This window comes from Arvicola amphibius, chromosome 14, assembly GCF_903992535.2.
Source record: "Arvicola amphibius chromosome 14, mArvAmp1.2, whole genome shotgun sequence".
Taxonomy (NCBI): domain Eukaryota; kingdom Metazoa; phylum Chordata; class Mammalia; order Rodentia; family Cricetidae; genus Arvicola; species Arvicola amphibius.
This window is the reverse complement of record NC_052060.1, coordinates 10081125-10150457: the sequence shown is the minus strand read 5'-3', so window position 1 is coordinate 10150457 and position 69333 is coordinate 10081125. Positions and strand designations below refer to the sequence as shown.

Genomic DNA, 69333 nt, shown 5'->3' with positions numbered 1-69333 from the left:
CCCCTCAACTTCAGCAAACCTCTTCCTGGCCCAGATTCCCGGTACCCTGTCAGCACCCCAGCTGCCCTGAGTTCCTGGCTATTCTCAAGCAGAAATTCTTTCTTATCTGTGACTCTAACAACATCAACTTTCTTACTTGATAAACTGTGCTTGCCTCCCCTACTCCAGGTCTCAGCTCACGCTGGGAATTCATTTCTGTAAGTGGCCTTCAGACACAGTAACTATAGCCAATGTGCTCTTTACCAGTTGCTTTCCTTATTAACATTTCTGTTAGCTATGCGTTACTGAGGCCAGCCAGGCCCATACAGTGGGCACTCCTGTCCCAGGTGGTGTGTCAGTTCCTGGGTCTCACCAGGATGTTTTCCATGGACATTTCATTTTTGATGTAAGGTTTTATTCATGTTAAACCAGTTTAACAACTTCAAAATGTCAACTGAAAAAGGAGCCAGTCAACCTGCATCCCATTAAATATGAACAGAAGTTACCGTATCTATGGAGGACTTTTTTATGAGAACGAACTATGGAGCAAATCAAGAAGCAGGTGGCTAAGATTCTGCCTTTAGCCACATCTATTGTAATATTTAGTTCTCCTCCATGTGAAGAGATTAGAAATTAGAAAAAAATGTTTATGCCAAGTTGGATCTTCATAATCACAGGATGAGACCATTACAAAGAATGGAGTTTCTGTACAACCACTTTGGAGATCAATATGGAGGTTTCTCAGGAAATTGGGAATCAATGTAACTCATGATCAACCCAAACATATATCCAAAGGATGCTTAATAATACCACAAGGACACTTGCTCAACTATGTTCATAGCAGCTTTGTTCATAATAGCAAGAATGTGGAAATAATCTAGATACCCCTCAACAGAAAAATGGCTAAGGAAAATGTGGTGCATTTACACAATGGAGTATATTACTCAGCTGTTAGAAACAGTGATTTTATAAAATTTGAAGGCAAATGGATGAAACTAGAAAAGAATCATCCTGAGTGAGGTAACCCTCCCCAGAAAGACAAACATGGTATGTACTCACTTATAAGTGGATATTAGCTGTAAAGTAAAGGATAATCTTGTTACAATTCACAGATCCAGGGAGGCTTGGTAACAAGGAGGGCCCGATGGGAGACACATGGATCTCCCTGGGAAAGGGAAATAAATCTAGTGGGTGGACTGGGGGCAGACGGAGATAGGAACATGAGGGAACAGGTTCAGGGGTGGATGGATGGGGAGAATACTGAAAGAGATGATTGGGAACAAGAAACGTTTCAGGGTCAGGTAGAAACCCGATGCAAGGAAAATCTACAAGGAGGATCACAGATAAGACTCCTAGCAATGGAAGATACATAGCCTGACCTGGCCATCTCTTGTGACCAGGCAGGACTTCCAGTGGATGAATTGTGTCACTGGCACAGCCACACAACTTCTGTCCCGCCTATGGGACATGCAGGCAGGGAGGAGATAGGGATAAGGAGACAGAAATTGTGAGAGTGGCCAGCCAGTGACTGGTCCAGCCTCAGACTCATGCCAGGAGAGTGAACCCACTCCTGACACTGCCCTAAGTGCCAGAACCGAGAGACAGGATGGCCCAGAGACCTAGGAAAGAACCAAATGTCAACATAATGATGCCTAATGATATTCTGCTATACTCATAGAGTGGTGACTACCCCAGTTGTCATCAGAGAGCCTTCATCCAATAACTGATGGAAACAGATGTAGAGACCCACAGCCAAGCATTGGGCCAAGTTTGGGGAATCCTGCTGAAGAGAGGGAGGAAGATTATATGAGCCAGTGGGGTAGAGGAAGGTAGGGGGGTGTCAAGGACATCACAAGGGAACCCACAGAATCAATTTATGTTGGCTCATAGGAGCTCACAGAGGCTTCCACAGCCAGGAAGCCTGCATGGGACCAACCTCGGCCCTTTACATATGCGTGACAGTTGTGTAGCTTTGTCTATTTGTGGGACACCTAGCAGTGGGAGCAGGGACTGTCCCTAACACTTTGGTTGGCTCTTGGGAACTTATTCCTCATACTGAGTTGCCTTCCCCAGCCTTAATACAAGGGGAGGAGCTTAGTCTTACCTCATCTTGATATGCCATGCATTGTTGATACTCATGGGAGGCCTGACCCTTTCTGGACAGCAACAGAGAAAGAGTGGATTGGAGGGTGGAGATGGGGGGAGTGGATGGGAGGAGAGGAGGGAGGAGAAATTGTAGTAGGGATGTAAAGTAAATAAATAAAATTAATAATAATAATAATAATAATAATAATAATGACATTGTAGTCGGGATGTAAAGTAAATAAATAAAATTAATAATAATAATAATAATAATGACATTGTAGTCGGGATGTAAAGTAAATAAATAAAATTAATAATAATGATAATGATGATGATAATAATAATAATAATAATAATAATGAGCTTATGAAGGTTGGTTGACCAAGCATGATGGAGAGAGATGAAAGCGAGAGTTCCGCTAATCAGGTTTGATTCAACACCTATGATCCCTCCCCATAGCTCCTCGAGCTGCACACTATTACATCCACCCTCGTTCCTCATCCTGACCTGAGCTTAGTTTTCAAGCCTGAAGTTCGAGGGTAAGCATCCCTGGCTACAGGAGTTGTGATGATGGGAACTTTGTAGTCATGTGATCTTTGCCAGCTTCTTCACTCTGAAGTTATAGGGCAGAAGTAGAGAAGACAATAAGAAAATGATCAACATGAATATGTTCCAATAAATCTTTATTTATAAAAGCAGTTGGCAGGGGGGGGGGGGCAGGACCCTGACCCCACAGTTTACTGGCCCCTGGATTAAACTGTTGCAAGTGCTTGGATTTCAGGCTTTGCTTAGCTGTAGCTAAGTGTTATACTTTAACTCACACTTTTAAAACAGAACATGTTTTAAAATATGTGATAAATTCATATTTTTTGCAAACTAAAAGAAAAGAGTAAGGTAAGCAAGGCTCACATGAAACCTCCGGGAATCCAGCAGCACTGGACTGGCTACAAGGTGTCTGGTGGAGGGCTGTGTTGTCAGCTTACGCTTACCCAAGAAATCCTAGGGCACTTTGATAGCAGCCCAGACTGTGTGATCTTTCTTAATTCTGTCTCCAGCTCGGAATCCCATGTCTGCCGTAAGTACTATTTGGAAAGAAGAGGAGGAGGTGAAATGCCTGGCTTTGTGCTTCCTGTGTCTCCATTAAAGTGCAGGTGTTGTGGGCAGGGCATTCATCACGGACTTTCCTGGTAAGCCCTCAGCTCCCGATGGGCTGCTTTGTAGTCTTGTTGTCTGATGACACAGCCGGGCTGGAGGGATAATGTACAACCATAGCTGGGCGGGATCCAAATCCACCTTCTCTGAATGTCTAGTCCTGACATTTGCCTAGGGACAGGGCTTCAGGAAAATGATGTCTAGTAGCTAGGAAGTGCCTCGTATCTTTCAGAGTCTCAGCCAAAAGTTTAGGTTAAATAAGTTCATCCAGCACCCCAGAGGCAGAGGTCGATGAATCTCTGTGACTTCAAGGTCAGCCTGGTCTATATAGTGAGCTCCAGGCCAGGCAGAATTATATAGTGAAACCCTATCTCAAAAAATTAAATAGCCAAGAAAAATTAAATAGCCATTGCAACATTTTTAATGATTTTATTAACATATATAATTATATATAAAACAGGTTTATTATGACATTTTTGCTTATGCATATATTTTATCATAGTCACCCCCGTTACAAATTCTCTTATTCTCCCACTAATTTACTTGCTAGTTCACCCTCACCATCATCAGACCCAACAGTTCCTACGTTCTCTTCTATGAGGACAGTGGAGGCTGGAGAGGTTTAGCAACCTGAGCTGGCAATCAACACAGAGAGGTCTGTGTCCACATCGCTGGCTGCTGTCCTGGGAAAGACACGGGGCAGAAAAGAAAGGACACTCTGTCGTTGTTAAAACCCGCAGGCTAAGCAGTCAAAGTAGAAGCTTGATGCTTGATTCCTTTGCATCTGGCCCCTGAGTTTTCTTCATTACAGCCTGCTTTTTCACCCCACATCCAGATGCGAACACTGCGCTTTGGTCCTGAGCAGTCAGGGAGGGATAGCCATAGCCATCGGTTTCATCAAGGCACTGTTTCGTAGGCGGTGCAGATGCTAAGGTCCTACCACGTACAGCATGGGTGGTGTGTTCAGTCCTCACCGGCAGGGGACTGGCAGCTAAGAGCAGAAAATAAGACATGCGTATTGGAAGATGAACCGAAGCAGCATGCAATGGACTGTGCTTCGTAGTAGACAAGGAAAGAACGCTGGGAGCCCCCCGGGGTTACTGTGGAGAAGTCAGATTCTGGACTAGAGGAGGCATTTATCTGGAGGTAGTGGGATCCTGAAATTGGAGATAAAGCGCCAGGCTGATCATAACTAGGCTGGAAAGGTGAGCTGGGAAAGACAAGCCAAGATCAGATTGTGCAGATCTTAAACACAATGCGTGGCCATTTGGTTTCATTGCAATGAATAAGAACAGCAGTGCCCACCCCCCAGGCCTGTGTTGGGCTTTGACAACTCTGGAAGCTATTGCGTAACCCAGGCAGAAAAACCAAGGGCTTTGGGAAGAAGGTGAACTTCAAATCCCAGCTCTGCTGTTTACCAGCAGCGTGACTGTGGTCTACCTGTTTAATTTCTGTTTCAGTTTACCCGTGAGTAAAATGTGAGCAGCTCCCATGATGCATGGTTTTGGCACCAGAACGCACCAGCTTTGTTTGGATGGGCAGATAGTTTCTTCTCTGTAGGCCGCAGTTCTCTGGCAGTGCACGGTGAGGGCACATCAGCAATGTGTAAACAAGCGAGGATCACGGTGTTCTAATAAAACTTTATTTGCAGAACAGGATCGGCTGGCTGAATTTTGTCTGAGTCGCTTTGTCAACCTCTGCTATAAAAGGTTAAGTGAGATAGTGAGATAGTGTTGACAAAGCTGTTATTATAAAACAGAGTTGAAGCTGGGCCTAGAGGGGCACATCTGTAATTCCAGCACTCCAGAGGCCGAGATGGCTGGACCTCTGCGGCTTTGAAGCCAGCCTAGTCTATTTAGTAAGTTCCAGGCAAGGCAGGAATACACAGTGAAACCCTGTCTCAGAGAGAGAGAGAGAGAGAGAGAGAGAGAGAGAGAGAGAGAGAGAGAGAGAGAGAGAGAGAGAGAGAGTTGATTAAGTAGCAATTTTATTAACAGAATTATACACAAAAGAGGTTTAACTATATTTTCAAATATGTTTATATTTTTATCACATTCACACCATTGCCCTCTCTTGTCCTCCTGCTCCCCCTAATCTCATCCTCTTCCCCTCCTACATCCCCATCTTTGTAGGGGAAGGGTATGACCCATTGAGTTTGATGAGTTTAATTGGGATTACTTATAGGAGCATGAGTGAAAGATTTGGTGGAGCCTGGGCAGCTTACTAGCGGCTGGACCACTGAAGAAAATGGCTCTTCCTCTCCCAGCAACCATTAACCATCCATCCATCCTTAGGGAGGGCTGGGTCCCAGTGTGCCCCTCCCCGCTCCACGACTGATTTGGTGGGCCCAGTCTTGTAGACATTCTGCACAGGTACTCAAACCTACTGTTGGTTTAGGAATGCAACAGCCTGAAAGACGGGATTCTACAACATCCCTCCACTTCCACTCATTGCTACACTCGTTGTGACCTTCTTTTTTTTTTTTTTTTTTTTTTTTTTTTTTTTTTAAATATTTATTATGTATACAATATTCTGTCTGCGTGTATGTCTGCAGGCCATAAGAGGGCACCAGATCTCATTACAGATGGTTGTGAGCCACCATGTGGTTGCTGGGAATTGAACTCAGGACCTTTGGAAGAGCAGGCAATGCTCTTAACTGCTGAGCCATCTCTCCAGCCCCCTCGTTGTGACCTTCTTGATGCCCTTTTAGGCCTAGACATCCAACAGCCGCTCATTCTCAGCACTGTGACCAACTATAAGTCTCTGCCGTAACCAATGCCTGCTGCAATCGGAGCTTCTCTGGCTAGTCTATGGGGATAAATATAGCTAATTAGAAGGCGATTTGATAGGCACATCACGCCTATTCAGCAATACCTTCACCATCAAGGCCCAGCATGCCGGCAGCCTCAGGCTTTTGACCAGATTTACAGTGCTGAGTTTCAATTTTTGTGGATTCCCTTTGCCCTCTGAATAATATGTGCCCATCACCACCCTGCTGTAATTGATACTGATGTATATGTGCTTTATAACTTGTTTTTCTGTTCTGCTGGCCATAGTATTATACCTTTAAGATGTACTTCAGAACCGAGAGTTTAGGCAGTTCTTAAGGGCGCTGTTTACTAGCGATATAAGGAAAAGAAGCATTCCTTGGTTAGAGTCCCAAATGAGAAGACAGTTCAAGCCATACTGACCATCCAGTCTCTTTCCCTTAAGGCTCAAGAAGTGGGGGGCAGGGAGAGAAGAGAAGAGAGGAGAGGGAAAGGGAGGAGAGGGGAGGAGAGGAGAAGAGGGGAGGGGAGGAGAGGGGAGGGGAGGGGAGGGGAGGGGAGGGGAGGGAAGGGAAGGGAAGGGAAGGGAAGGGAAGGGAAGGGAAGGGAAGGGAAGGGAAGGGAAGGGAAGGGAAGGGAAAGCTCATGAGTTCCCCCTGCTGGATCTGAGGCAGACCTGTGCTAGGGAACTGTAATAACAGGGCGCCCCCAACCGAAGACAGAAGGAAATTTCCAGTTCTATCCGTAGCTACCATTGTGTTCCTGTATACAGAAATCTAGAGTCAGGTGGATATGGCGGTACAAACCTGTAATCCCAGCTACAAAGGAAATATCTCAAATTGGAGGTCATCATGGACTACACAGAAAGTACATAGGTTTCAGATCTTAGGCCTGCTTAGGAACGTTTAACACAACAGTACTTAGTAGATTCTCTCTTACTCCCCCCCCTCCTTTTTTATGGTTTGCTTGTTAAGACGGGGTCTCACTGTGTAACTCAGGTTGGCCTTGAACTTGTGACGCTCCAGCGTCAGCTTTCTAACTCCTGCGATTATGAGTGTGTATCCCACTCTACACAATGGACTGACCAGTGTTTATTTTATCATTCTCCAGCTTTGCTTGGATGACAAGTGTCCCAGACAGCTGTGTTTCATCAGCTCAAGCTCCTAGGTATTCATCCTCTGGGGCATTAGGGTAGGAACTTTCTTTTCCTTGTTTGGCTTCATTCTAAAAGCACTGAGCCTTCCATCTGGCCTGGGGACTCACCTTGAAAATTAGCCAAGACCCTCAGGCTGCAGTGTTCACTTCTTTTGAAGACCCTCTGGGGGTGATGTTTACACAGGGCTGACTTCTCCAGGAGCCGGATTGTTATGCTAAGTGAGCTCATCTGGAAAGCCAGTGAGTAAGAATTGGTGGGACGTGTTAGGCACTTTGCTAGAAACCCTGGCCAAGAAAGACTAGGTCTGTCAGATTTAATTGAAAAGTGTGGGCCTCCGTTTTTGCTTTTTTGAGATAGGAGCTTGCTATCCGGCCCCTTCTGGGCTAGTCCTGGAAAACCACCCAAAGAACTGGTGTTTCCACTAAAGTTATACATTTCTGGAAACTTCCAGAAATACTTAGAGAAGTAAGCACTAAAGAAAAATAATGAAAGCCTACTAGTTATCAGTTATGGGCGGGAAGGCTGGAGGCAAGGATTATTATTTTAAACACAACCTTGAGCTATCATTCTGCAAAACTGTCTAGCCAAGCTTGAGACATAGAGACTGTAATTACTCAAAGCTATTACCAAAAAAATCCCAAAACTTTCTATCAAGTACAAGTACTCGAAGAAAAGCACCTGATCATGGGTTATGGCTCAAGGAGCTTTCCAAGGAAATTTCTGGATAACCACTGTCTTCAAACAGGTTCACCAGAGGCTGGTGCTGTCTGTTCTTGACCTTTAGATAAATGGCGGCACGTGTGGTTCTTGGTTTTCCTTCTTTGACTCAGCATTGTGTGCACGAGGATCATCCGTGTCATGATGTCAGGCTACGGCTTATATGTTCAGAACTGAAGGGGATCCCATTAGAGCATGCAGAATTTTCTCATCTGTTCTGCCGCAGGTGGGCTTTGTGTTGTTTTCAAGCTGGACATCCTGGACGAAGTACTGGTGTGGACTTTCCACCACACGGATTTTTGTAAAATTTGGAGCATTTCGCAGGGTGGTGGTGGCGCACGCCTTTAATCCCAGCACTCGGGAGGCAGAGGCAGGCGGATCTCTGTGAGTTCGAGACCAGCCTGGTCTACAAGAGCTAGTTCCAGGACAGGCTCCAAAGCCACAGAGAAACCCTGTCTCGAAAAACAAAAAAAAAAAAAAAAAATGGAGCATTTCTTCTGCGTGTGTGGGGGGGGCGGGTCCTGCAGTGCCATCTGCCCCTGTGTGGAGGTCAGAGGACAACTTGCAGGTGCCAGTTCTTTCCTTTCACCCCGTGGGGCCTGGGGCTTGAATTGAGTCAGGCTTGGTAGCACGCCAACCTGCTGCGCTGCCTCACCAACCCCCCAAATGTTAATTACATTTTATTCTCAAATAGAGTAGATTTTTTTTTGGATCCTAACTATTAATATTTTTTAAATATTTATTTATTTATTATGTACACAATATTCTGTCTGTGTGTATGCCTGAAGGCCAGAAGAGGGCACCAGACCTTATTGCAGATGGTTGTGAGCCACCATGTGGTTGCTGGGAATTGAACTCAGGACCTTTGGAAGAGCAGGCAATGCTCTTAACCATTGAGCCATCTCTCCAGCCCCTATTAATATTTTTTTAAATGTCACCAACTGGAGTCCTCAAGATGGAGATTCAAACGGTGTTACAACTTATATCTCCAATGTCCACAGTGATCATGTGTGGAAAGCTTTGTCCCCAGCAGGTGGCACTGTTGGGAAACGGTGACAGCTTCAGGAGATGGAACCTAACTACAGAAGATAAGTCACTGAGGCCCGCCCTGGAAGAGAATGGTGGGATTGTGCCCCCTCCCAATAAAGTGTGTTCTCCACCAGAGTCACCTGCTTCTCTACAGAAACATTAGAGCCAGAGACTGTGGCCCGAAAAGAGAAGTCTTTCTTCCTCCAGTTGATTGTCTCAGGGCTGTGTCACAGGCACAGAAGGCTGGCTAACTGTTGGAGAGGGCCGCTTGTTGTTTTCCAGCCGCCTGGCTAGCTCAGTCGGTAAAGCATGAGACTCTGTCTGGGCACCAAGAAGTCTCTGTCAATTTTAGGGTTTTGTAAGTTGTTTACAATGCACTTCCTGTTTACTTAGGTAATATTATATCCTTCTGGAGTCTTTGATAGAGTTGAAGAATAAATGGTAATAGTTATAGTTTTCCTTAGTTATGATAAAAGATAAAGTAGATATAAATACTGTAATTCTAATTCTTGCTTGATACCTGTTTTGTTATATGTAATTTTACTATGTTAAAGTTAAAACCTTCCTTTTTATTTAAACAGAAAAGGGGAGGTGATGTGGGATTCCCCTCTGTATGCTGTGAATACCATTGGTTAATAAAGAAACTGTGTTGGGCCTGTGCAGAGAATAGAAGTAGGTGGGGAAACCTAAATGGCATGCTGGGAGAAAGGAGGCAGAGTCAAGTAGAAGCCATGTAGTCCCACCAGTGCCAGAGAGAACTTTAGCTGGCAAGCCACAGCCACGTGGCAATACACAGATTAATAGAAATGGGCTAAATTAATATGTAAGAGTTAGCCAATAAGAAGCTAGAGCTAATGGGCCAAGCAGTGTTTTAAATAATATAGTCTCTGTGAGATTATTTCGGTTCTGGGTGGCCAGGACAGACAAGCAGCCTAATGCAATAGCTAACACAAGTGGCTTCTTGCTTTGCGGGGGGGGGGGGGGGGGGGAGCTAATCATATGGCAGATGGTTCAGGGAGTAAAAGTGCTTGCCACAAAGCCTGTCTTCCTGAATTCAATTCTAGCAACCCAAGTGAAGGTGGAAGGAGAGAACGGACTGACTCCCTACACGCCGCGACACATGTGTCCATGCACACACATCCTACACAAACAAGAAATATAATAAACAAATACCTCTAAGGCAATTTAAAAAGAGAAAAGAACAAAGCATTTGCACATGAGAACATTTCCTAAGCCAAGCACGCTGATACATACCTCTCACCCCAGCACTTGGGAGGTGGAAGCGGGAGGACCCAGAGTTCAAGGTTTTCCTCTACAGAGTGAGTTCAAGTCCAGCCCAGGCAACATGTTGTGTAAGTAAGTCCAATAAAGGTACTGTCTTGTCAAGCTGCACTTGGATGGAATTGTTTCTTTGGTCTGTCTTCGGTGCCCAATGTACTGTTCGTTTACCTCTCCCCAGGAAAAGGAATACTACACTAGGCTGCTGAATGCAGACGCCTTTGGGAGAAGTTGCATTGTCCCTGCCAAGGGTGAGCTCATCAGTCTGAGGGTGGGACATCCATGGGACAAGGGGCAATCCTAGTGTGACTGACTTGACCACGAGGTGTGGAATGGCACGCCTCCTTGCTGAGATGGCAGTTGTCCGGCCCCTGCTGTGACTGATAAGGCAGCTGAGCCCAAGCTCTAAGCTACTTGCCTCAAAAGAATTCGTCCTTACAAGGAAAGGGTGACAGTAGACTAGTACGAATGGGTGGCATCTTCCCTGTTAGCCTCCGACTGGGCAGGTCTACCGGATAGGGGAGAGAAAGAGCCGGAGGTCCTGGCTCTCTAGTCCTTACCGGGGAAACAAGAAAAAGCCAGGCAGTTCTCTGTCTAAACAAACCAAAACAATTCTTACAATTACAAGGTTACAGCAAACTTGTTAAAGTCATGCAGCCAGGAGTGGTGGGTGCCGCGGCACTTTTGGGGGGCTATAAACAAATATCCATTCACCCAGATAGTGTGGACAGATTAAATAAATGGAGACTCAGAGTCAGCTGCGCCATCAAAAGGTCCACAAAAGCTGCATCCCTGGGTTGAGCCCCGACCCAACATGCAGGCAGTCACCGAAGACTCCTTCCTCCTCTCTCCTCCTCTTCCTCAATAAGTGATTGTGATGGCTCTTTCTGGTTGTCAACTTGACTGTATCTGAAATGAACTACAATCCAGAAATGGAGGGCACACTTGTAAGCCAGGATCTTGAGGCAGGAAGACAACGTGACTTTGATCTGGATCTTGAGGCGGGAAGGAACACCTTTAATCTGGGCCATGCCATCTGCTGGAAGCCTGTATGAGGACAGTTGGGGAAGGAAGGGTGTACTTCATCTGCTTGCCCTCACCTGTCAGTCCATCCATTCCTTCTCGAGATCCCAGCAGACCAGCTGAGACCGCCAGCCTCGTGGGACTGAGCTGCTCCTAGATTCTTGGACTTTCCATTCATAACTAGGCCTTGTTGGACTACAGCCTGTAAGACATTCCAATAAATTCATACATACATGTATATGTGTATATATACACACATTCATACATATATATATACATATATATATATCATATATATGAGTTAGGGGAGATATTCATTCCATAAGTTCTGCGATGCTAGAGAACCCTGCCTAACACAGTGCTTATTACATGTTTATACATGAGAGATGGCTCCATGAGTCTCCCACCACAAAGGACGTTTAAGTTCCAAAGAAGTAGCTACACAACACAGTGCCTCATTGTACAGCTCAGGCTGCCCATCAAATTGTGCTCCTCCTGATTCAGCCTTCGGAGGTCTGGGATTACAGTTGTGTGCCACCCTACCCAGATAATATTAGGATTTTTGCTTGGCTTTGTGGTGCTGGATGATCAAACTCATGTTTTACATGGCCAGTGTTCCCCTGCTGAGCCACAGGCCCCAGGCTTTTCGGGATTTGTTTTCAAGGTAGAACTGTGCGGATGGCTCTGTGGGAAAAGCATTTGCAGTGCGAGCATGAGAAGCCAAGTTCATATCGCCAGAACCCATGTAGAAATTTCCAGTAGACTGCCTATAATCCCAATGCCCAGGAGGGGGAGACAGGGGATTCCCTTCCCCAGCAAGCCTGCTAGTTATAGACTAGCCCAACTGGTGAGCTCTGGATCCAAGTGAGACTATAAAATATAAGGTGGAGAGGGATCAAGGAGGACACCTGACATCAACCTCCGGTGTCTCCATGCAGATGCGTACATGGGTCTCTGCACACAAGTGTGTCCATACCTATGTAAACATATACACGGATACATGTGAATATACCACAAACACAAGCAAACACAAAAGAAAGCCATAAACAATGGGAAGAACTCTAAAATTAAAAAAAAGTAATTCCGCTCCCTGGAGGAGGAGGAGGAAGAGGAGGAAGAGAAAGAAGAGGAGGAGGAGGAGGAAGAGGAGGAAGAGAAAGAAGAAGAGGAGAAGGAGGAGGAGAAAGAGGAAGAAGAGAAAGAAGAAGAGGAGGAGGAGGAGGAGGAGGAAGAGAAAGAAGAAGAGGAGGAGGAGGAGGAGAAAGAGGAAGAAGAGAAAGAAGAAGAGGAGGAGGAGGAGGAGGAGGAGGAAGAGAAACAAGAAGAGGAGGAGGAGGAGGAGGAAGAGGAGGAAGAGAAGAAGAAGAAGAAGAAGAAGAAGAAGAAGAAGAAGAAGAAGAAGAAGAAGAAGAAGCAGCAGCAGCGTGGGAGCAGAAGAAGAGGGGGAACAGAAAGGGGGAAGGGGAAGTAGAGACAGAGGAAGATCATCTGGGCTATGAGATACCAACGAACAAAAGTATTCGCCACACAAATCTGATGGCTTGGGATGGATCCCTGGATTCCACCGTGAAAGGTGGAAGGAAAGAATGGATCATAAAATCTGCCCTCCAGGCACATGTACACCATGTGTGCATGCGTCCTCACATGTCACACATACAATCACAATCATAAATAATCATCATAATAGTATTAATATATTTTAAAAGATCACATTTCAAAGGGAGGAGCAGAAAGCTAGCAAGCAAAGGCTGGACCAAAGACTGCAACCCAGCAGGGTGAGCACCAGATTCTGAAGTTCTGTGTCCAGCATTCAGGTCACATGGTGTCATCACACACCCTCCAAGGGGTCTTCTGCAGCCCCTGCAGCCCTGCCACCTGCCGGCCATGTGACCGAGTTCTGCCGGGCTCCATGGCTTGCCTGCTTGAATCCTCAGACGACATCCTAACTTTCCAGCATCTCCAGGACCATGGCCTCTCCATTATGACTTGGGGAAAATCGATATATTTGATCGAATTACACAGTGACCGAGCAAGCAGGGAAGGAGCGGCACGGCTGGAAGAGGGGAGGTGTATGTCTTTGAAGGATGCCATAGTGGCCATGAGCTAGAACTAATCATCCTACCAAACAGGAATCTCCTCCCAAGGGCATACCTTGCTGTACTCATTCCTTGCTATTAAATGTGCTCTGTGTAATTAGCAAATGAGTGTGTTTGATAAGCAGCACAGAGGGCATGGAAGTTTGTGTTTCTGTCTTGGGCATCTCAGTGAGGCCTGGGGTCTGGAACATGAACAGCTAAAATGACTAATAGAATGTGAAACCACATGTGAAGCAGAAGTCGCTGTGCTGTTCGTCCTTCTTAAAAATTGTGCCTCAGTGGTTTAGGGCACTGGCTGCTCTTCCAGAGGATCCCGGTTCAATTTCCAGAATACGGTGGTTCACAATCGTCTGTGACTCCAGTTACAGGGGATCTAATGCCCTCTTCTTACACATAATAAATAAACAACAACAACAAAAAAGTTACATTGACTTTTCTTGAGCGCCCTCTGGTGGAAAGATTCTAATTCCCAATCGGATGACAAACTACGGGAGCACACCGGTCTACAGTTTAGGGTTCCTCTCCCAGAGAATCGGGGTTTGTTTCAGTTCCCCAGCGCTTTGCACAGTTAGCGCATGATAGGCAACCAGAAACCCTGTTGAAAAAGTAAACACTGACGAGAACTTGGAAGTCCAGCGTGAACTGCTACGGAGGAGGGGTGGGAGAAAGTGTCGGGAGGTGAGGTAGGAAGCTGGAAACGGGACTTCTAGTTTTTCTGACTGTAAAAGCCAGAGCTATGCCTGGAACTGAGCCAGAAAATCAGTTTCAGGCTCAAAAGTCCCTGAAACCCCGCACCGGTTCCTAGAGGTCATGCGGGGCCCCTTGCAGGATCTTCCCTGATCCCAGTCAATATCTCATAAAGAAATAGACCCAGACCCTCTCCCCAAATGGAGCAACTCAAGGTGACTTAACTCTTCCGTATCTCCACAGGTCCCCAGTTCCAAAGTCCCAGCTCCCAAAGAGCAGACCCCGGAACACCAGCAAGCGTCTGCCTTCTGTTGGAGAGCCTGCACTGAGAAGCCCAGTGGCTACTTGTAGGTTTAGAAATGCAAACTCTTATCGAGGTTGAGCGTTGCATGGTTGCAATCCCGGCGTTTGGGTGGCAGAGGCAGCAGGGTTACTACAAGTTCAAGGTCACCCTGGGCAACAGAGTGAGACTCTGCCTCAAGAATGAAAAAAAAGCTGTTTGTGGTGGCTCTGTGTGTGTTCCAGGACAGCCTGCCCATATAGTGCATTCCAGTCTAGCCAGGGCCATGTAATGAGGGGGGGGGGGGGGGGGGGGGGGGGGAGTGTGAACAGAAAGAAAGAAAATGAGAAAAATGGGGGGTAGCAAGATGGCTCAGTGGGTAGAGGCACTTGCTGTCTAGCCTAAAAACTTGACTTCCATCCTCAGGACCCACATGGTGGAGAGTCAACTCCTGTAGGTTGTCCTCTGTTTCCAGATGCGTGCTTTAAATAAATGTACTAAAAAATGAAAAATAGGGCATGAGTATATGGCTTGATAGACAGAGGTTTGTCTAGCATTCTGGAAGCCCTGGGTTTGGTCCCTACCACTGATCTAGGTTCAGTCCCCAATATCTTATAAATTGCCTGTGTTCATAGGACTTAGGATATAGAGGCTGAAAGTTCAGAAGTTCAAGGCCACCCTTGGCTACATAGTAGGTCCAAAGCCAACCTAGAATATGTGATACCATCTCAAAATAATAAGACTAGGAAGAAGACTAGGAATATGGCTCAGTTGGTAAAGTACTTTAGAACATGAATTTGTTCTATAACCCATATTAAAAAAATAAACAAACCAAGCTGGGTATGTTGGCATATACATGCAATACCAGTACTGGCTTCCACATGCACACATGTGCATACAAATGTACCCATATGCCAGTGCACACACATACACACAAAAAATCTTAATTATTACACATTCCTTAACTTTACAATGTCAGTTCTAATTACTTTTGAAACCTATGAACAAAAAAAAAAAAAAAAAAAAAAAGAAACCCTGTGTTCCTGGCCAAAAGTTAATGAGCCTTCAACGAGGATCAGTGCTGGCTCCACTCCTGGCCATACACTGTGGCTCTGGCCTCTGCCTACATGTATGCATGGCTAACTTTTAAATAAGGTCAATTGATAATTGTGAGTCAACGAGGACCAGAGGGCAGGAGTATTCTTCCTTTGAAGTTCCAGAACAATCAACTCCTATTCAGAGGACGACCAAGGCATTTCTTCTCTGAAGGTAAATGATTCCTAGAGCTCTGAAGTGCCCCCACCACAGCCATGGCCTGGGTTTTGTGTTTCCCTGCTGCTGATCATGGCAGCCTGCTTTTCTGGGCACTTGAACCACTCCGAGCCTCTGCAATCTAAGAGTTTCTCAACAATGAAATGAGTTTTTAAACAGGCAGCTTTCACCTGTGCCATTCAACTGATTCCAATCAAGCAGTGTGTGCTGAAGCGAAGGAATTCCTTAGCTAGTTGGACTTTGACAAAGAGGTTTGAGCTGGGCAGTGGTGGCACACGTCTTTAACCCCAGCACTTGGAGCCAGAGGCAGGCAGATCTCTGAGTTTGAGGCCAGCCTGGTCTACAGAGAGAGTTCTAGGACAGTCAGGGCTACACAGATAAATGTTATCTTGGAGAGAACAAAAAAGATAGGTTTGATATAAAAATAAAGACTTTAGTATATTATAAATGTGCAAACAAAACACAGATATTGTATATAGTACACCAGGGTCTACATTCAACCTTACTGTGCAACACACACACACACACACATGCATGCATGCATGCACACACACCAACACGGTTTGATCCCTTGATTTAGCCTTGCTGCAGTTATGGGAAATTTTCTTAAACCATTGGTCAGAAGCCCCTAGGAGGCATCCTATAAGGAAAATCCTCATGAGTACAGCACCTCCCAAAGCCTGAACACAAAGCTGCATTATTTACTTTCCTTGATGCTGCACTCAAATGCCTGGCAAGAAGCAACTTAAGGAAGAAACCAAAAGACACATTCTGCCATAACAGGGAAGGTGAGCTGTAGTTCCACCATAGCAGGGAAGGCATGGCAGGAGGAGTCTGAGGAAACTGGGTCAAGGGGCTCACATATGCTTTTCATCTGCATTTATGATATATGAAACCATGCCTAAAGTAGACCAGTATCTTAAAGGCTATCGCTTGAGGGAGTTCCCACAGCACGTCCCCCTTTTGTCTAAATAAGAGAGTTCCAAGCCTACTACAAAACTATATACAATAAGAACAAATATCAATAATATCCAGGGAAAAGACGCAAAAACATATGGAAAAATTAGAATTACAACCTGCTTGAACAACAACAAGCAAGAAATATATGCTAAATGTTTTGATAGTTATTCTGTCCTAAAAATGGCTTGGCTAAGTCATGAGAGAAAAGTAACATGACTATCTAGTCTTCAACCCCACCAAAGACCTGAGAAGGGAAATAATATTACTTGAGTAAACAGGAAGTGCAATCAAGCAACTTCTAAAATGTGTAAGAAGTGACAGAGACAACCAGCTACCTGGGCAATCACTCAAATTCTCATTTGCAATGTTGGGGAAACCAACTTTGGCTAAGGCCTAGAGTAACTGACAGACCATTTTCAGAGGAGAAAAATTTGAAAAACCATCTTACCCTGTCTTGGCAAGGTTTGGCAGTCTTTTTGCTTGTATCCTACTTGTCCAGTCTGGACACAAGGCAAGTGCAGTTCTTTGGCCAAAGGCCAGTTTTGCCAAGAAGAAAAGAAGCTCCAAGGGGAGCATTTTCTGTGCCCAACATTCTCTTGGGAATAAATCAGTACTGCCAGGAGAAATCATGTCTCACATCAACAGAATCTTGAGTTATTTAAATGCCATATTCTACAGTTCTTTGAAGAGTTTTAAGATTACCTATCTATCTGAAATATATCTCTGTACATCCAGAAAACATAACTTACATGATTACAGTGTTTGATTATTACAGATGACTATCTATTAATCTGCATTTCTTAACTATACATTACATTTTTAAATGAGCTGCACAAGCACAATACATTAAACAAGAGCAGAAATACATATACACAGTGTAGCAAATCGACCTTAAATTTTTATCAATAGACCAAAGTCCAAACCAATGTAAAGTATTCATCTCTATATATCATATTCCTCTTATTTATTTATTTAGAAATTGATTGTGACCATTAATCACTTATAACCAACCCTTTTAAAATGAAAACAAACATTTATAAACAACCATTTTGGAAATTTGAATGTAGTTTTCTCCAAACTGCTTCCTGTTGCTTGTTGGGCAAAGCATTTTTAGGGGTTCATGGAGACCTTGTGGAGGAGTGGTCTTGTTCCATGAAACCACATTAGCCTAGAATAAATCCACAGGTTCTCATCTTCTGTGGAAACAAAAGCAGAACCTCTTTTCCAAAGTAACATATCTGTAGACTCAAATTTTGAAGTCAAGATACTATATAATATATGTATTTAGCTTAGCAGCCCCCAGAATCAAATGTCTCTATACAGTCAAAAAATTTAAAGAAAAACACAATAATATACATAATCCAGACTCTCTCTGTGTATATTCCATCTTTACATGGCTAATTTTTCTTTACTCCTTTAATTTATGACTATCTGTACTCTTTTATATTACTTCTACTGTTTCTCTAAAGACTTTGTTTTATTTTTCAAAACTAATTATTTCTTTTCATAACTGTCTATACTCTTTTTTGTCTCTCTTCTAACCCTACGTACAGTTTTTTAAATACACCGCGACTCATTTAGGGGTCTTTTAAGTCTGAATTTGTCTTTATTACATATCTGTAATCATTTCCTGACCCCAGGGTGCCTCTTAAAATGCTAAGCAGCAATGGCTAGGACTAAGACTGCTTTGCATTTTGGCTCCACCCAGTTCAACATGGCAGTGGTATGTTCACCACCAGCTCTGTGAGCCATGCTCACTGTCCCAGCCCCAGGGATGCAATGGGTCTATGTCGCTTTAAATAACTGCTCACAAACTCCATTTAAATGCTCCATAACAGGACCTCCTGAAAGAGCCAGAGCCAGTCCATGATGCCAGCATGAACCAGGAAGCTGGTTTTTAAAGAAACCACACCACTGCTTGCAGACAGCAAACAGAGCGTATCTGAAAAAAGGTGGTTATTAAGAAGCTGCTCTGGCTGAGCGGTGGTGATGCACACCTTTAATCCCAGCATTTGGGAGGCAGAGGGAGGTGGATCTCTGTGAGTTCAAGGCCAGCCTGGTCTACAAGAGCTAGTTCCAGAACAGACACCAAAAACTACAAAGAAACCCTGTCTCGACAATTCAAAAACAGAAAGAAAAAAAAGGCTGCTCTTGGCACCCATTTTTTTGAGTCTAGAAGCCCTCTTTTTTTTTTCTTAAGCTTTTTTAGGTCTTATGTGGATCAATGCCCCTGATGGTGGGTGCCAATTTGTTGATGTACAAAAGAGTTCCACAATAGCCTGGAATGGAGTATAACAAAGGTCTGGGAATAAACTCACAGAAAGAGTAGTAATCTGCAGTCCTCTGTGAATGCTGGAAACTGGAACTGACTCCAGCAGCCAAAAGGCCCCCACACACGTTTCATCTGTATTTATGGCACATGAAACTATGCTCAAAGTGGGCTGGTGTCTGAAAGGCTATTGGCTGAAGAAGTTCCCACAGCATTTCACATTTGCACAGTTTCTGACAAATTTGTAAATCAACAATAAAATGAATAAATATGTAAGTGAACATATAAATTCACAGCATATACTCCATTGTTTTTGAGGTGCATCTTATAACCTTATTCAGATGGTCAAAGCAAGGAGACACAGGAGCAGAAGAAAGATTGACACATCACCAAGTAAAAATGCATCAACCCAACCTGGAGACAAGTTGACAGAGTGGATTTGATTGTGACATTGATAATTGAGTTGTGTATGCTGTGCTTGTCCATCTAATTCCCCACATACCTGTTTGCCCCAGGGATCACGAAAACCTGCTGTTTCCCATGCATACTACATGTTCCCTAACACCTGACTACTGGGGCAAATTGCTAATGAAATACGATCATGTTTTAATTGCTGAGATCACCTGTTAGTCTGTCTTACATCCTTATTACTAACTTGTCAATCTCTACACCAAACATTGTCTAGGTGTTTCAAGGGTCATAATTCATACCTGTAACCCTAGGACTTTGGAGGTAGAGAAAGGAAGATTGCCCATAGGGCCAAAATGGACTGCATTAGAACCCCAGGCCAGCAAGGTCTACAGAGACCTCAATCAACAAAACAAAAATCAAATCTTAAAATCTCTCATCTACATGAAAGGTTTTTCTAGAACCTACTTTTCCCAACCTAGTGCTTTTTCTTTTCTGCCCCAACACACGGCTCTGCCACAGCTGTCCAGGCGTCTTCACCTCCATAAACGTCCTAAGCAGATTACAGCTTCTACACCCACTCTTCAGACTTTCTGGAAGTGTTCACCAGTCTTTAACATCTAATTCAGTCTATCCTTAGGGAATGCCTGTCCAGTCGTTCCGTGCAGTCTACTGGGAATACCAGTTTCCAAAGATCTAGGCCTTCAAGTGTGGCAATCATTTACACTAGAATTCCAAGACCCAGGATGACTACAGGTGTAAGCTGCCACACTAATTCCTTCATTTTTCTTGTGTTTGGGGGAAAAAAAGTGGTTTATTTTTAAAAGATGTATTTGCTGCTTATAAAATTTAGGATTGATGGATTTTACCTCTCCATCCTTCCATGTTTTATTGTGTTCTTTCCACGTTTTATTGTGCTTTTTCTTAGTTTCCCTCTGTGTGTATCATGATTTCTATCCCCCACTCCAGCTACCTTTGAGACTTTTTTATTTTTGCTTTCTTTTAATTTTTTTTTAAAAAATGATACTGTATCTCTCAAATCATCTTCTAAACAAATACATTTATGCCCGTAGATTAGTGCTGTTGTCTGCAATGGGCTTCAGCTACTGCAGAAACTTTTAATTTGCCAGAGGAGGAGACTAGACGATGGTGAACGCTCACCCCTAAATGAAGACATTGATGTCACCCATCCAAGGTTTAGAGAACATCACAGGAGAGGGTTGGAAAGAATGTAAAGGGGAGAAAGGACGGGGGCGTGGTGGAATGCTGTCTTGCTGGCATGGCATGGCCACTGCCCTCTTGAATTCTCAGGGAGTGAATATGGGGAGAGATACCCAGGGTCCCACCTGCACTGATGGCTTACAGGCAGTTAACAGTCAGTGGTGGGAGGGGCTCACAAGGCCCTGTCCTCCATTGAGGAGCTATTAGCTGCTTGCTAAGGGTTGCCAGTGAGAGGGAGACATTTTCTTCAGTGTGCAGCTTCTGGTGAGTTGCCCATGCCCATCATGCTCGTGTAAACAACCTAGATTAAACCCTTGGGTTACTTCCTGCAGAAGACGTGAAAGGCGATCGGAGGCCGGATGGGAGGAAAAGAGTGGGAGGGGAGGCCCGAGAAGGTAATGAGACTAAACAGTGTCCAAGTGCACTCACACATGGATGAAAATACAGTAACGAAACCAATGCCTATGTAGAATTAATATTTGGTAATAAGAAGATGTCTGAGTCAGGGTCCCTTGTCCTCCAGGCTGGCCCCAAGCTTGGCGAGGATGCAAGGATGACCTTGAGCTTCTGGTCCTCCCAAGCAGGGAGTTCCAGGCAAGAGACACCAGGCCTAGCTGATCTGACTTTTCTTTCTTTATTCATCTATCTTTTTTTAGTTGGTTGGGTTTTTGGTTTGCTTTTCTTTGAGGTAGAATCTCACATTCTGAGGTTGGCCTCAATGTCATGATCCTCCTGCCTTAGCCCCTCCCAAGGGCCGGTATTGCAGGTGTGTATACTACCACACTGCCTTAGTTGATGTAGTAGTCTTTGGCTAGTTTGTGTCTGGGCTGAGCTTCTGTGGTTGAAAATGTTCCTCAAGTTTGAAAAGATTTGGGGCCATTTTTACTTTAAGTATCTTTTCTCCACTGTATTCCTACCTGTCTTTCAGTACTCTATTATGGTCTTCTTTTCTCTATGAGGGTCTCCCTGCCACCAGAGTCAGGCATGCCAAAACTTTGCCAGTAAGCCACTGCCACATGGCGATACACAGATTAATAGAAATGGGTTAAATTCATATGCAAGAGTTAGCCAATAAGAAGCTAGAGCTATGGGGCAAGCAGTGATTTAACTAATACAGTTTCTGTGTGATTATTTAAATTATTGAAATGACCAAGCAGCCTCCCCCTCCTCCATCAAAATTTTGACATGTATTTGTGTTAACTTATGTTATCCAAGCTAGGAATACAGATGATGGTCACCATGCATGTCTTTTATTTTTTCTTCTGTCTAATCTGCTATTTATCCCATGCAGTGTCTGCCTTAAACATTGCTTCCCCCCTCCCCGACACACCACACATCTTGCTGTGTACTTGAGGCTAGTCTTCTCCCATAATCCTCCTTTCTCAGCTTCCCAAGTCTCCCTGAATGACATCTCCATGGGGGAAGCGGCCACGGGAACTTTTATAGTCACAGAACAAAAGCCATTCTAAATCAGTGCATTTAGGAACTGTATCAGGAAAGCCAGGCAGGATGCAGATATAATCATGTGCTATCTTGTTGCGTTCTTGGCTTTGGGGCTGGTGGAGCCTAGAGGTCTGTCAGGCTTGATTATAATGATCACGAGTTTTATCTAATGGGAAAGTGTTGACTTAGATACAGAGTTGATAGTAACTGACTGTTAAAAGGGCCTAAGATGGCTGAACAGCCGTCTCTCTGTAATCACAGCTGTGGCCAAGCAGTCCATAAGCTCTTCCGAGAAGTCCAATCCAAACCTCTGCAACTATCAGGGGTGGCCAACCTTGCCCAGCATTTTGGGCTTCGATTAATCATTCCCGGAAGCAGGTGCTTGATAGGGAAGATGACAGGCCAAGAGAAGAGTTCTCCAGATCCCGCTGTCTGCATTAGCACAGGCTACTCCATGTGTGAGGATGGTCCTGAAGGTACAGAGGATATTCTGGGCTTGCCCAGCTGTCTGGACCCTGGTCACAGAGCTTCATTGAGTTGTATGAATATGCTTGCTGCCCGCCCCCTGTTCCAAAACTTAGGGCACTCACAGGGCTCCCTCTGCTTGGAGGTTCTTTCCTCTCTGCTCCCTGAAAGGCTCAGAAGATTTGTTAACATTAGTTCTGTCTTCTAATCTCATCAGAGTTTCGAGCTTTCAAAGAAACCTTCTTGCAGGTGAACCCAAAGAAAAATATATAGTTATCCTCCTGGATATTGGAAGGAAACAAGATTGCCAGGCAAAAATTGGAAACTGGGGGGTGGGGATGGGGTGGGGGTAAGGGGAGATGGGGAGAAAAAAGTGAGAAAGGGAGGATGGGGAGAGCTTGGGGGAATGGGACAGTTGGGATGGAGGAAGGGTGGATATGGGATCAGGGAAGTATATATCTTAACTAAGGGAGCCATTTTAGGGTTGGCAAGAGTCTTGACTTTAGAGGTGTTCCCAGGGGTCCATGGAGATGTCCCCAGCTAGATTCTTGGGCAGATGAGGAGAGAGAGCCTGAAATTGCCCTATCCTGTAGCCATACTGATGAATATCTTGCATATCACCATAGAACCTTCATCTGGCGATGGATGGAGATAGAGACAGAGCCCCACATTGGAGCACTGGACTGAGCTCCCAAGGTCCAAATGAGGAGCAGAAGGAGGGAGAACATGAGCAAGGAAGTCAGGACCACGAGGGGTGTGCCCACCCACTAAGACAGTGGGGCTGATCTACTGGGAGCTCACCAAGGCCAGCTAAACTGGGACTGATATAGCATGGGATCAAACCAGACTCTCTGAACGTGGCTTACATGGAGGGCTGACTGAGAAGCCAAGGACAATGGCACTGGGTTTTGATCCTACCACATGAACTGGCTTTGGAGGAGCCTAGTCTGTTTGGATGCTCACCTTCCTGGACCTGGATGGAGGGGGGGTACCTTGGACTTCCCACAGGGCAAGGAACCTTGACTGCTCTTTGGACTGGAGAGGGAGGGGGAGGGGGTGGGGGGGAGGGGAAAGAAATGGGAGGAGGGGAGGAGGTGGGAATTGTTAATTAAAAATAAATAAATTTAAAAAAAAAGAAAGAAACCTTCTTTCCCAACTGTGCTTAAGCTCTTTAATAAGATTCTCAAAGAACCAGGTTATAATCAGATCCTCATCTGTGTAATTATTTGACATTTATTGCTTCCGCCAGAAGAACCCTCTACAAATACAAGGACTCCAACACTTTCAGTCTTGGAAGTTACCTAAGCACATGGCATTCGGATAAAGAGCTAATGCCAAGAGGGAATGAATAAAGAAACCATCCCTTCTTATCTATCCCCTCCATCCCTTAGAAACATAAGTAGCATTCCATGAGACTCAAGAACATCCCCTCTACCCTTAGAATTCCTTAGAATCCATCCATCTAGATGGCCACATGCAAAATGCTCAAGAGGCTGGAAAAAGACCAAGGCATGAATGCTGCCCTTGAGGTTCCAGCAGAGACCCGATATCAACTGCAATTCATTTTAGCTCATGGAGACCCAAGTGAATGCTTTCATTTCCGGCCTCTGGCATCCATAAACATTCCAGGAAGCCGGGGCTTGAGGAGCAAGGATGCCAGGGTGGGGAAGAGCTCTCCTGCTCCCATCCACCCACCTCGCTTTCAGCTCGGATGGTCGTTAGTGCTGGGGGCACCAGGCAGGGCCTTCTCACTGAGCCACAACTCTAAGCTCTACTGCTTTTGTGTTTGTTTTGATGCTGTTTGTTTGCTTCATGTAGGACCTCGTCCTGGAGCGGAAGCAGGTCTGGGACTCACAGTGTAGCTTTGACTGGCCTCTTCCTGCCTCGGCAACCAGAGTGCTAGGATTGCAGAGAGCCACCGCATCCAGTTCAGCTCCATAGTTCTGTGTATGCAAATGTGGTTAATGAGAAACGTCAGAGGAGCCCACGATTCCCATCGCCCTCCCTTTCTCTTAAACTGGCCATCCATCTCAGCCACTCTTAGCTTCTGTCTATGACATAATTCCTTCTTCTCATCCTTTCCTTGTTTCTGAGTAGGAGGTTTCCTGTTGTCTATTTTAATAGTGAATTAAAACAACAAACATATATTCACTGCAGTTCTATGATGCAGAAATGTAGGGCCCAGGTCTACCCTTGTTCCTGGGGTTCATCTTGAGGACAGTTTCTGCTCAGCTAACTAAGCATCCTGTTTGTTCCTGTGCTCCCTCTGCCCCGCATGGTGATTAGCTGTAGAGCATTGTTGACTCCATCTTTGGTATGGTAATTTCCCACCTGCCTGGGCAGAAATCCTTGCACAGCAGCGAGGTATATAAGGATTTCCCCACCGTTAAATCAAGGGCATTCGGCTGATCTCCTTTCGAATGACCCAGGTCTCTTTGTGTGTTTTTTTCAATCTCCAGGCCCTTGCCCGACTCGCGTACGGTACAGTGGCACACGAACTGTACCGAGGGGGTAACACAGAATCGGGTGTTACAATTGGAGGCCCCGCTGGGATCATCAGCAACTGCCGTCGGAAGCCCATCTGCGAGATCGGGAAGTAGGGATCCCTGAGAGGTCACCCTCAGAAGGCTGGCCAGCAGGTAAGAAATTGAGTGTAAGGGTATATTGGTAATGGGTGCAAGTAATTCTGTTCCAGTTTTAAGGGGCCGGTTAACAGGCCAGTTGTTAGTTCTTTTGGAGAAACAAGGCACCGGTATTTTTTTTTTTTTTTTTTTTTTTTTCGAGACAAGGTTTCTCTGTGGCTTTGGAGCCTGTCCTGGAACTAGCTCTTGTAGACCAGGCTGGTCTCGAACTCACAGAGATCCGCCTGCCTCTGCCTCCCGAGTGCTGGGATTAAAGGCGTGCGCCACCACCGCCCGGCAAGGCACCGGTATTAAAGTTGAGACAGCACAAGAGATCGTTAAGTCGGTTTTAGAGTTTAGTCTTTGGTTTCTACACGCAGGGGGTTTTAATATTACTGATTGGGAGCAGGTAAAGGCTGACCTTCAAAACACACTGAAAGAGCGAGGGCCAGAAGAATTCCCCATAGCAATATTTTTGCTATGGCGCTTAGTCAGAGATGCTCTTCTCAGTGATGATATAAAAGTAAAAGAGCAATTAGAGAATTTGAACAAAACCCTTGAAAAGATTCAGGAAGTAGAATCTGTGAGTTCTATTAAGAGTTTTGAGGAACAGGAAGTTAAGAGTATTAGAAGGGATATAGAAGAGGAAGAAGAAATTTTAGAAAAGGAGATCGCACTGATAAAAAAGAAGTTAGAAAAAGAGGAAAGGAAGGAAGCAAACAGAGATGTCTCCATGAGACCTCCGCCGCAAAAAAAATTCCTTGACACTTCAAATCCTTGTACTAGTGCTTCCGCCCCTATAGACTTAGAGGCAGAAATCCGAGAGATCCAAAACAGATTAAATAATCTAAGTAGAGAGAGGCAGATTTATCCTGTTGTGGAAATTATTGATCTGCAAGAACAGAGGATCAGGCAGCATAACCCCCTGGCCTTTGAGGATATTAAGCAGTTAAAAGAAGCAGTTATGGACTATGGAGCTCATGCTCCTTTCACTACTTAATATTATACCCTTACACCCTTACACTGGATGCAGCTTTGCAGGGCTTGTCTTTGGGGGGGGGGGGGAGATTATTTGTTATGAAGACGTGAAATGCAGGAAAATTGCAAAAAGACCGCACGGAATAATGCCGACGTGGGTTTCCCCCAGCATAACCTTGACATGTTAACTGGTGAAGGACAGTATGCTGGCTTAGCAGCACAGATTGCATATGATCCTGCGATTTATGCTCAGATACCTGCTGCAGTTATTAAAGCTTGGAAAACTTTACCTAACAAAGTAGCAGGAGATCAGCTTTCTAAGACCCTTCAAGGATCTTCAGAACCTTATTCTGAGTTTATTGACCCCCTGCTACAGGTGGGAATTTTGGGGGATGTGGACTCAGCTATGACAGTCATAAAGTAATTAGCCTATAAAAATGCTAATAGATTTTTGTCAAGAGGTTTTACACCCCCATAGAATTGGAGATTTAAATGACTTTATCCAGTTATGCAGGGACATTGATGGCACTCAGTTGATGGGTAGGGTAATTGTTTCTGCCCTTAAGGAAGGTCAAGGCGGAGCTAGGTCAAGGAATTGTTTTCAATGTGGAAGGTCAGGACACATCAAAAGGAACTGCCCTGTGGGTAAAGGGGCAGTTAATCAGCCCAGGAAATAAGCCAGGTGTAGTGGCACGTGCCTTCAATCCCAGCACTTTGGAGGCAGAGACTTACAGACCTCTGTGAGTTCAAGGCCAGCCTGGTCTACAGAGTGAGTTCCTGGAACAGCTAGAGGCAGGATACATAGTGACATCTACTTCTCCCTAAAATACTCCTATCTTTGTTATTAAGAAAAAATCTGGTAAATGGAGGTTGCTGTAAGATCTTAGAGCAATAAATGATTATGGACATTCTGCAGGGGAATCCAGACCCAACCTCCTTTCGTGAGTTGACACCTCAGGTAAGACAATGTATTAAAAACTTGCCTCTGCTCATATTCATTATATTGACTATAGTCAGCCTCTGCTGTTGATAATTTTTCCCTCTCAGCATAGTCCTACTGGAGTTTATTGGGAGCAAGGACCCATCCTGTGGGTACATGAACATGTGTCACCTGTAAAAATTGTTATCTTGTACCCATCAGCTGTGCTACCTGTTATTCAGAAAGGGTATAAACTTAGTTTATAAACCTTTGGAATGTTACCTGATAAGGTTATTCACCATATACCCAGGCAGAAATAACTTGGTTGCAAAATTTTGCTGAAGATTGGACCTTGTTTCTATGCACTAATCCCTGCAAGTTTGATAATCATTATCCTTCTGATAAGTTGGTCACCTTTTTCAAAAATCACCCGGTATGTTTCCCTAAAGTTATTTCTTTGCAGCCTCTGGCAGGGGCTCAGAATGTGTTTACTGATGGGTCTTCCACTGGGAGAGCTGTGGTAGCTTCCCCTCCTGATTTTGACATTCAGCCTGTTAATACTAAAGCTGCTCAGGTGGCTGAATTGATCGCTGTACAAATGGCCTTAGAGAAATACGCTGCTATTCCATTTAACCTTTTTACTGACAGTCAGTATATAAGCAAATTTCTTGCACCTTTGGAAACTGCAGCTTATATTGCCTCTGTATCTCTAGTCCAGATTCAAACTTTGCTTTGGGCCCGATCTGTTCCCATTTACGTAGGGCATTTGCGGGCTCATACTGACCTCCCTAGTCCCTTGAGCGAGGGGAATGCATTGGCTGATCAGCTTACCTGCCAAATTTGTGCGGTTAGTCTAGAATCTTATGAAGCCGAGGAAAAAGCTCATAATTGTTTTCATCTCAATGCTGGGTCTTTAAGATTTCAATTTAAGATTTCTCGAGAGCAAGCCACTGAATCCTCATGGGCTTGCTCCTAATCATTTATGGCAAATGGATGTCACCCATGTTCCTTCTTTTGGGCATTTGCAATATGTTCACGTAACCGTGGATACATATTCTCATCTTATTTTTGCCTCAGCTCATACAGGAGAAAAATTATGAGATGTTAAAAGTCAGTGTCTCCAGGCTTTTGCCTACATGGGAGTTCCAAAAACTGTAAAAACGATAATGGGCCAGCCTACACAAGCACTGGCTTTGCTAAATTTTGCTCTGAGTTCTCCATTTCTCACAAAACAGGAATACCTTATAATCCTCAAGGACAAGCTATAGTGGAGTGAGCGCATCACATCGTATGCTCAAAGCCTATCTGCATAAAACAAAAAAGGGGGAATATGGTTCCACCCCCAGAGACCATTTGTCTTTTATTTTATACATTTTAAATTTTTTTACTGTTGATGCTCAATCTCATACCACTGCTGACCGGCATTGGCAGCCAGATTCTTCCAGGATGCCTCATGACAAATGGAAGAATCTAGCAGATGGCACCTGGTATGGTCCAGATCCTGTACTGGTGTGGGGAAGAGGGGCTGTTTGTGTTTTCCCACAGGATGCTGACAATCCAATATGGGTACCTGAGCATCTGGTGCGTGCTGTGGATTTTCCCGTCCAGAAGCCTGAAAACAGGACAGAGCCAAGAGATCAAGTAGACACTGGCTTGTCAACTGAAGAGTTGCTGGGATTCTGAGGAGCTGGCTGTGGTGGTCCAAGTGCTAAGGACCTATCTACCCATCCCATAATAATGCAGCCATTGCTGTGGCTGCCAGAGCAGCTAGAGCTGCTGGACTTTCCATTAGTCAGTCAGTTGCTTCTGCTAGCACAATGGATACCCTCTCAGGGCAGGTTGCAAATGCCTTGGCCATTCAAATTGAGCTAAATATACAAATGAATATTGCAGTTAATTTTGCTATTGGTTGTGGTTAAAGTCCTCTGCTAGGTACCAGTAAAGGCATATTGCTGTTATTCACGGACCCTGGAATATACAATTTACAAATTGGCTCTTGAGATTATTCTAATTTACTACACCAGGGTTCCTTTCACCAGCGCTGAGACCTTACTTAAAGGACTCCAATTTGGGCAGACTTATTAAGGATTGAGCAGGCACAGTCTCCTAAGGAGTGCTTATATGTACTGGAGCATCATCTTCATGGTTTCATGGTGCCAGAGCCAAAGGCAAGCTCAGGTCAATGTTGCCACATGGCAAGTCCTCTTAGCTATTGCCCCAGAGAATCTTTCAGCACAAATCTGGCTGAACTCGGTGATGGGTGACTAGTGAGCCAATGACCAGAAAGTTTTTGGGGGGGCTGCCCCAACCTAAGACAGGAAATGTGTTTTGACCTGGATGCTTTCCCATGACTGGTAAGGGGTATTGCCTGACGTCCAATGCCACCCAAGACAGACCGAGTCATATAATTTATATAAAAGGGGGACCTGTAGGGCCCGGGTCTACCCTTGTTCCTGGGGTTCATCTTGAGGACAGTTTCTGGTCAGCTAACTAAGCATCCTGTTTGTTCCTGTGCTCCCTCTGCCCCCGCCTGGTGAGTAGCTGTAGGGCATTGTTGACTCCATCTTTGGTATGGTAATTTCCCACCTGCCTGGGCAGAAATCCTTGCACAGCAGCAAGGTATATAAGGATTTCCCCACCGTTAAATCAAGGGCATTCAGCTGATCTCCTTTCGAATGACCCAGGTCTCTTTGTGTGTTTTTTTCAATCTCCAGGCCCTTGCCCGACTAGCTAGCGTACGGTACAGTGGCGCATGAACTGTACCGAGGGGGTAACACAGAATCGGGTGTTACACAGAAACCCAAAACCAGTCTCACTGAAGGGAGGCAAAGTTGCCATTAGAGCTGTTTCTTCTTGAGACAGACCTTTCCCTTGCCATTTCCTCTTTCTAGAAGCCATCTGTGCACCGTGGTTTGCAGCCTCCTTCCTTCCCCTTCCTCGCATACTCCTTCAGCCCCCACCTCCTCATCATATTTCCTTCTCTGTGCCTGCTGCTGTGCCAGTTTCAATAGTTAAGGACTGGGTCTTGGCAGCCATGACGAGCTGGGCTCGGCACCCCATCCACACCATCAGAGAAACAGGAATAGTGGAAAGAGGAGAAAAACGAGTAGCTCCACATGGTCCCAAGTTTGTTATGGGGTTGCTGACATGATGTTTGGGTTTAACAGAAAGTAACAGCTATATATAAGAATAGTGATAGGATGGTCATGTCCAGTGTGATGGGATGGTCCTGTCCAGTGTGATGGGATGGTACTGTCCAGTGTGATGGGATGGTCCTGTCCAGTGTGATGGGATGGTACTGTCCAGTGTGATGGGATGGTCCTGTCCAGTGTGATGGGATGGTCATGTCCAGTGTGATGGGATGGTCCTGTCTGGTAGTGATGGGATGGTCCTGTCTGGTAGTGATGGGATGGTCCTGTCCAGTGTGATGGGATGGTACTGTCCAGTGTGATGGGATGGTCATGTCCAGTGTGATAGGATGGTCCTGTCTGGTAGTGATGGGATGGTCCTGTCTGGTAGTGATGGGATGGTCCTGTCCAGTGTGATGGGATGGTACTGTCCAGTGTGATGGGATGGTCCTGTCTGGTAGTAATGGGATGGTACTGTCCAGTGTGATGGGATGGTACTGTCCAGTGTGATGGGATGGTCCTGTCTGGTAGTAATGGGATGGTCCTGTCCAGTGTGATGGGATGGTCCTGTCCAGTGTGATGGGATGGTCCTGTCTGGTAGTGATGGGATGGTACTGTCCAGTGTGATGGGATGGTCCTGTCTGGTAGTAATGGGATGGTCCTGTCTGGTAGTGATGGGATGGTCCTGTCCGGTAGTGATGGGATGGTCCTGTCTGGTAGTGATGGGATGGTCCTGTCCAGTAGTGATGGGATGGTCCTGTCTGGTAGTGATGAATGTACTGTCCGGCCCATGATTGGCTTTCATTGTCTGGGCTGCAGCATCCCCTGCAAGGTGGTCTGCTCTGTTGCCAGAAGTGTGTGAAGTCTCTTCCTCGGTAGCATATTCTTCCTCTGGCCATCACTGGGCTGCTGGCATGCCATTCCTGAGGAAATGCCAATTCTTTGGGGTCCACATGGTTCAGTAGTCTGATGACCACAGGGGGGCACAATGGTCCCTCTTTAGGCTATCTTTCCTCTGCCAAGGCAACTACAATTCTTCCTCTGTCCCCTTGTAGTTCTATTGAGCCCACCCACATAACCCAGAATATTCTCTCTTTTCTAAACCCTCAAGATAATTTGATTTGCAAAAACCCTCTGGCATTGTACCACTTGGAACACTTGGGTCTTGTGTTGCCTTTGCTGGCCTCAACTCCTCATATAGCTGAGGGGGCCCCTGGATTTCTGACCCTGCTGATTCCATCTCCAAGTTCTGAGATTACAGGCATACGCCTGTTTCCAGGTGCTTGTTCTTCCATTATATAATCCAACAAAGGCCCATACAGATTGCAGTCTACCTAGAAAGCTTTATTCTAAGAAGTATATATTAGTTAGGGTTCCCTAGAATCACAGAACTTATAGAATGAATCTCTCTCTCTCTCTCTCTCTCTCTCTCTCTCTCTCTCTCTCTCTCTCTCTGCGTGTGCGTGCGTGTGTGTGTGTGTGTGTGAATTTACTGGGATGACTTATAGGTTGCCGTCCAACAACGGCTAGTTATGAAAGTTCAAGAATCCAGGAGCTGCTCAGTGCGGCAAGGCTTGCTGTCCTATCTGCTCTGCCAGGATCTCGAAGAATGAATGTATCTGCTAACTGAGGCAAGGGCAAGCAAGCAAAGAACACACCCTTCCTGCGTTCATTGTCCTCATATATAGCCTTCCAACAGGAGTGACCCAGATTAAAGGTGTGCCTTCCTGCCTCAAGATCCAGATCAAAGGCATGTTGTCTTCCTGCCTCAAGATCCTGGATCACAAGTGTGCCCTGCATTTCAGACCCCAAGACCACCAGCCTAGGGATGGCTTCACCTATAATGGGCTGGACCATTCCCGATCAATCACCTACTAACAAAATGCCCTACAGGCTTGCCTACAGCACAATCTTATGGAAATGTTGTCTTAATTAAGGGTCCCTCCATCTTTAGCCTGTGTCAAGATGACATAAAACTCTTCAGCACAGAAAGAAGGCTAAGTAAGTCAGGAAGTGTCTTAGTTAGGGTTAGTATTGCTATGAGAACACCATGAGCAAAAGCAAGTAAGGAAGAAAAAGATTCATTTGACTTACCCTTCCACATCATCAAAAGAAGTCAGGACAGGAACTCAAACAGGTAGGAACCTGGAAGCAGGAGCTGATCCAGAGGCCATGGAGGGTGCTGCTTACTGGCTTGCTCTCCATGGATTGCTCAACCTGCTGTCTTATAGAACTTAGTACCACCAGGCCAAGACTGGCACCACCCACAATGGGCTGGGCCATTTCTCACCAATCACTAATTTAAAAAATGTCCTACAGGATTGCCTACAGTCAGATCTTTTCAAAAGCATTTTCTCAATTGGAGTCCCCACCTCAGATGACTTTAGTTTGTATCAAGTTGACATAAGACTGTCCAATACAGGACCAAGCCAATAAAAAGTGGTTTTCCATGGCCTCTGCTTCCGTTTCTGCTTGCAGTTTCCTGTCCTGAATTCCCTTCATGACGGACTCTTCAGAGAGGAGTAATGTAGCACAATGAAAGTGGGGGTACAAGATTGCTAGGGGCATTGCTCAAAGGGGGCTATTTGAGCATAGCACACACAGCTGAAGGTGAGAGATGGGGATTCCATAAACCAAACCAGGTTGCTAACCTGTTACCTATACTCACCTGACTCATTGGCTAAAATTAAAGTTTAATCAGAGATATGAAGATGTGCTATTACCACAACTTTATCTCTTAAATTGTTTACATGTCTCCAAATTGTGAGACTAGAGTAAATATAACAAAGCACTTCTATTTTTTCCACCTATAAATGGGATTATAAATAAGCCATCTACTACAAAGTGGGGAAGACTTCGCAGGTTGTACTTATCTGCCACTTCCAAGTGGCCAGTGAGTATTTGTCATATAACTATTCTGCATATAAAATTGTGATTTAACAAGGAGAGGTTCACGGGGTCCTAGGAGGCCAGAGAATAGGCTTCGTGAATAATAAGTGTTCGGGCCTTGCGCTGGTCCAGCGTTTCCTCACTAGGCTTGCTTTCCTTCCTTTTGGAATGGTAATGTGTAGTCTGTGCTGCTGTGTGTTGCAGGTATATATATGATCTGCTCTTCGATTTTGATTTCATAGGAAGTTACAGGTAAATACCGCTTCAAAAGTTTAAGAGATATTTATGTAGATGTGTGTTTCGCCTGCATGTATGTCCATGCCCCCGCATATGTTTACACGGTTCCACTGGAGGCCAGAAGATGCACTGGGTCCCCTGATACTGGAATGTTTATGTACACGGTGTTTTGCCTGGATGTACGTCCATGCACCCACATATGTTTGCACAGTGCCCTTGGAGGCAAAAGAGAGCGTTGGGTCTCCTGCTACTGGAGTTACAGGTAGTGTGTACCATGTGGGTGCTAGGACCCATCAAGCCTTGGGTCCTCTGCAAGGGTATGAGAGCTTTAACTGCTGAGCCAGCTCCGCAGCCCTAGCTTAGCTTTGCCCTTAACACTAAGTATAAATTACTTCCCTTGAGAATTTTTACTTAGAAAGCCACAGGATCATATATGAATGGCCATTGTAAAGACACCTAAGTGTTATTCCCTGGAGAAGCAACCGTATATTTCAATATGTACTGATATTTACTTTAATGGACTGTAAGTCTCCTAAATCCCTCCCCCAACACTCGTTCTTAAACACATACTCTTCCTAATTTTAATAAACTTTTCCTCACTTTATCTTGCCCTTAAATTCTTATCTGCAGCCTAGTCAAGGATTCAGAGGTCCTTACATCAGTGGTTCTCAACCTGTGGGTCACGCTATCCTACATATCAGATACTTACATGACAATTCCTAACAGTAGCAAAATTACAGACATGAAGTAGTTACAAAATTATTTTCTGGTTGGGGTCACCAAAGGGTCGCAGCGTTAGGGAGGTGGAGAGCCACTGTCTTTGGGTGGAGATCCCTTAGTGGGAAGGAAGTGACTCCTCTGGCTGCTGGAGACAGGGTTGGGCAGCATCTCCCCTTCACACACGCCTCCCGCCCCCGCCCCCGCTGACACTATCACTGAGCCGTATATCCCCACCCCCTCAGTTCCTTATAGAACTAAGTTCTTATCAGTCTCAACCCATACACCATCTCCTCAGGAAGGCCTTCCCTGAACACCAGTCTAACGGCAGTGCCCCTTCCCTACCCTTGCCACCACGTAGCCCGACTTTATCCTCCTCCCTATGTTCAGCATCTCTGCAGGGCATTGTTTTTAACTTTTTTGTCCTCAGCAGACTATAAACACGAAGAAGCATCCCCTCCCTTAGGGTTGCAGCAGTTTGTATTTAAGTATCTTCAATTTAAGATCTAAGAGACCCCCAGATCCCACCAGGGGCATTTATAAACAGAGGCAGCATGGCCAGTTCTTCATGTAAAAGGATCCCACTGAAAACGGCAAACTATGACGGCCCCAGGCCCCAGGCATTAGTCCTAGCTGTAAGCGGTAGTAATTCCCTCTCCTGTCTGCCCTTCAGCCAGTGCATCGGATTGTAAAGTACCATCCACACGTCGTAGCTTTCATTCTGCGCAGAATAGGAAGGAGTAAGCCTCATTCCAACCAGGTAAAGAGTCCCGGACAACTGTCCTAAGTTCAGGGGACAGTGGATACCCCTGTCCCACCAATCTGTTAGAATAGCACCCATTTTCCTTCCCCCCTTCTCATCACAAATCTAGTTGGAAGGCGTCTTTGAATATAGCTCCAGCTGGGTATTGTGGCTCACACCTTTCATATCAGCACTCAGGAGGCAGAGGCAGGTGGATGTCTGTGAATCTGAGGCCATCCTGGTTTATACAGTGAGTTCCAGGTTAGTCAAAATTATGCAGAGAGACCATGTCAAAAATAAAAAAAGAAGAAGAAGAAAGCATGATACTGGAATGTGACTAGTAACACACCAGATCTTACATGATTCACTTCTCAATGAGACTAGCTGGGGGGCATTCATGAACCCCGATACTACAAGCAGTTAGAATGTAAAGGAACTGAGAGAAGCCCACTCAGTGAAGAAGGTAGGATAGCTTGCAGCATTAGCCAGGCCAAGTGCAGGGCTCACTGGGGCCGGGTTGAAAGGCACGTCAGAGAGGCCCCTACAACAAGCCCAAGATCTTCACCAGGGCTTCCAACCTCAGTGCAAGGGCACACAGAAAACAGGAAGTCAATTCTTGTTTTGCTATATTTTGAGACAAAATCTCCTGTAGCCCAGGCCAGTCTAGAGTTGGTTGGGGTTTTTTCTTTTTTTCTTTTTTTTTTTTTTAGATTTATTTATTTATTATGTATACAACATTCTGCCTCAATGTATGCCCGCACGTCAGAGGAGGGCACCAGATCTCAGTACAAATGGTTGTGAGCCACCATGTGGTTGCTGGGAATTGAACTCAGGACCTCCGGAAGAGCAGCCAGTGCTCTTAACCTCTGAGCCATCTCTCCAGCCCCCAGGTTGGGGTTTTTGTTATTGTTGTTTGGTTTGGGTTTTGGTTGATTGGTTTTTATTTTTGATTTTGGTTTTGTTTGGTTGATTTTTTTTTTTTGCTTGTTCGTTCATTTTGTTTTCTGAAGACAGGATTGCTTTGTGTAGCCCTGGCAGTCTAGAACTAGTTCTGTAGACCAGAGATCCACCTGCCTCTGCCTCCCAAGTGCTGGGATCAAAGGCGTGTACCACCAGCCCTCGAATCGGTTTTGATTTGACTCCGATCTTCCTGTGTCTACCTCCCAAGTGCTAAGATCACCTACACATACCACAATGCCAGTTTGGCATGAGATTTTTCTCCCCTGAACTTCCATTTCCAGCATTCTCGGTAGTTTTCTTATTTCTTTTTTTTTTTTTTTTTTGGTTTTTCGAGACAGGGTTTCTCTGCAGCTTTTTTTTAGAGCCTGTCCCGGAACTAGCTCTTGTAGACCAGGCTGGCCTCGAATTCACAGAGATCCGCCTGCCTCTGCCTCCCGAGTGCTGGGATTAAAGGCGTGCGCCACCACCGCCCGGCTTCTCGGTAGTTTTCAACAAGTAAGCATTGACTCACCAACTGGCTGACTGGCTACCTGTGAGCGAAGCCCAACGCATTACACTAATTCAAACGCTTTTTTGTCTCATCCCCAGGACAAATGCTTCCATATTACAGACATGAGAAAGCAAAAGCTTGGAGAAAAGCGGCCCTTTTAGAGTCAGGGTTTGTTTTTTCCCCTTTGGTTTTTCAAGACAGGGTTTCTCTGTGCTGATTTGCAGCCTGTCGTGGAGCTTTCTGTGTAGACCAGGCCGGCCTCGAACTCACAGAGATCTGCCTGCCTCAGCATCCCGAGTGCTGGGATTGAAGGGTGCGCCACCACCGCCCAGCTAGAGTAAGTTTCTTGTCCATTCGAGAAGCTGGGAATCCAGCCCTGCTCCATTATGTATATTCTACCCTTCAAACTAGCTGTTTTATTTCTCCCCATGCAGGTATGGAGGACGGAGCTGAGCTCCAAAGAGCAAATTAAAGCTACCACTCTCCTCTCGTGTGCATAGCCCTGCTACTCTTATTCCAAGAGCCATGGGCAGAGGAGCTGGGCAGCTCTAGTTCCTGGAGAGTCTGTCTTCCCAAGGGACTGGGGCCAGAGGAGGGAAAGGAATGGAAGTCTAGAGAAAAGGGCAGCACCTCTTCTCCGCTTCTTCCAAGAAGGTCAAAGTTCCTGTTTCATGGAGGAAGACGACACCACAAGCAGAAGAATTTCCTGGGTGCAGCTCTGAAAGGTATTCGTATTTGCCTTGATGTAAGACTGTGGGGTTTTGTGTAGTAAGTACAATATATGTATGTGTGTGTGTGTGTGTGTGTGTGTATATATATATATATATATATATATATACACATACACATGTATATATGTATGTATATATAGCATAAGCAGAGATCGGCTTCCTCAACAGATTTAATCATTTCTAAAAAGAAAAAAATTAGTCACCTAACTCATAAAGAATAAAACCACTGCCCACCGTTGTACTTCGTTTATAATGGACATGGCCACCTCACCCCCAACCTCCACCCCACGCTACTCCACCTGATGTGGGATTCCCCTCTGTATGCTATGAATATGTTTTATTACCATTGGTTAGTAAAGAAGCTGTTTCAGCCAATGACTTAGTAGAGTAAACCCGGGGGGGGGGGGGGATTCAAACACAGATATAGAGAGAAAGTACACAGAGTCAGGAAGACAGCATGTAGCTACCGAAGGAGAAAGACGCCAGCCGCCAGCCAGAACCTCACTGGTAGACCGCAGCCTTGTGACGATACACAGATTAATAGAAATGGATTGATTTAAGATGTAAGAGTTAGCTAAAAATATGCCTAAGCTATTGGCCAAACAGTGTTGTAATGAATAAAGTTTTTGTGTCATTATTTGCCTCTGGGCAGCCAGAAATGAACAAGCAGTCTCTGTCTATACACACCCTGGGTCCAGCCTGGGTCAGCCTGGAACTCCTGGGCTCAAGTGATCCTCTTGCCTCATCCGTAGCCTACACTGCACCTAGATTTAAAGTTTAAAGTCTTTCTCAGGGTAAGGCGTAGGCATAGGCAGCTCTTGCCTTTCCCAGCCCTGTCTCTGGTCTCCTACTGGAAGGGCCCATAGTTGTGCTGAAGCTATGGGACTTCTGGAGCTCTGGCTGGGATTGGAGCTCAGCTGATATTCGTGCTTACCCAACATTCACAGCGCCCTAGATTTGATACCCAGAACCACATAAAAACAAAACCAAAAACTGGGTCTGTAATCTGAGCACTCTGGAGGTTTGGAGGATCAGAAGTTCAAGGTCATCCTCAGAGGCAGAGCAAGCTCTAGGCTAGGCTGGGATAAGGGAAATCCTGTCTCCAAAACCCAAATAAGCTGGACAGCTGTGGCGTGCACCTCAAATTCCAGGATAGCCAGGGCGAGACAGAAAAAGTCCATCTTGAAAAACAATCAAACAGCCGGGCGGTGGTGGCGCACGCCTTTAATCCCAGCACTCGGGAGGCAGAGGCAGGCGGATCTCTGTGAGTTCAAGACCAGCCTGGTCTACAAGAGCTAGTTCCAGGACAGGCTCCAAAGCCACAGAGAAACCCTGTCTCGAAAAACCAAAAAAAAAAAAAAAAAAAAAAAAGAAAAGAAAAACAATCAAACAAACAATCACAAAACCAAACTCTCTGGATACTGTCTGAACCAACAACCCAGACAGCTTTCCACACCTACATCATGTGGTATTTTCCTTTTTAATTTTTATTCATTTATTTATTTATTTATTTATTTTGGTTTTTCGAGACAGGGTTTCTCTGTGGCTTTGGAGCCTGTCCTGGAACTAGCTCTGTAGACCAGGCTGGTCTTGAACTCACAGAGATCCGCCTGCCTCTGCCTCCCGAGTGCTGGGATTAAAGGCGTGTGCCACCATCGCTCGGCTTCCTTTTTAATTTTTAATATCTCACATATTTGTTTATACTTTTTTGAGACAGGGTCTCCTGTATTTTTTTGATACAGGGCCCAAGAGCCATATCCAGCTTGTTCTATGTGGTGCCGGGGATTTATCATTTGAAGCAAACATTCTACCAACTGACCTACATCTCCAGTTTAACTATCTTCTTCCGTTTTCGTTTTGTTTTGTTTTGTTTCCTGTGTGACTTAGAGTCCTCTTCAAAGTAGGTTGTGCTGGAGGTGATAGAGTGCTTGCCTGAGTGAGGACCCAGGTTCAAACTCAGCACCAGATAAACTGGATGTGGGGGCGCTAGTCTGTAATTCTAGCACCTGAAGGGCAGAGACAGGTCATCCCTAAGCTACACAGCCAGCCAGTTCTAGGTTAGCCTGGGCCACCCTGATTCTGCAGAGTGATCATGGTGGCTTCTGCCTGCAATCCAGGTTCAGTCTTGTGTAATATAAACCATCAACATTTTGCATCTTATTTCTTTCTGTAGTCTCAGTTTGCTAAGACCAGAGAGGGTGAGCATGATAACCAAAGTACCCAGTACCCAAATATGAAAATGTCATAACAAAACACCTTATTTATATAATTATGATATCAACATACGGCAATACAAAGGCAAAAGGGGACAGGCAGTAAGTCTGTACTTCCCACCACGAGCGCCTAGCACAGCTATTTTATATTGTAAGTGTTCAGGAGATGGTTTGTTCAAAAGCTAACTTATGAAGCCACCTACTGTGTGCTTGGTAATGTGCTTTAACACTTGGGGAGATTGACAGTTAAGACACAGACTCCTCAGAAGAAAAAAAAAAGAGCATAATTTAAAAATTACAAACGGACTGGGGGGGGGCAGCTCACTAACTGAGCGTCCACCAAGCTTGTGAGGGGGCCTGTGTTATGCCCACCCAGCACTGAAACTAGAGAAGAAAAAGAATTATCAACAACTAAACTAATTATTCCTCATTCCACCACCGATTTGGAGCTGACAGCTTTCTGGCATCTTAACAAGTTCCACACTGGTTTTCATTGTTGTCATTGTTTGCTTTGGTTTTCCAGACTGGATTTCTCTGGGTAGCCCTGGCTATCCTGGAACTTTATAGACCCGGCTGGCCTCAAACTCAGCTGCCTGACTGAGAGCTGGGGATTAAAGGTGTGTGCCACCATGCCCGGCCTGTGTATTGTTTTTAATTATTTAAGTTCGCACCTGTCTGTGCTTGTACCAGACTGTGTTAGCCTACCAGATGTATCGCATTACCTTTTAATGTCTAACATTGCTCCCGGACTTTAAAGGGAAAAAAAAATGCTTAAAAGGGCTCCGGCAAGGCCAAATCAACAGTTCAATTCCCCGAGTCCACGTGGTGGAAGGCAAGAACCAACTGTCAAAAGTTGTCCTCTGAACTCTTCATGTACACACACACACACACACACACACACACACACACTAATCTCACAGCGTGTGTGTGTGTGTGTGTGTTGCCGGGAATTGAACCCCTGGCCTTGCACATGCTAATTATGCTTAACTACAGAGCTATAAATACCCAGAGTAGTGAATGGGCCCTTAGTTCTCTTGGGGAGACCTCGTAGTTCTCCGTTTACTTCAGATATAAATCAGCTAGTCAGCGTAAATCATGCGTGTTAAAGCTAACCGGGTGCAGGTAAGAGATTCGCTGTTACAGAAATTAGTCAGGGAAAGATTTAAAAAAAAAAAAAAAAAAAAATGTGGGCGGTTCTGCCCGGGGAGGCGGAGTCGGCAGAGTTTAAGCATTTCTGACCAATCAAAAGGAGACCATTGGCGCGTGGGGGTGGGTAAAGGGGGGGAGCGGAAGATCGAGAACCCTGCCCAATCACCAGAGGCAGAGCCCTCCCGGCAGCTTCTTGACCTAAGTGCTTTTGCCCACCCAGAGCAACTGATTCCGAGGCCTCGCTCCAGCAATGGCCTTCGCAAATCTGCGCAAAGTGCTCATCAGTGACAGCCTGGACCCCTGCTGCCGGAAGATCCTGCAAGATGGAGGGCTTCAGGTAGTGGAGAAGCAGAACTTGAGCAAGGAGGAGCTGATAGCGGAGTTGCAGGTAAGGCGAGCCGGAGACGAGCAAAGTCACCGGGCATCTTGATGGTCAAGCCGGCTGACCTCACGGGTGCCAGGGCTGTCCTCCCTGTCATATCTGTTGGTTCCGAGGCTTTCAGAGATTGGGAACCAGCAGAGGGAGGGAGGGAGGGAGGCGAAGAGGAATGAAACGGCCCGGGGCTGCAAGATGCAAACTTTGCGTGCTGTTTGCAACCGCGTGTTTCTCGCCGGCGCTGCAAAGTACAGCTGCTCCCATCTGGTACCGCGGGATGCCAGAACCGCTCCGGAGCCTTCGTGCCCCGCGGCCCAGGCTGCGGGCTCCCGGCTCGGGGTGCTGCACGCGGAGACTCGTGCATGGGGACCCTTCCCCCCCGCCCGGGGCAGGCCGCTGGGGTGGGGGCAGGGGTCGCTGGCTATGCCAGTGCCCGTCCCGTGGCATCTGTGGCAGCGAACTCGTACCGCCTTTCGTCTGATGCAAGACCTTGGCGCGCTTTCTGGGGCTCTGGGCCTCCGGGGAGCGCTCGCGGGATTCGGGGCGGGCCGGGGGAGCAACCAGAGCCCCGTGCCGCCCACGCGGCCGCCCGCCTGGCGTCTGCCTCCACAGTCGGCTTCATAGCCGATCAGCACCTACTTCATTTCATCAGAATCTCGTCCCATGCACCATCGCGAAGGGTTAACTTCTACCCAGTCTTCGGAACAAACCTTAATCCTTGTAATTTAGTTTTTCCCTTACTTGAAAGAAGGCTTTGCTAAATTGGGTGACGTTGCTCAGATTTAGAGAGCTTATTTTGGGAGCGCCTTACTCCAGTTTCTGCCTTTCCATCCAGGTATGCTGTCTCCTTCGCTGCCTCTCAGCTGTCCTGCCCCACGCCCCAAGTTCCACGTGCTCCGTTCAGGGCCTGCAGCCAGAGCGAATGTACGCCTCCTCTTGGGCAGGCTGAGAGGCCTTAAACCGCAGAGACCACGCGGGGTTGTTCTGGCTGCCCTGGAAACTGAGCTGCCCCGCCTCCAATCCCCTTCCTCTGTTGAGCTGTTATCCAAGCGCCTGCCCAGCAGCGGACCTATTCGCATACTTTTCTGGTCCTGGTCCTTAAGAAACTTGCAGGAGTCTAGGCCTGGTGGCACACAGCTGTAACCCCAACACTTGGGAAGCCTAGGGACGGAGGAGGCTCCTCAAGTAGGATCTGCTGGGCTGCCTGAGACCCTGTCTCAAAAACAACCAAAAAAAAAAAAAAATGACAAAGAGCTGGCTGGCTCATGCCTAGCATGAAGGAGGCTGAGTCGGAAGCATCTCTGTGAGTTCGAGGCCAGCCTGGGCTGCAGAATGAGCCCGTGTCTGGAAAGCATACCGAGAAAAGGAAAGGTAGTAGGTTTCTTGGCCAGCAGGGCCCAACACTGAGACAGCTGCTCAGGTGACCGTTTTGAGACAAGCGGTGGCACCTGCTGTAATGGAAAGTGCAGGAGAAGGGACTTGCTTGGGACTGTATGGGTGGGCATGGCTCAGGATGCGACTCTTAAGAGTGTGTAGTGTGAATGGAGCAATTATATAGGCTCATCCTTCTCACCTGGTGTCAGTGACCTTGGCTCAACATCTAAGCAGCGGCCAGGAAGGCTGTGGAAAGGCTTTCAGGAAACCATTGGCTGCTCTTGGAAGGCTTTGCTGTTTTCCAGAGGCAGTGAGAAATGTTATAGCCAATAAAGCGGCAGGAATTGGGGGGGGGGGGGTGATGGGGCAGGGGCAGGCCAGGCCTCACCAAAAACGTGGAAGCTTGGTAGCGGGAGTATGGTGCTAAAAATGCAGGGTGCTTTCAAGCAATGGAGATACTTACCAGGCAGGAAGAGGTGGGTGCCCCGGGAAGAGCGCTTAGCCGGCAGTCTGCCTCGGCAAAATACCCAGTTCAGAGTGCCAACCAATTTTGGCTACCTAGAAGAAGGACCCTCACTTCCACCCTCCCTCCTCACTTTATCACCTCCTGGCAGTGTCTCCTGCCCTCCCCCATCGTAATCTTGGCAGTGAGAAGCAAGGGTTAGCCCCTTCGCTGGAGCTGGCACATCCTGGGCAGGCTGTTTGCCCTCCACCCAAGCAGGAGGACCAGTCTCTCTCTCCCCTAGTGATAATCTGCCAGTCGTCAAATCACAGCACAGCGGGGCACTGAGTTTCCTAAGTCATGCTCAGCCTTGTAGAAAACAATACAGACACCAATGCTGGTAGTGTCCTCTTCATATATGGGTATCAGACACGTGTGTATGTGAATATATGAACATAAAGACACAGATTAGAGGTTGGCTTCTCTTTTTTATAAAGATAACATTATTATTTTGATGGGGAATCTTTTTTTTTTTTTTTTTTAATCTTTTAGCTAGCCTGGTTATTTCCCGAATCGAGTTAACGTCAACATTATTTGAGACAGGGTCTCACAGTGTGTGTGTGTGTGTGTGCGTGCGCGCGCATGTGCGTATTGCACATGCATACAACTGAGTCCTTTGTAAATGGTTAATTTTTAGCTGGGTGTCAGTGAAACACAGTGTGCTCTGGCTGTGGTGAGCGTGCCTGTGTAATCCTCCCACACTTGAGAAGCCGGAACATCAGGATTGCTGCAAGACCATCTCAAAAAAAAAAAAAAAAGAAAAGGAAGGAAGGAAGGAAGGAAGGAAGGAAGGAAGAAAGAAAGAAAGAAAGAAAGAAAGAAAGAAAGAAAGAAAGAAAGAAAGGGAATAAGGGGGTGGCAAAGGGTAATGGTTCCTGCATTTAATTAATCCCTGCACTCAGAAGGCAGGGCAGGTGGATCTCTGTGCTCCAGGCCAGCCTGGGCAACCTGTATTCCCTACAACCCAACAGGGGAATCACCTGGAGAGCTGCTGTACCCTATGCACTAAGTGGTAACAATAATAGAATTACCCACAAGGCCAAGCCCATTCTCCTGGGAAAGGAAGCTTGTGTGAACTTGAAGAAAGGGAGTGGGGCTAGGTTTCCACTGAGTTAGCATCGTTTTTGTTTTGTTTTTTTTTTTTTCTTTTTTTTCTGGGATAGCCATAAATCAAGCAGACCAGTGTTTCCTAGGGCTAAAGCCTGGGAGTGACGAAATGTGTAGGCAAATGTGGAGCATGCTCATTCCAGTGAAATGCAGGCAAAGAGCCATGGAGGCGCTTGTATTGGTGCTTGCATTCCCAGTTGGCGAGTGTCAGAGAGGAAAGAGCAGACACTGGGATGGGGGGATGGGTAGGAGGATTTGATTTTGAGAGCCTTGACCTTACATTCTGCCCCTTCCAGTGTTGGAGCCCTGGGGTAGAGTCCTGGATTACAGGCGTGCATCACGCATGAAGGAAAGCATTCTAAGCCAGCACTTTACTAGGAGTTCTCTTAGGTGTGAACCTTGGGGGTTGTCCAGTAGTTTGTACAGTAGAAGAGGGAGGAGCACCCTGGAGGGATCTTTGAGGGTTGAGCTATGGTCCTAGGGAAGGGTCGATGGTGTTCAGGAGTACGGGGGGTTGAGCACTTAGCACAAGATGGGTTGACTGGTGGCCTCCCTATGTTTGTACTGAATGAGCCAAAGAAATGGCTTCTGGCTGATGTTGTAGGAGGCAAACTCTGACCAGTGTTGGCTCTGATGTAGATTCTGGGCTCTTGGGACATGCCAGCTTTGGATGCACATGTGTGCCAGTTCTACCAGAGAAGCTTCTGGTTCATCAGAGCCAAAAGCTGGCTGGCACAGGGTGATGGCCCCACAGAACAGACCCAGCCAGCGAGAAGAGAGCATTGTTGCTCTCCTTGTCCTTGGGGGCTGTCAGAGAAAGTGGACCACTGGGACCCCTACATCCTCTGCAGAGGTGGTCCTCAATTTGGGGCTGCCTTGGAGGGAATACTGAAGCGGGGGGGGGGGGGGTGAATGGTTGGGCAGGTTACCTTGAACAGGGCAGGGCCTGGGTTTGGGATCACAGAAAAGACAATGGGTAGGAAGGTTATGACTCCTTGGGTGGTCTGTGCCCCGCTTGCTCCATATCTCTGCATATCAGTTGAATTTGGACCCTTCTCCCAGGGTTGGCCAGTTCCAGGGCAGGTTTAATAATTTGGTGTGTTAGCAATTACCTAAAATGTGCTTGCTGACTGCAGAGGAGGCTAAGCCTCCAGCCGCTGCCCAGCTGCCCTCTGCAAAGTGCACAGCGTTCACCCTGCTATCCCCACATGCTCACCGACAGGGAGTGGTCAGTTTTCTCTTTACCAATAGGAAACCCGAAATGAATATTCCAAATTTTGCTTTTATGTGTATTTTATTTTGCCTGATTGTATGGCTGTGGACTATGTGGGTGCCCTAGTGCCTGAGGAGGCCAGGAAAGGGCATTGGATCCTTGGGAACTGGAGTCACAGATGTTTGTGAGCCATTACATAGGTTCTGGGAATGGAATCCAGGTCCTCTGGAAGAGCAGCCAATATTCTTAACCGCTGAGCCATCTCTCCAGCCACATGAAATGAACTTTTAAAATTCACCTTTTTTTTCTCTCTTGAGACGGGGCTTCACCAAGTGCCTGCTCAATTTACAATTTTTTGTTTAAAAGTTTTATTTTTCTATCTCTGTCTCCCTGTGTAGGTGAGATTGGAGGTGCCGAGTGGGGGAGGGGCAGGCAGGGGGCAACCTTCAGAGGTCAGTTTTTTCCTCCCAGCAAGGGACCTGGGTGCAGGATCCCAAGATTGCCCAGCAGGCATTTTTTTCCAGCTAAGCTCCTGTTTGGTTCTTCTACTGTCAGGATCTCACACTGTAGCCCAGCCTAGTCTCAGATCTGTGGCAATCTTCAGGCTCCCGTATGCGAGACTTGTCAAGCAAAACCCCAGCGGCTAGGCTTGGCTTCGCTCCCCATACGCTCAGGCAGGCATTGTCAGGTCTTTGCACGGGTCTACATTGCCAGCCTGAAGGCACGTGGTAATGTTCGGTGGTGCTGCATTGGATTTTCTTCCCATGTCAAGACCACTGTCTTTCATTCTTTTTATGAGACATTTTTCCATATAGAGGTTTATATTTAGAATATGGCCATGATCTTACAGTTTCTGAATGTGTGTCTTTTTTTTTTTAAATAGAAGACTCTGTCATCCCAAGAGCTTAAGAAAACCCAGTATACACTTTGCTCCAGTGTTTTATTTTAAATTTCTTTAGTTCATTTGGATTCTTAAAATCTAAGCATTTCCCTCTAAATCTTCTCAGTACTGCTGTTCAGTCTTTCCTCTCCCCGTCTCTTTGGTTCTTGCCATTATAAGTTCCGGCTTCTGTGAGTGTTGGTGGTGCTATTTGTTTTGAAGACAATGGCTTGCTCTGTCACCAGGCTGGTTTTGAACTCGCAAGCGCCCTGCTCTAGTCTTCCCAGTGCCTGGATATTCGTCACCTTGCCACACCACGCGTCTGTTTGTCTAGGTGCCTGTTTCTGTTGATTTCCCAGCATGTTTGTTATGTTTCTCCCGATCCTTCCAACTTTTCCCCTTTTCCAAAACCTACTGGAGATCCTTAGTCATTCTTATTGATCAAGTTGATGTAATGAGTGTTTCATCATAAATAGTTGCTAGTCCACGACCTAGAGGCCACGACCTAGAGGCCTCTTTGTTCTGTTTTTGTTTTGTCTTTGTTCTCTAACTGTGTCTTCATGGCAGCCTGGCTAGGTGAGTAGTTTAAGACCCTAGACGCTTGTTGGGAACCTCAGCGGCTTTCCTGGAGTAACCATAGAATTTTGACAGTGTCTCTGTGGATGCTGCCTTTGGAAAGTGGCTGCAAACTTGGACTCTAAGAAGGCTTGATCCTGACCCAGCTTCTTCCAGGGTTGGATTATTGTCTACAACATGGAGACCATGAACTAGGCTGTTGAGAAGCCCAGTGCTTCATGTAAAATACCCTCTTTGTTTGTTTTTTCGAGACAGGGTTTCTCTGTGTAACAGTCTTGGCTGTCCTGGAACTCTTTGTAGATCAGGCTGGCCTCGAACTCACAGAGATCCACCTGGTCTCTGCCTCCCAAGTGCTGGGATTAAAGGTGTGCGCCACCAGCACCTGGCGGTAAAGTACCCTTTTTAAAAAAGCCATTACTAGCAACTCCCCACTCCTATGAGTCAAGGTATTTTCCAATTTGTTTTCTGTCCCTCCGTGGCTGTGACTCTGACTCTATTTTTTTTTTTTTTTTTTTTGGTTTTTCGAGACAGGGTTTCTCTGCAGCTTTTTTTAGAGCCTGTCCTGGAACTAGCTCTTGTAGACCAGGCTGGCCTTGAACTCACAGAGATCTGCCTGCCTCTGCCTCCCGAGTGCTGGGATTAAAGGCCTGCACCACCACCGCCCGGCCCTCTGACTCTATTTTGACACAGTGCTTGGGGCTGATTTTAGATCTGTAACAGTGACGTAGTTCAGGTTACCTCTCGCAGCCTGTTCCTTGACCTGGAAAATAGGGATGATGGGGTCTGTTCTTGGTGTGGCGGTGAGAGCAACACGAAGCAGCCCCTGGAGATGCTAACGTGGCTTACATACGCAGCACTGAGCCCCACAATGGGGCTGTGGAGAAAAGGGAGGGGTGCCAAAAATAATACAGGTAAATGCTCAGCTAAGAAACGTTGCTTTAAGAGCAGAGATCTTTAGGCCTGGTAGATGAAGCTCTGCAGATCAGGGGAAGGACAGCGGAATACGGGGCATCTGGGGCTCTGGGGATGGAGGTTTGGTTGGTAGAGAGTTTGCCATTTCATCCAATGCCAAATAAACGTGTTATGGAGAGTTTGCCTAGCATTGCAGGGCTCCATCCTTGGCATGTCGTAAAATGGGTGTGGTAGTGCGCGCTGGAAATCCCATCACTTAGGAAACGGAGACAAGCATCAGAAGTTCAGAGTCATCCCCAGCTACATTGTGAATTTAGAGCCAGCCTGATCTCACGAAGCCATGTCTCAAAACAAAGGGGGAGAGGATGAGATGGCTCTTCTGAATTTAAGTGTTAGAGAGCAGACAGCTGTCAAATCCAGTCTGAGGCAAAGGAATCCTTTTCTTTGGAGCCAGTGTGGCGGGTCTGTGTGCCAGGAGCAGTATGCTTTTTCTTACTGGGCTCTGTCTAGTATTGGGCTAGGGTGCTAGAGAGAAGTTTGGGGCACCCTCTCGGCGCATGGTGGTGGTGAGTGTACCATTAGGGCAAGTGCTGGCAGATTTTGGTATATCTGTCTCCAAACTTTTGGGTCTGGATGGTTTCTTGGTTGTCTTACCTACCAGTGACCAAGCCAGGGGAAGAAAGGAAACACTGGGACCCGGGGGATGGTGGTGGAGGTTTACAGACCTGACTGGGTTTTAAAGGATCAGGCGTGGCTGGGTGTGTGTTTCTCATTTGCAAAATGAACTTGGGACACGTGGGAAGGTTTCTTGGCATCTCCTGCTCTGTTCTATCTAAAGCACAGCCACTGAAGGGCTTGAAGTGCCCTTCAGGTGGCCTGATGGAGCTCTGTGGGCAGGCACAGCCCTGACCAGATCAATGTGGGTACCTGAAGCATCAATAGCTACAGAGAAGTGCTTTTTTTTTCTTTTTTAAAGCCAGGTCTCATGTTGCCTGGACTGGCCTTGGATTCTGTCACTATAGATTCTACAACTGCTCTGGACTCCGGAGCAGTCGGTCCATTCCAATAGTTAAGCCACCCCTCCCCCACCATCAATACCCTTTGCCACAGCACAAGTTTCACCCCTCTCTTCCCAGCAGAGAGAACACAGCTCTGGCCTTTAACCTCTCCACACTTGTCCCTCAGTTCCAGGCTTGTGCACAGTCAATGCAGTGTGGGGCTCACCCTCGGGGCCGGCTTTGGGGCCTGTCTCTGTCTTCAGAATCCATGCGTGGAAGAGAGATGTGGGAAGGTCTCTCTAGGACCTGGCAGAGAATGCCTCTGGGGAAACCGGATGTGAGGGGCCATTCATCCAAGCCTCTTACATGACCTGTGGAGGAGGTCTGGGATAAGGAATGGGGTGATTGTCACAGTGACCTGCCTGAACTTTGGCCTCTGGGACTTGGTGTTTCTTTATTCTTGGTGTTTTCTTTAAATTGACATTTGTCTTCTTGTTGTTGTTTGATCTATTTTTACTTACTAATTAATAAGTAGAGGTAGTCTAGCTCAAACACATGCTCTTCGGGCCTCAGGCCCTCACGTGCTGAGGTTACAGACAAGTGCCTGCCCCCATAAGCAGCGGCTTAGCACCTTTACAACATTTCATGCTGGCCTGAGGCCACCCATGTAGGACGGAGTGTGGGCTTTTTCACCTGCTACCTCTCCTGGGGCTTCCCATCCTGTTTGGTCAAAGAATGTTCTTTCTCCAGAAAGACAGCATGTCTTTCTGAATGACGCCAAGTCGGGGGTCTCTTGGCCCAGCTGCGTGTGCTATTGACTGAGCCTCTGAGCAGCTGCAGAGGGCATCACTTAGGCTCAAGCACCCCTCCTCCCTTCCTGTGGGTTCTTGTCTCAGGAACCATTTTCCTTTCGGCAGGCATGTCTTCCATTCGTATCGCTTACTCATGCAGCATTTACAGACTGCCTTCCAGCTGCCTGGCTTGAGGTGTGGAATTGGATTCCACTTCTGCTCTCCGGCAGTCCGATGAAGAAAGGGATGGCCAGGTGCTCTACCTGCCTGTCTTGTTTGCGCCTCGCACACCTGAGCCTGGAACCCACATCCCTCTCGGAGCAACACAGCTTAGAGTTGAGCCCAGGCTAGACTGATGTGTGCAGACGCTGCCTTTTCTTTCTTTGGAATTCGCCTTTGGAGCAAAGATGCATCCAGGAGTGTTAGCGTGTGTGGTGCTGACTGGGACACGTGTCTGGTCACACTGGGTGGGTTATCTCTTGGCTACAGGTACTTATAGAGGTACCATCTAGGGAGAGATGAGTCAAATGCCTAGCGCCAGCAAGCTGATGCTGGAGTGTTCTGGCAAGGCACTTGTATAGAGTCAACTCCACATCATACCTGTGCAGGGTGTAATCCACATCACCAACAGTACACCAAGAAGGCAGAGCTGTCCATGAGTGGTATTCATACCCACCAAGAGTGCACCAAGAGGCTTCAGGTACCTCACAGAACAGCTATATAAACACGGATATTTCTTCCCCTACCCAGGACTGCGAAGGCCTTATCGTTCGGTCAGCCACTAAGGTCACTGCTGATGTCATCAACGCAGCCGAGAAGCTCCAGGTGGTGGGCAGGGCTGGCACAGGTGTGGACAATGTGGATCTGGAGGCCGCCACGAGGAAGGGCGTCCTAGTCATGAAGTAAGTTGTGGAAGCTGAGGGTGGGCGCGGAGACCAATAAAAGAGAGGGAAAGAAATGCTGGAACGAGAGCCAGGTGTTAGGCCTTTCGGAGTGCTGTCTGAGCTGGGCCCCGGGTCAGCTTGGTTTGTCCAAGGCTGTGGTCTGCAGACTCTGGATATGGAACTCGCACTGCTTTTGGAACCACACATCTATAGCTTAGGGTAGGAATCGGAAGACCGTAGGTCAAGATTTCCTGGTTTCCTGCCCCAGCCTGGTTCTTCCTTTTTTTGCTAGCTCTGTGGTCCTGCCCCTTGTATAGATGCATGCACTTTCTTGCTAGAGTGACGTCTCATGTTGTCTCTTCCTTTATTTTCCTGCACCGGTCTAAAGTGAAAAGCCCAGTTTCTCTCCTAACACTCTAGGCCCCAGAGGAGAGGGGTCCCTGTTAGCGCTGTGTTTGTAGAAGCGTGGGGCGAAAATCATGGCCAGCGCGCCACTACAGCACAATCCTGCATCAGGCTCCTGGGTAGTATAGCTATTCCAGGCCCACTCTGCTTCCCAATCCTGCTGTGCCTCCCCCTGCTCCCAGGAGGGTAGGGGTGTGTTGACCGTATGTATGCCCAACAGAGGTCAGTACCTGATGTGGAAGTGTTAAAGGATAACCCATTCTACCCGGTCCCTGCAGTCCTCCAGCCCCGCCTTTTCCCCTGCTCTGGCTGCTTGCTAGGGGGAGAGCTGGAAGCTCAGTTGTCTTTCACTGTGACAAGCTCTTGGAGTCCTTTTGTTTTTCAATAGCGTCTCTTAACTCCTGTGACCTAGAGATGAACACACCCGGTAGAGGAAGCAGGAGGGGGACCATGTGTTAGGTCTGGGGAGTTGTCAACATTATTCTGGTGTTTTGTTGTTTGTTGTTTTTGAGGAGTAGGCTTTTTCTTCTCAGTTCAAAATAGATTGAGTTAGAAGGAGAAACCAACCCAGTGGAAATGAAGACTTGAGCTTTGTTCCTGGTACAAAAAACCCCGAGATGTGACGTGATGAGGGCTGCCCGACAGCAGGCTGGCCTGAAAGTCGGAGATTTGCTCAGGGGTCTCCTCCAGGAAGGAGCAGAGGGGCATGGAGGTGGGTGGGCCCTGGAATGAAAGTGTACTGAGCTGAACCACCCACCTTCCCACCTTTCCATCACGTGAGGTGCTTCCCTGCGGGCGGCCCAGGGAGCCTGGTTCTTAGGGCCACAGAGGATCAGAGAAGCCAGAGTGGGAGCTTAGGGCTGGAAGCCTAGAATACTGGGTTTGTCTGAGCCCACTGACCTCTCTTCTGTTGGGTCTTTAGCACCCCTAATGGAAACAGCCTCAGTGCTGCGGAACTCACCTGTGGGATGATCATGTGCCTGGCCAGGTAAGTCCCTGACTTCTCACATGACCCAGACACCCTCTGGTAGGTCAATGATTACCACAAGTAAACAGACCTAGAGAAAAGATACAGCTGCAGGGGTACGCAGATACCCCGGAGCTTCTCGGGTCATTTGGAAATAGGCATGGGAGGCTGGATGCTAACTCCAAGCACACAGAGAGTGTACACACCGTTTCCTCTCCCTTCCTCCCAACTCACGACCACGCCTCACACCCACTGGGTGCTGTGCCTTCTCTAGTCCCCAAACCTTGAGATGCTTTCCATACCCGGTAACCTCAAGTGCCATGTGTGTCCGGGTTACTGCCAACTTGTTAAGCATTGAGATTTGGGGGTTTAACTCTTGTTAATTCATTCAAGAGACTCTGGATTGAGCAGCTGGGCACAGGCCCCCAGCGTTGACCTAACTCTGTCCTCTAGGCCTGTATTGTATATTGTATGCAATAAATACCTGATCATCATTCTTGTGCCTCCCCGTGGAGTCCTATCTCAGGGAGCTCTTCTGGCAGGATTCTGGGATGTGCGGGCCTCCTGGAGGGGACAGTCCAGTGACCAAGTAGATGGCGCACATAATGCGAAGTCATCCTAATGCTCCAGGCGGTTGTTTGGCAGACAGAACACACACACTTAACAGGCTTCTCCCCTGTTTCTGTGACACAGGCTTTCTAGTAAAATGGGGCCTGAAGCTGTTACCAGTCCCTTTGAAGAGCCAGGCAGCTTCCAGCACTCTTGCTGGGGCCTGAGGCCTGCTGTGATTACAAAGTTCTTTTTTTCCTATCTTCTCCCTCCTGCTGGGGGAGTTGACCTTTGCTCTACTTCTCCCTGGAGTCCCTAGCAGCGCAGACTTTGCACTGGTCAGTGAGGGGAGGATGGGGCTAGAGAGCAGCAAGGACTGCAGGCACAGCAGAAAAGCTTCAACTAGGAGCGTCTCTGGGTCTCCCAGGATGTCCGGACTGGGTCTCCCCCGGGAGGATGGTACAAGACCGTCACGCTAGTTTTGTTTCTGCTATTAATCTCGGTGGTATATTTATCTGTTAGAGTCAAAGAAGGATCCCCCAATACCACTTCCTGCCCCTACTCCTGAGGTGCTGGTTTCCCTCCACTGCCAGGGCCAGCTTATCTAAAGGAGTAGGCAGGACACTGTGATTTAAAGAAAGCTACCCTCTCCCAGCCTCCCTTGCTGGCATCCCTCATTGAGGATGCGCGTGAACCAAGATATCTGTACTCTGCTGGGGAGGAAGCACCTGACTCATAAGCTAGTGGGCATTCTGCTCTTGAGGCTGCTCCCCTGTGATTGGCTGAGTGCCTCCTGCATGCAGAGATGAGCGCCATCATTCAGGAGAGGAGTGGTGTGGGCCCAAGCACTTCTCAGTGCGTCCAGCCTAGAGAAGGTCTTCTGTGCACACCAATTCTCATCTCTTCTTTACTGTTCCCAGATGTGGTCTTGGTGACAGACATGTTCTACTGTCTATGCCTTACCCTTAAATTCTAACATTTCCCTAACTGCCACTTTCTCTGGTCCAGAAAACAAAACAACACAAAACATGGCAACTCAGACCTGCCCAGATGCCAGTAGAAGGAGTTAGTCTGTAGTGTGTGGGGGCATCATGGGGAGCAGGTAGGATGGTGGTGGACATGTTAGAGGTATTAGGGTCATTTAGGGCAGCGTGGAAGGGTTTGGACTGTGGCACCCATCTGCCTCAGGTTAGCTCTCTTGAGGTTTAAGAAGGAAAGATCAGCTGCCCTTTCCTTGGAAGCAAGAGAAGTCATCAAGTCCTGATGAGGGCAAGAGTTCCTGCCATCGTTGGAGCATTTGTCCCTGTAAACTGTGCAAGTCTGGCTGCTACTTATAGGAGAAACCCTGCCAAACCCACTCCTTCTCCTTGTCCTTCAGTGGTGGAGGTAGATCAGATTCTTGTGCCAGCCTCCTGGCTGGAGACAGATGTCCTATGGCCTTTCTGTCCCAGCTCCTCTTACACACAGTAACGCTGAACCTGAGCCCCCATGCCACAGATGGTGGCTATGCTGTGCCATCCTGGCGCCATCTTCAGGGTGACCCACTAAACCTGCTGTGTTCTTCCAGGCAGATTCCCCAGGCGGCAGCTTCAATGAAAGATGGCAAATGGGACCGGAAGAAGGTGAGCTGTTGCCTTGGCTTGCCCATCTGGGCTCAGCCCCCAAGCCCCACTCTTGGTCCTGACTTGGGCGTCTTTGCCTTTTGCCTGTCTGGTTGCAGTTCATGGGGACGGAGCTGAACGGAAAGACTCTGGGAATTCTTGGCCTGGGCAGAATTGGAAGAGAGGTGGCCACCCGAATGCAGTCCTTTGGGATGAAGGTGAGAGGCTTCCAGACTCCTCTTTGGATCTTTCTGAAGCATTATTGGAAGAGAGAGCAAGGCTTGAGGGAAGATCTATACATGGATCTCTAGGACTTTTTATCAAATAAGCAGTAAAGTCAGGGAGGAAGGGATCACTGACCTCTGTTGGGACATCTGAACTCAAAAGCTGAGAGTACTTAATACAGTCCCTCATCTCCTGGGTATCAGTAGCCCTGAGTCTCAGTGGGCCAGCAAATGTTTTTCTGTGATACACATCCTTTCCCATCATGCTACAGGGCCTCCTGGTTTCGCTATATCTCCTCTCTGACAATTTAGAAAACGGATTTATAGCCTAATGCCAAGGCTTTCTGACCTTCCTATTAGCCTCACTACCCCAGCAAAGATTAAAGGTGCTAATAGGTGGGCATAGTGTCACATGTCTATAATCCCAACATCTAGGTGCCTCTGACAGGTGGCTCGTGAGTTCAAAGCCAGCCTGAATAGCAAGATCCTTTTTTAAAAATGCATGTACATTTGTTTGTATACCCTGATATGAGAAATGACTAGACAGCTTCCTATCTGTCTCAGAAGTCATTTTGGTCCTCTCTTTTCCAACTCTGGGAGCCAGGAAGTTCCTAGCTGGATGAAGGTTGGTGTTGAATACAGGTCTGCTTAGATAGGCCAGACAGCTAAAGGCAGCTGACTGAGTGCCAGCGGGCATGCACCATCAACCATTTAATGTGGTTGTTGAGGGGATTACAGGGATTGCGGGTCATGCAGCAGCCAGAGGCTTTAGTTAAACATTAAGAAAATTGTTTTGACAATAATCAGTCCTTCCAGGTCTAGGAAACATTACAAAGAGCTACTATAGAGTTTCCCTTTCTCTCCTCCTCGCTCTTCCCATCTATCACCCCTTCTATCTTAGTGCTAGAATGGAAGTTATGGGTTGAGACTGACACTCACGATTTGTAAAAGTGTGCCTAAGGACTCACTGAAGGGATGGTGACCCAGACCCCAGGGCGGCATCTCATTCTGCCACACTGAGTGTCGTATTTATTTAAATCACATGCCTTCCTAAAGCCTCAGGTATATATATATATATATATATATATATATATATATATATATATATATATATATATATATATTAATTATATGGTCCCTGAGAGAAATGGGCCTGGCTCAGCAGGATCCATTGACGGTGAAGAGAAATCTCGACACAGCCCCTGCAGGTGGAGGGGGCAGCAGAGGGTGCCGTGAGTTACTAAGAATACTTTTTCCAAGGTCCAGATTTATCCCATGAAGAATTCCGAACTAAAAGCTAAGGACCATGTTTCAGCAGTGCTGAACGCATGGAACAAACCAACTAAGCATTTCATTGGCATGTGGTGGCTTGGGGACAGGCAGTGAGGCTCTCCACCACCCCGTGACTCCCATTGTCCCCAGGGCGTCAACACCCAGACTTGTCTAGCGGTAGAACAGAGGTCTTGGCAGTAGCTGAATCTAGCCAAAGAGCCCTGTTTTGTTTCCCAAATAATAGCGGTGAGAGGAGAGCCCACGCAGCCACCTGCTAATGCCCAGCTGCTCCCCCACCTGCAGGTGTTGGCCATGTGGGGCCTTGAGCATCAGTGTCAAGAAGTAATAGATTCTTCTCAGACAGGTGTTTGTTTCAAAGAGCTCTCAAGAACCTGTTCACTTAGCCCGGCGGTGGTGGCGCACGCCTTTAATCCCAGCACTCGGGAGACAAAGGCAGGCGGATCTCTGAGTTCGAGGCCAGCCTGGTCTACAAGAGCTAGTTCCAGGACAGACTCTAGAAACGACATGTCTTGAAAAAAAAAAAAAAAAAAGAACCTGTTCACTTTACTGCTGGTCTGTAGATTTGTATCACACACAACATGCTTGAACATGTTTAGGATAGAGTCTTAACTATGTAGTTCAAGCTAGCCTCAAACTTTCAATCCTTCAAACTTACAATCCTTCTGCCTCACCCTTAGGAGTACTAGAATTATAGGCAATCCTCCTGCCTCAAATTTAGGAGTAGTGGAATTAGAGGCATGCACAGCCATATCTAGCCATGTTTAACTACAACCAGAACTTTGAGGGTATGCTGTCTTTATTGGGGCTTCTTCTGTCTAGATGTCTCTGAAGGGTCACTCCTGCCTATCTCGGTTTTGAACCATTCCTTTTAAACCCCTAAAACATGGCTTTTGTTGCCTTCTCTTGTCAAACCCCCTGACCACCCTGCGACGTTCCTGGGCTTCAGTGAGTGTCATCTTGGGACAGAGAGATTCTGTACCATCCTAGCTCCTGTCTGTGTCTTCAAACAAAGCCACAGAAAACAAGATAACATGGTTCTAAGATGAGGAAAGAATATCACATTAAGAAATTATATTACTGTGTGTGCATTTGTGTGCATACGCATGCTTGCAAGAATGCACACATGTGCCCTGGTGCACATGTGGAGGTCAGATAGAGTGTGAGACCTGACTCTCTCCACCAGGTGGGTTCCAGGGATCCAACTCCGGGCATATGCCCTGGTAGTAAGTGCCTGTGCCTGCAGAGTGATCTCATAGCCCTGAGACCAATCCTTATTAAGCTCATTTTCAAACTAGTCTTGTTCCCTTTGAAAATAGTAATTTAACTGGTAAAGCATGGAGAGTTATAAATATTTCTCTACCTAAGACAATCTTTAAATATGGGACAATTTGCTATACCACTGAACGACATCATGAGCCCCTTTCATTATTTTGTCTTGAGACAGGGTCTTGCTGAATTACCCAGGGTAGCCTTGAACTTAGGACTCTTTGGCCTTGACTCCTAAGTGCTGAGGTTGCAGACATGTGCCAGGATGCCCAGCGTAAAGCACTGTTCTAATTATGTAATAAATAAATGCGTTCATACAGATAACGGCCTCCCACATCAGCCTACCAGCATGAGCCTCCTCTTAGTGGCACTAGTTTGGCATATGCCACCCCAGATTGCATTCTCTGTGTGTACACGGACTGTGTACTATGCCCAGAGAAGGTTGCAGGCCTGTGTAGAACACCACGTTGCATATGGTGTTAAGGTAAAAATATAACTGGACCTACTATGTTTACAAGCTTGGGTGGGAATGCTGTGGTATGGATTATTGGCTGTTCCACTAGAGATACACATTGAGGTTTCAAAAGGTCTCTTCCATAATCCCTGTGGGGATAAGCTGCATCCCCCCCCACTCCCCCACCAATGTGTAGGATTCAAGGAAGGCCCCTGTCAGGCGGGAGGAAAATTGTCCATGGTGGCCCAGAGCACTGCCTTAGCCACCATTCTTACCCATAGCCCGGACCAGGCATCATTTGTGGATTCTAGAAAGCAAGGAGAGGTTGTTAGAATCTGACCAAGTATGGTGGAGCATGTTTGGAACTCAGGACACTGAGGGAGGATCAAGAACTCAGTGCATGGCTGGACTGCATACTGAGATCCTGCCTCAAGTATACAGAAGAATTAAGTCCTAGAAAACATGGGAAGATTAGAATGGTTCTCTTCCTAACAGGAAGTTTAGCTAGGATATGTATCTCAGTGTCTGTGTGAGGGTCTGAAAAGCTACTAGACAGATTTGGACTTTGGAAACATTTGGAAAACACCTTTGCGAACCAAACAAATAGTGGCTAACAGGGTTGTGTTTGGTGGAAAAGGTAATATGACTTTAACAGCATTAAAGAGGAACGGATTCCGGGACAAGGTGGGTGACACACAGGTCAGCCTGTAGCCTGCTGGTGACCTTACACTTTCCTTCAATGTGTTACTAAATAAGAGCTGTAGTGATTGACTCAACTTGTTTATGCTGGCATCTGTCTCAGGGTGTGTAACTAGGCCCCGGCCGTCGGAGCTGAGCCCTGTGCTTCCTTACCAGTATCCCATCAGTATCTCTTAGGGATCAAACAAGTGGTCGGCCTTGGTGGCAAGCACCCATACCCACCAAACCATCTCACTCCCTCTGGCACCCAGAATTCTTAACTACCCTAGGTCAGTGACCTTCATACCTCCGACAGCCCCATGGGTCAAAGGCAGGAGTAAGGAGGGCGTCAAGGAGAGTGGGGTGGGGGGGGCATGGTGGGCTTTGGGCCTTCACCTGAGCAGCTTTGAAGTCATAGTTGTTGAGTTTGTGTTCAAATCCATTGTGGTGGCAGAAAGAGTTTGGATGTTCAGTCAAAACACAGCGATGAGGAAGGAGGAAGCTGGGTTCCCACCAGTCATGTCTCGGAGCCCTTGTAGCTTCAAGGCCTCAGTTCTCCATCCTCTGTTGAGCCAGCCGAGCCCTGGAGCTGGAAGATGAGCCTTCCAGCTCTGCCTTCTGTAACACGAGCAAGGCGATGCTGGGACCACTGAGGAAACATCCTGTCTTAGCTGCTTTTCTACCGCTCTGATAAAACGCCGTGACCGAAAGCAACTTGTGGAAGAAAGAGTTTAAGTCATTCTTTTTAAGAGTTCTAAGTTAATTCTTAAATAATTAACTGTAGTTCATTATCCAGGGAAGTCGGGGCAGGAACCTAGAAACAGGAAGTGAGGCAGGAACTGATGTGGAGGCCACAGAGGAGTGCTGCTTACTGGCTTGCTCAGGCTGCTTTCTCTTGTACCCCCCGGACCCAGTGCCCAAGAGTTGCACTGCCCACGGTGAACTAGGCTGTCCCCCATCAGTCATTAATTATCTTATGGAGGCATTTTCTCAATTAAGATTGCCTCTTTCCAGATGTTGCTAGGTTTGTGTCGAGTTGACACAAACCAACCAGTGTGCTCCCAGCTTCTGTATAGCGGCTAGCTGAGCCTTGGTAGGACATGTAGGAACCAGGCAGGCAGGTAGATGGCTTTTGGGGCCTGATGTTATTGTGTCCTCTTTCACCAGCGTTGTCTCCTAGCGTGAGAACTCTAGCTTAGTTGAGTCTTTAATGCTCTAGTTATCACTAGTGAAAAAAAACAGAAGCAGGGCTTCTCCCAGCTAGATTCATTCATGGGAGCTACCTCCAGATCAGTGAGATGCTATCTCTGCATGAGGAAGAAGCTGAGCCTGTGCTCTCTGGCCTCTGTGGACAAGGTTCACTCAGGCCCTTACCAGCCCTTCAACCCGGGCACCTGCTGGCTCTGCAGGGACAGTGGGCCTGGGAATCAGCCCTGAACTCTGCCTTGGTCCCCAAGAGTAGAAAAGACCACAGAGGGCTGTGAGCTCACTCAGTCGTGCATGGCTTTGTGATCTCTGGTGTTCTTTTCTACCCTCACTGCACATGAGAAGAAAACACATCTGGATTAGAGATGAATGGGGCCATTGTTCTCGTCGTCTCTGGCGCCAGCAGACAAAGGCGAATTGTGAGGATGAGGCCAGGGATTCATCTCTTCCCTGAGCATTTCCCTCTCTGTCCAGAAGCGAATGGGCTCCTTCAGAGAGCAGTAAAAATGTCAGAATCGGCCTTCGAAATATGTGCGCCCTTGGTGCTCCACGCTGTGCTCCTTAGAGGGCCCCAAGAAGCCTTGTCTTTCCTCCAGCCTTCCCTGGTGGCTGGAATGGGGGAAGGGAGCTCCCTGGCTTTGCTTAGAACAAGGCTAATGATGCAAAACGTGGCCCCAAAGTGTTAACCTCTTCTTAACCATTTGGGTGTTTTTCTTTTTCTTCCCCCGAAGCTCTTAAGTGTGTGAGAAAGAAGTCTTTGTATTATCTGTCGAAAGGCAGGATCTGAAGCCCCCTAATTTCAGGTGCTTCCCATACCATGTAGCAGAGGACTTAAAAAGCACAGGAAGGAGAAGAATTCCTCCCCACAGAGGTAGCAACCGCTCTAGGAGGCCTCATTTCTTCCCTGTCTTCACCTACATCTGGGTCCACTATGGAGATATTCCCGAAGAGTTCAGAGGGATTCTCTCAAAATAGTTTTGCTTTAGTTCATGGTAGAGCAGCCAGTGGCTGAAGTCCTCTCTCCAGTGGCTCTTATATTGGGGTCCTCACCCTTCTAGAGGACTCTGACATATGGCTGGCAGCAGCTGAGGAAGGACTCCTGGCTCCAGCCATTTCTTAGATGCTGCAGGCACACCTGCCTTCGAGGACTGCCCTGCCTTCGTTATTCTTAGGGCTCTAGTACCTCTTTCTCCAAAGTCAGAGTTGCCCATAGAGCTGAGCTCAGGAGGGAGGCCTGGGAAGGCCTCTTGGGTAGATCAAGCAGAGAGTGCTTAGGTCTTGGTTATTTTAAACCACCCCCACCTACCTGTTTTCTATATCTGCATGGCTGCTTAGGCATGACCTTTGCTGGGACTTGGAAGAAGCTGAACCTGTGCTCTCTGGCTTCTGTGGACAATGCTTGCTCACTCCTTCCCCAACCCATCACCCTCAACCCCAGGCACCTGCTGGCGTAGCTGGGACAGTGGGCCTGGTGATCATCCCTGAGCCCTTCCTCACCAGCGCTCCTGCCATAGGGCTCCCAAGTTCCACTTTGTCCATCCACACATGAGCTGCTCCTGCATCTACTTGCATTTGGGTCTTGGTGACAGGCAGCCTTCCTTTGTCTGACTGTGCTCCCTGCTAGTTCTGCAAGCCTCCTCCCATTGACCTGCAGAGGCAGGAGAGTAGCCCTAAGCGCCCTGTATTGTCCTGAGAATTACACTAGAGGATTCAGCTAGGCTTAATGTGGTACCCACTACTAGCAAATGGTGCGGGTACTGACAATACCAACACTGATGGTAAAGGTGCCTCCCTTCTCTCGCTTCTGACCAGACTGTAGGCTATGACCCCATCATTTCTCCAGAAGTCGCGGCCTCCTTTGGTGTCCAGCAGCTGCCGCTCGAGGAGATCTGGCCTCTCTGTGACTTCATCACTGTCCACACTCCCCTCCTGCCCTCCACCACAGGTAGGCTCTTAGTGTGGGTTTTCTGCACATACCATTGAGCAAGTGTAGACAGGGACCTAGTGAGGACCCGCCAAACACCGTGGCTCTTTGTCACAAGTGCTTGCCCTCGATGGAGGAGGCTGAGCTAGCTGAAAAAGCAAAGGTATGTGAATGAGCTGGGCACAGACACAACTAGCGTCCCGTGTGGAGGCTTCATGGCACCCTGCAGGGGTATTTTGGTTCTTGAGCCCACTCAAAGCACGCTCATCTTCAGAACTGCCTGAGTCTAACCCATATCTGGTACAGAGTCTATGATCTCAGAGCATCCCTGAAGACAGGTGAGAACAAGGTACCTATCCAGCAGAAAGAGACCTCTGGGGAGAGGTGGCTTCAGGGAACCGGTGCTGAGAGGGCAGGTCAGGAACCGCCACAGTGGGCGACGTGCCCTCTCTCTCCCAGGCTTGCTGAACGACAGCACTTTTGCCCAGTGCAAGAAGGGCGTGCGAGTGGTAAACTGTGCTCGAGGAGGGATTGTGGATGAAGGTGCTCTGCTCCGTGCCCTGCAGTCTGGTCAGTGCGCTGGTGCCGCCCTGGATGTGTTCACAGAGGTAAGTCCAGCCTCAGTGTCAAGTTGGAGGGGAAAGGTGAGGAGCCGAGAGGCCACAGGCAAGAAAAGGTAGCATCTCACCGGACAGTAGCTTACTGTTTCTGGCACGGAGGAAGCTGTGCTGCCAAGAAACACGCCTGTGGTTCTGAGGAGGCCTTTTCTCTGCTGTCTTCTGCAAATCCCGGGTCTTAAAATAGGACCCGTTCTTGGTCAGCCTGTTGCTGTATTGGTAACTTGGGGAAGACAGAGATAAACTGAGGCTAGGGGTTCTAGCCCTAACACAGGAGTTAGTGTGTCATTCCTGATACTTGAGTCAACCCCATGGCCAATGACATGGCCTGCCCAGTACCCATTAGTGTTCCTCTTTCTCTCTTCATTCCTAGGAAGGGCCAGAAACCCAGGGGTGATGGCAGTCCCCAGTGTGGACCGCTCTTCCAGCATGTGCAAAGGTTCAGCCCCAGCATAGAGTGCAGAGTGTACACCTCCACCAATTACCTTGGCCCCGCTCTCCTCAGAGATGCTATCTCAGCATCAGGGCCCCTCGGTGTGGCCCGGGAGAAAGAGCGTGGCCTTTGGCGTGAATGCAGGTCCTAGCTGTGAGACTGTGGCAGGTCACTTGGCTCTCTCTGAACCCCATGGCACTTGTCTATTCCCAGCCAGGGTGCATGGTATATCACCAGCTCCCCTGTATAGGACCATCTTTTTAATAATGTACCATCTTCTCCCACCGTTAGGAGGCCGGGATTCAAATCGTTGCAATTCTCAAAATTCAGTGTGAAGAACAGCAGAGAATATATAATATAGCCAGACCATGGTCAACTTAAAGGTCTCTCTCTGGGCAGGAGCCACCACGGGACCGGGCCTTAGTGGACCACGAGAATGTCATCAGCTGTCCCCACCTGGGTGCCAGCACCAAGGAGGCCCAGAGCCGCTGTGGGGAGGAAATCGCCATCCAGTTTGTGGATATGGTGAAGGGAAAGTCTCTAGCAGGGGTTGTAAGTATATCTACATGGGTCTGGGGTCTGGAGTCCAGGAAGAGAGCAGACACAGCAGCTCTGGGTGGACGGACTGAGGCCTGGGAACGGAGCCCAAGGCTGTACTTGAGTTGGCTCACAGGGTGGCAGGAGCTGCTCTCCTATAGTCTTGATAGCCAAGGCCTTGGAGCCAGGAGCTGGGTTCTGAGCCGTTATATTGTAGCCTCACTGCAGAGATTGTGAGCCTTCCCAGGCTCAGCACCAATGAAAGGCTCCTTTGTTGTCCACATGCCTTGGGAGGGAGGCTGTGTTGCCCGGGTGAGGGAGCAGGGCCCAGGGTGTGTGTGTTGGGGGGTATGCTCAACACTGCAGTGTGCCCATGGTCAGAGCTCACCCTGCCGTAACCAACCAGTCTTCCTACTTTCTAAAACCCTTGCTGTGTTAGTTAGCCCCCTTGCTTAGTCTGGTGAATACCAGGCGCCACCCCCACCCCCCACGGGGTCCAGTAGAGGACACGGAACTAAGAAAGCACAGTTCTTCCTGGAGGCTTTCTCCCTCCTTCACCAACGCTTTCTGGGCCCTTGCAGCTCTGCCTCCTTTTTTGCTAGCCATGTCATTTGAGGTTTTTTGTTTTGTTTTGTTTATTGTTTTTTGTTTGTTTTTGAGGCAAGGTCTCACTAGTAGCCCTGACAGGCCTTGAATTCAGGGATCCCTTCGCCTCCCAGGTGCTGGGACTAAAGGTGTGTGCTGCCACACGCACTAACTACATTCTTAGGTGCTATCATGGGTTTGTTAACCTGGTTAGTGCTGAATTCTAAGATCTCTGAGGACCAACAGGCTGACTATGTGAATGCCCCAGACATGTAATTGATCATCTGCAAGAAACAGCATATAAGACTGGTTGAGTGAGGGGGGCCCGTGCCTTCCTGGCTGCCTCACAACCTAGAGAGGGTCACTGGTTGGGACAGAACTGTGGTAGGAAGGACAGTTTCACTCAGCTGGGCTTTGTCTCGAAAGATGGCTCAGTTCTGTGTCTTGAGACAGTCAGGAGGCTGAGGGCCAGTTGTGGTGTGAGAGCCTGCAGAGCCCATGGCGGCCAGGTGACACCGGCCAGCCCGTCTTCTCTTTCCCCTGCACACCGCATTGGCTCCTTGAGGCCACAGCACTTTTTCCTACCCATCTGGCTGCCCAGTGAGTTTCTGAGCAGGTGACTTTGATTAGGGTCCTGGCTGGATTATCCAACCAGAGAAGGAAGACTGAACAAAGCAGACCGTCTCTCCCGCCTCAGCTGATGCCCTGCTAATGAATATCCCCCTTCTTGGGCAACCTGATAAAGCTCGATCCACTCAGCTTTTTCAAAGGCAGGCTTCTGCCCCCTCCATGGGAACCTTCTGAGGTAGCCACCTATCGTGAGCTGGCGGTGAGATCACATGACGTTTTCTGACAGGCTGCTTCACACAAGCTCCACGGAGTACAAAGAGGGCTGCCATCCTATGTAAGATAGGAATTCTGTCCGTCTCACAACCAAGTTAGCAAATCGAGCTCTCTACCCCAGCTGCCAATAGTCTTTGGAAAGAAATGTTTGTATTGGGAGAGGAAATTCCTCCCTGACTCGTCCTGCATCTTCTCCAGTTCTCTGACCATAGCACAGATGAGCCCTGGGGCCAGACTGGTTTCCAGAGGCACCTGACTCTGCCCTGGCATCTTGCTATTTATTTTTCAAGATGGATCACTGCACACCCTTTTACTTCACAGAAGTACAGAAGTACATAGAAGCAAGCCCTTCCCTGGGCTGGGATTTGTGGCCTCCAGTGAGGTGTGAGGCCTGCTTTGGGGTTTCCTAGCTGAGCCTTTCTGCTCTGAGTCTGTTCCCTAGTCTTCTGAGTCCTCTGCTTTTCCTCCCCGTGTCTAGCTGCAGCTTCTGACTCTTCTAGTGATAACTATGAAACCAAGAACAGAATTATTACATTTTTCCCATCTCATAGCTGCTTATTTGATTCTTTTTCATCAAATCCAAGTTTTTGTTTGTTTGTCAGTGGAGTGAGGATTTGACTTGTAGGGTTTTCTTCTGTATTTACAGTTGGCCTGGAATTCAGGGGGAGCCACTTACCTTGGCCTCCCTGGTGCTGAGATTGCAGGCAAATTTAAAACCCAGATTCCTAATTAAATCCTTCTTATATACATTCTTTCTAAGTAGCCTCAAAAAAATTGTTGATGCCTGCTTGGAAGCCAAAGCATCTGGAGCCACAAAAGGGAGCGGGAATTTTACCTCAGAACAAGGAAGCTCTGTTATTTGGTCCCTGGGAGAAGGGAGGTCCAAGCCCTGAGACCCTGTACTTGGGATGTCCAGGGCCTTTCCAATCGACTCTGGCTGCTCAGTTTCCCAGCATGCCTCTGCATACTCAGCATAAGTGGCTGTTTGAAGCATACTGTAGACTCATTGGAACTGTCTGAATCTGGTTTTGTATGTTATGGTAGCCGAGCATAGTGTTCAGTGACCAAATATGAGCAGTCGCTTCAAATAATCAAAATAGAAAATAAAATGAGCCAGGCTTGGTGGCTCACTCTATAAGCCTAGCACTCAGGAGGTCTGCCTCGCTGGACCTTAGAGTGAAGCCCCATCTCAAGACAACACAAAAAGGGAAAATTAGATCGCCCCCCCCCCCCCAAGAACCACCACTCTGCTTCCGTACACCGGTGACTTCTGTGTTTTACTGAGCTGTCCAGACAGACCCCTGTCCATCACACAGGATGTCCATCTCCCACAGAGGGCGTCAGTCCCAGTGCTGCTCAATGGAAGAAGCTAGGTTTCCGGTCCCTGTTCTGGTCGCATAGTGCAGCCGGGCTCTGTAGCTCTTCTCACCTATGGGGATAAGTCATTGTTTGCTGGGTGATTGTCACCCATCTCCTGAGTTGCCCCTCCATGGTAGGCTGACTCTTGGCCACGTGGCGTTGATTTAGTTCCTCATTTGAGTAGGTTCTCAGCCTCACCCTGTTCCCCTCTTCCTGCAGGTAAATGCCCAGGCCCTTACCAGCGCCTTCTCTCCACACACCAAGCCTTGGATTGGTCTGGCAGAAGCGCTGGGCACGCTCATGCACGCCTGGGCTGGCTCCCCTAAAGGGACCATCCAGGTGGTTACACAAGGTGAGTCCAGGTCCGGCTGCACCCATAGCATGAGCTAGGGGTCCTGCAGAGATGGGGAATAGGGACTGTGGACTTATATCTGCTGGGTGTGTCCAGTGCTCAGTGCAGAGCTAGTGGCAGACTCAGGGGACTTGGGCCCTGCTCTGGGTACAGCTCAACCTACGACAGAGTTGGACAAAAAAAAAAATGTATGTAAGTGGAATATAAGCTCCCTGGGAAAATGTACTTAATTTTCTCAGATCATGATTATGAAGTGTTTTTAGGATAGACAAGTTCCCCGTGCAAGCGAGACCAGAGAGTTTCGTGTAAAAGATACTGGAATCTTTAGAGAATCTAAATCAGTCAGCAAAACTGTGTGGCTCTGGTTTTACCTGACTCTGTGTGGCTCAGGGGCCTTGGTAGTGGGTCCACCACTCTGCAGACAGGGTTCAGTGCCTCCCTTTATCCTATACAGGGCCTCCCCCGCACCCCCAGTTGCCTGTTTGGCACCTGACACTTGGGGCAAGATCATGAGGTTGGGCAGGGCAGGTAAACCCAGAACACCAAGGTTATCAGGGATAGGTGGAGCCAGGGGATGTCACGCCCACTGCCTTGGGTTCCCAAGCCCCTGAGGAAGCATAGCAGGACACTGGTCACACAGTCACCTTAGTGTCACCTTTCTGCCTCTGAGCTTGCAGGGGTCGCCATCCCCAGCCACTTGTGGGAGCACACAGTTTTCCAAGCATCTTCTGAGAAGACAGGCGGGCCAAGGAGACCAGTCGGGATGGTCTCAGTTTTGGAGGGGAGTTTCTCAAATTGGTTAAAATATCCCAGGCTTCTGGGCTCGGACCCCCTCTCCCCCCCCTACACACAGCTGGCTTTTAACACTCTCAAGGAATGACAGTGCCCATTGCAGCCTGCCTTTGGGGTCCCCAGGGCAACAAGAGCCTTGTCGCTGAGAGCTACGTGCCAGTGGTCCCCTGCCCCCTCCTGTGGTGCCTAGTGAACAATTAACTTTGGGGTAACCCTCTGTGTCTCCAGGAGCATCTCTGAAGAACGCTGGGAACTGCCTGAGCCCTGCGGTCATTGTCGGCCTTCTGAGGGAAGCGTCAAAGCAGGCAGATGTGAATTTGGTGAATGCTAAGCTACTGGTGAAAGAGGCTGGCCTCAATGTGCGCACCCTCTTTACTCTGGGCACTGCTCTGTCACCCCTCTTTTTATTTGTTTTTTTTTTTTTTGGGGGGGGGGTGCAGTCTTGTATAACCCAGGTTGACCTTGAACTTCTGACCCTTCAGCTTCCACCTCCCAAACGCTAGGATTACAGGCCTGTGCCCCTGTGTCTAGCTCTACCCCGCACTTTAAGGGCCTGTTCCCAGTTTCGTTCTTTGGGTTTGCTGCTTACCATCTGTCTGTCCATCAGTGAGAGCTAGCTTATCGGTGGTGAGAGCTAGCCCATCGGTGAGAGCCCGCCTTAATGCCTTCATCTGTGAAGGGAGTGGCCGTATGTTTGAGTGGAATGGAGAGAGCTCATACTCATAAAACTATGGATAGATGGATAAATGGCCTAAATGGGCGGTGTAAGACACCTCCATTTCACAACTGAAGAAAAAAAAGCTGATTTAGGCTGCATCTGAGTGGAGCTGAGAGGTGCTTGCAAACCCTGGGAACAGGTTCCTCCACTCCCTGAGCTTTCCTCTAGTGGCTTCCTCCCTCACTCCCCTTTGGAATCAAAGACTATATGGTGGCCAGTTGAAGCTGACCAGAGTCCTAAGAACAGTGTTCTCCCTGCCCTGCCACATTTACCCCCTTTCCTGCATCCTAGTCAGGCCATTGACTTAGATGCTGGTGCAGAAAGGACCAGGCTGGTCAGCTACCTAGTGCTTGGTCCTCTGCTTCCCACTTCCTACCCTTCCTTGCCAGCCAATCAGACAGCTGGTCCTCCCTTTATGGGGCATCTTGACTGTCCTGAGAAGCTCAAGTCTGGAGACATGCATCTCTCCCCTTTTGTTGCTGTCCCCAGACTGCTGAGCTGGTGGCCGGGCTCGAGTCCCTGCAATTGGGTGTGATTGGACTGCTCAACTGTGCGTCTGTCTTCTCTGCAGGTCACTACCTCCCACAGCCCGGCGGCCCCAGGGGAGCAGGGCAGTGGGGAAGGCCTCCTGACTGTGGCCCTGGTAGGTGCTCCCTACCAAGCTGTGGGCTTGGTCCAGGGTACCACCCCAATGTTGCAGATGCTCAACGGAGCTGTCTTCAGGCCAGAGGTGCCACTACGCCGGGGCCAGCCCCTGCTCATGTTCCGAGCTCCGCCCTCCAACCCTGTAATGCTGCCCACTATGATTGGTGAGGAGGCTTTGCGGGGGGAGGCAGGCAGAGATGGGGTCTTCCCTGGGATTGGGCCTTTCTCTGTGCCTCAGGGCGTGTCTGTATGTGCCTCACAGAGGATCTTGCAGAACCATTTCCTCGATATTAGAAAGAAACAGCTCAGACAGGGAAAGTGAGTGGCTCATCTGAAGTCACAGAGTAGTGTGGGCAGAGGTGGGCAGAGTGCCAGTTACCCCCGGCCATGGCACAAGTTCGCCATGTTCCCGCATACTCTCTATATCCCTGGAGTTTACTTCATGGATCATTTCTTCTACGGGCTTTGGTGACCAGCCTCACAGAATGTGTCAGAGCACAGGAGATGCAGCCCTGGTCTCCCAGGACCTGGACTTCTGAGGGTTCTGGGTCTCATCCAGGTTTGGCAGAGGATGCGTCCCCAGACCCTGGGGGGACTTTATTTCATCATCTTTGCCAGCCGCCCAGAGGACGGTTCTCTGATTATCTTGCTTCCTCGCTATTGGCCTAGCTCCCGTCAGGGCAGCCTCACCTGGCTAAGAGGCTGGCGTAGAGGAAAGCCATCTATCCTGCCATGGCAGCTCCTTACTGTGGAGACCAGCGCCGCCCCCTCCCATCCTCCGCCCTTCGGCCTGGGTCACAGAAACCGGACATCTCGCTACTCTGGCCTCTTCTCTCTCCTCTTCCCCCATGTGCCATGCTAACCTGGGCTTTCCTTTCTGCCCAACCCCAGGCCTTCTGGCAGAGGCACGTGTACAGCTGCTTTCCTACCAAACCTCCAAGGTGTCAGACGGAGAGACCTGGCACGTCATGGGCCTCTCGTCCCTGCTGCCCAGCCTGGATGCGTGGAAGCCACACGTGTCTGAAGCCTTCCAGTTCTGCTTCTGAACCTGGGACTCGGAGGCACCAGGCCCTCGGGCTGTTCTGAGAAACCTCACTGTGATCTATAAGGAGAGGAGATCCACGTTCCTGGGGCAGAACCGGGGCACCTGCCTGAAATAACATCTAGTAAAGAGTCGAACACTACATGGTATCTGTGCAGTCATTATCCAGAAAGGCCAGCAGAGGGCACCCACGGGCTGCCTCTGGAGGTTTTGGCAGCTAATCAGTAATGGTGTGAGGAAGGTTGGGGTGTACAAAAGACCCGAGCTTGGGTGCCCTGAAGATAGCCCCTCCCTTCCTTTCTAAGATTATGCAGAGCCATTTTCACAGGAACGCAGCTCAGAGTGTTTTAGAATCCTCTCATGTTAGGAGTGCAATTAAGGTGTAAAATTCAGCACGGTGTATGCCAGGCCCTGGCTGGTGTTTTGCTGACAGAGAATTCAAAGTAGACAGCTAGGCACCAGAAGTCTCGTGGGTGTGGCTAGACACACAGCTCACATGCTGCAGGAGTACAGGGGTTCTCCTGGTTCTGAGCAGAGGATGTTGGCCTCCGGGGAGTTGCTTGGTACAGATTTTGTGAGCTAAAGGAACGTGTTTCCTTAGTAGCTGCACACAGCAAGCTTAGTGTGAGTTGGGCGGTGTTTCACTTGATTTTCACGGAAGGTGGCAGAATGAACTCCATTCAAACGACTGTCTATTGAGAGCTTCTCACCCTGTTAGTCCATCAGTGGGGGAAGGGTTCCTTTCCAGCCTGCCTGGCACAGAGAGGCTACGTCTCAGCCTTGGCTTACTGCAAGGTCAGAGCTCCAGCAGCAAAGGCCTGCTCCCATCTCGGCACAGCAGACCTTGAAAGGGGCGGGCCTAGATGACCTGGAACACCAGGGTCATGACCTTGAGCTCTGCCGGGTCATCTGTGAGAGGGACGTGATGCTTTGTAGCGCAGCAGTGAGAGCTCAGGAAATGAACATGAGGTTGGCGTGTAGGCACACTGGCTCCTTGGGCAGTCAGGCAGCCCCTCGGCCCGCTCTCCAGGGACGTCCAGCACCTGTTTGCTGGGCATCCTGATAGCAGACCACCCACGTTCTTACTGAAATACTTGTGCTGGCCTAATATTCTGGCTCCTGAACTCAGTTTGAATGAAGAGTATCCAAGAGGGGCCACACCCGTAGCTGG

The 69333-nt window shown here is 47.7% G+C and overlaps 1 protein-coding gene across 1 annotated transcript; it reads left to right on the top strand.

Annotated features, from left to right (window-relative positions):
• Nucleotides 1-40195: 40195 nt before the first annotated feature.
• On the top strand, nucleotides 40196-68304 carry Phgdh (phosphoglycerate dehydrogenase). Its single transcript, XM_038311047.2, has 12 exons — nucleotides 40196-40447; nucleotides 49539-49690; nucleotides 51000-51065; nucleotides 53161-53215; nucleotides 53314-53412; nucleotides 60128-60260; nucleotides 60699-60847; nucleotides 61689-61841; nucleotides 64833-64965; nucleotides 65986-66116; nucleotides 67047-67284; nucleotides 68012-68304. The coding sequence occupies exons 1-12, from the start codon at nucleotides 40310-40312 to the stop codon at nucleotides 68164-68166; spliced, it is 1602 nt and encodes a 533-aa protein (XP_038166975.1). The 5' UTR covers nucleotides 40196-40309; the 3' UTR covers nucleotides 68167-68304.
• Nucleotides 68305-69333: the final 1029 nt, after the last annotated feature.

Bases quoted from the DNA above. Each gene is read 5' to 3' on its own strand.
- Phgdh (XM_038311047.2), top strand. From the start codon at position 40,310: ATGGCCTTCGCAAATCTGCGCAAAGTGCTCATCAGTGACAGCCTGGAC. The intron at 40,448-49,538 runs GTAAGGCGAGCC...TCCCCTACCCAG, and splicing joins AGCTGATAGCGGAGTTGCAG to GACTGCGAAGGCCTTATCGT. The intron at 51,066-53,160 runs GTAAGTCCCTGA...GTGTTCTTCCAG, and splicing joins ATGATCATGTGCCTGGCCAG to GCAGATTCCCCAGGCGGCAG.